The following is a 72,089-nucleotide window of genomic DNA, read 5'->3' as shown; positions in this document are numbered from 1 at the left end:
ATCAAACCCAGTGCCTCACACATGCTAGGCAAGCATTCTGCCAGTAGCTTCAGCCCCAACCCCAAGGCATTCTTTTTAAGTATCATTAAGTTTACACATATTTTTTTGGAAGGGATTGAGTATTTGTTCATCTATGATCAACACTTTTAGGCTAATTTTCTGTTTTAACTCAAGTTTAAAAAAAAAACCTGCTTTTATTCACATTAAAAACAAACTGATATGTACTCAATAATTAGATGATGAATTATGATGTAATTATTCCTATAAGTAGGATGTGGATGCACTGGAGCAAACACCAGCAAGAGTGAGGGCATGCTGCTAAACTGTCTCACCTACTTTTATCATGCTGTATCCACTTTAGGGATCCAATTTATGTGGTAAACAAAACTTTCAACAAATTCATTTCATCCTCACAACAATTATATAATGGGGAGATCAACTTAATCTTCATTTTACAACTTTGAAAACTGAAGAACAAAAATATCCCATAACTTATATAAAGTGGCATGCCAATAGTGGCACAGCATGGATCTGAACAGTCTTGCTTCAGTAGCAGGATTTTTCCAACCTCAATAGACACACAATTCAGTTAGCAATCTTATTAAATTCAGATTCGGACTCAGTACTTCTGGTTAGGGGAAAACAACATTCTGGTTTTTAACAATCACACCTGTGATACAGATGTTGCTAGTCTGAAGATCACCCTTTAATTAGCAAAGTTCTAATCTACACTGGACAATAGTGAGAGATATGGCAACCATCAGAAACAGTTTATCCTCAGAAAATTACTCTTATGTGCAAATTGCCAACTTCTGATTTAGAACTTATGTTACTTCTTTTTCTTTCTTTTAAAAAGGGAAGTTAAGGGCTGGGGATGTGGCTCAAGTGGTAACGCGCTCGCCTGGCATGCATGTGGCCTGGGTTCGATCCTCAGCACCACATACAAACAAAGATGTTGTGTCCGGCAATAACTAAAAAATAAATATTAAAAAATTCTCTCTCTCTTTCTCTCTATCTTTATAAAAAAAGGGAAGTTAACAAAATTTGCAAGTATTATAGTATTTACAAGTATTATAGTAGCTGATTTCAGGTTTTGATAGTCAACATATGATAAATATAAACTTGAAACTGTAATATCTACCCCCCATAAGGCCTTCCCTTCATCCAAAAACGATTTACAATTACTCTTAAATATCTTCTTTAACATAGATTCAGTCCAAACTCATTAATATTTAGGAGTACATGTTTGTACCCTCTATACAGGAAAAGAAATTCAAGGTTAACTTAGAAATCCAGCACCTTTCTAAACTTTTGCTGTTTACACAAGTGCTGACTAGTGGAAAAGGAAGCACATCCTTTGATAAATAGAACATAAATGTCAACACATTACTAAACAACTCTCGTCCATAACTTTCTGTAAAACAAAGGGATGTTCATAATAATTTCCCTTCATGCTCACTGGTGAATTGATTTTTATATCGTAATCTAAAATATAGAATGTAAAAAGTATAAAAGTAAACCAAAAAACATATATTATTTCCCTGGGTTTAAAATGCATTGGCCCACAGGCCTTCAATACTTAAAACCTAAAATACCATCTAATCATTAGAAATTAAATCTTTATCAACCTTTTTTACTAAAAGAAAAAGAAGTATTCCTAATACAAGTTTCCTAACAAACTTGTATTTTACATTTGTTTGTTTTTTTTTCCTGAATCACTTACACAGCCACAAAGACACTCGGATATTAAAGAACTAGAGAAGTTAAAAGATGTCCTTTTCAATAGTCAACAGTCACCAAAGACTGTGGCAAAAGGAAATAGATATAAGTATTCCATGTTACTGTGCACAAGCAAGCCCAAAGTTTTACTGCTTCACTAGTTAAATCACTAAATGTTAAGCACTATTTCATGAACTTAAATGAAATCTGGTATATAAAGAGAAAAAATATGTGATAAGTGAAACTTACTTTCTATTTCACAGAATTATTATTATTATTTTAGATTATTTTACTTCATCTAAAATAATCCTGTGACCTTGTGGAAATAGTCCTGGGTTAAACACTCAAAGTACATTCCTTTACAAAATGTACCAGTACATTAGTGCTCTGAAAGCATTCAATATGTCTACTATGTTCTCTAGATGTATATTCATACACTGGTTTAAGCCATTTGCAGAAAATCAGCAGAAATTATCAGAATATATTCTGAAAGTTAAGTGATTCTTCCACAGAGCAAATTTAACTTGACCTCCTAAATGGTACAGATTTGACAAACCATTTAGAAGGCTAAAAGAAATACTGATTTACTTCTTCTCTAAAGCAATACTGTTCAACAAAATTATAATGCAAGTTACACATGTAATTTTTAATTTTCTAATAAGTATGCTAAAACACTTACTAAACATGCCAAATATTATTTCAAGATGTAATAAATATCTAAATATTTTAAAGATATTTATTACAAAATTCAGTTTTCAAAATCCAGTATGCATCTCACACTTAGAGCATATCACATTTTCAACTAACCACAACAACCTGGTCCATAGTCAGAATGTGGCTAGTGGCTACACTATTGAGCAGTATACTTTTTAAGTAATATTTTGAGATCTGACATACCACTCTGTTTATAATTAGTTCACATTCATGTCTTCTTTTTAAACTGAAATGGCTGTGACTACAAATATAAGCAAAACTGTTAATTCACTGGATAAATCAGGATCAGATCCCACTTATCTGGGAATCTGGTTAACACACACAATAAGTAGCAAATGGAGTTTTCCTTATTATGTATGTCTCAAGTAGACTTCAGAGATGGTGCTGATCAATATGAGCAAACACAATTTGTAGCAAAAACACAGGTTAAACACCAAAATATTTTTATATCAAATCATAACACTGCCTTAATTCTAGCATCCCTTCCCCTCTCATTCTTGAGCACATACTTCTATGCAATTTATTTATAATATTGCTCTCTAAATTTGATAAATTTTGTCAACCATACAGTCACCATTCAAAAATAAACAGAACACTATATAAGACACAAATGAAAAAAAAAATCAACCAGCTATTTTTAATACAATTTGTCAACCAATCTTAAATTCTGAGTTCCACTGAATTTGATTCTTCTCACAATTCCAATTAATTTACTGCTAAGAATTTTCCCAAGTCATTAGGATATTTGCTTAAAATGTAAATAATTCCAACAATGTGTTTTCTAGACAATAACAACTACTGAAGCCAGATTAAAAGTTAGGTAGTCAGTGTAGTTAGGTAAATCAGGTCTAATATCGAGTGAAATCTAAAATGGAGGCCATGCTGGGAATGACTCAGGGAAAACACAGGACAACTCATGGAATGTTAATGAAGTCCGAAAAGGCCCTAGGCCAAAGTCCACCTCAAAGAAGTGTTAATGAAGTCCTTCCTGCTCAGACTACTTCTTTGGACCACCTGTGTCCCACCCCTCAGGCCTTCCAACCTACATTCCATCACCAAAACTATAAAAAGGGGAAACAACCTCACTTCCAGGGATTCCACCTCTTGGGTCCCCTTCTTCCTCTGGGAGAAGTCTTTTCTGCTGTCCTTTAATAAACTTCTAATTTCTACTCTGACCTTGCCTCGGCGTGCTTCTTTGGTGTTATTCTTCAACATTGGGGAAGCAAGAACTCGTCACTGGTCAACAGCGGTGACACTACAACCATAGCTTAGCACATAACATTTGTCCTTTAGGCAAGTTACTGAGTAAATCAAACAGAAACAACTATACTCCTGTTTAATGCTTTTACATTTTGTAACACCATATTCAACAATTTCTAAATTTGGAAAATCAGTTCAGATTGCACACAAGCACTAACTTTAAAATTTAAAATCTTACAGGTTTCTACAAAATACTTGTGAATAAATGTATTCCACAGAAAAACAACAGAAAAATCAACACCACTCAAACAAATCTCAGCAAGAAGCACAAGATCAGTATATTCATAAATACAGAATATATGATACATGCTAAAGAGTATTTTCCCCTAATTTAATTTAATTCACCTAGGCAATTTTTGTTTAAAGCACTTGCAAAGCTTTAAGGAAGCAAACATAGCTAGCTAGCCTCTTCTGCTGCACATACATACAAGGATAATACATTCATCTCCTGATATCGTTCCACAATTTAGAAATCAAAATAACAAAATTTGTTTCTTACCTGCAGTTAGGAGAGGGTTAAGGGTTATTTCAGCTAGCTCCTTCTGAATTCTGTTAGTGAAATGGGAACAGACAAAAAGGATTTGAGACAGTCTACAGAATAACCAGAAAATCAGAATGCCCTCTACCATCATGCAGGTAACTGCAAGGCTGGTTTTGCCTTCAGTAATGCTAACATGGCTGCTTCCTCTTTGTTCTCAGAGGCATAACCCAAACTCCTTAACAGAAAATTGCAGCTTTTTTCTCACTTGCTACTGTAAAAGGTAAGTCATTTACACCTGATTTGAGAAAGTCCTCCACTACTACTCAACAAAAGGATATAAAATCTATTTTAAAACTCTTTTTACCAAAGAAATTCTCTTTTCAAGCTTTTATGCAAATGAGACAAAACGGAAGGAGGAAAAGCACTAGAATATTTTTGACAATGACTTCAATCCACTTTTACTGTGGTAAAAATTAGAAAGCTATTGCAAGAGCACATTAATAGTTTTGTCAATATTTTATCTGTTTAAAAAAAGTTTAAAATTTACAAATACCTTTACCAATGAAAAACTTCCAAGGACTATTTTAGCAATCTTACTTAACCATTTCTTTTCTCTGATCTTAGGTACAGCACGTAAATTTAAATTTCATACTCTTGGAGGAAAGAGGGCCTTGAGGTAAGGGGAAAAAGAGCATTTCTCTGATTTTCTTGAAATTTAAAATGTTTTCAAAAGTTGTTTAATGTTCTCTCCACAAGATTACAGCACATTGAGAAGAATTTTAAATTATTTCAAAGACTGCTGCTATTCAATATAATATTCTCAAGTTCATTAGTGTTTGATTAATGGTGCAATGACTGTGAAAATGTATAGAAAAATAAGAACATGAATCAATATAAAATGCAATAATTGATCAGTTTTTATATTTCCTTTTTCTTTTAGTTGTGATCAATGAAAAACAACAAAACATCAACATTAGGTAATGCTATAGGTACACTTTATGTTTGATACAAGAGTTCTAATCAATACAACCACTATCACTGATGGAGTCCCATTGATGGATTTTTTTTGCCATCATAGAAAATAAAAGTCAGCAGGAAACAAATAATCTTTCACTTATAACCAACAAAATGTTTTTTCCTGCTGCTGATTTTCACTACTATATCAAGAACATCCACGAGTTTTAAAGATGTGCAAAGTTTTAACAGCAAAGTGACACCTGAGATTGTTAATGGCTACTTTTCTGTTTTATTTGTTCTCACAAGAACAAGGAGGGATAACTATAACTACAAAAAAATTTATACCTATTATGCAGGATTTAAAGAATTGTTCGTAAAACTAAGCAAATTTAAAATCTGCTTTCAAAAAAAGCCAAGGCCTGACATTCAACATTTTTTAGCAAATATAAACTTTTTTGATCATTTCCTTTCATGAAAAGTGACACATTTCCTTTTATGAAGTTGCCACCACAGATGCCTGGACTGACACCCACGTGGACATGTGCTAATTTCACTCAAGAGAATAACTCACAAAAGGAAACATCCCCAATGTATCATCCAATTCAGTTTCACAAATTTTCCTTGCCAACTCCTTAAACTGTCAGGATGAGAATTCAGTCTCTAGGACTCTTGCTGAAACTACCAAAGTACAGAATAAGTTTGCTAAGAAGCATAATTTTAGTGAGGACGTTTTCATGCTCCCTAAAGGATGACAATTCATTCAAGTACAAATAAAATTGGTCATGAAGTATTTCTGGAGTATTGTTCTTGATGTAAAAATAAAAGCATCCAATTGCTTGAAAGACAACCTGACAATGTTACCTTTTAGCACTAGTGGATAACTTAGAAGTGGTTTTGCTAGAGAGTTTGGTGCTTTTCTTCTGCTGGGTGGCAGAAGGTTCTTTCTTCATGATCTTCAGGCTCTGGAGCAGCAGGGTCTTGCTGGTCCGAATCTGAACTGCCACTGCTGGTGTTGGGGCTGTCATCATCGGACATTTGCTTATCACTGGCCATTTGATGAAGTTATCACTTGGAAAACTTTTTTAAAGAGGAAAGAGAAGAGAGGAGAAATGTTAATCTAAGAAATCAATCAACAGCTTTCCTTATCTTATATCATTCCCAAATTGTATCTCTATAAAAAGGCTTCAAAAGTGTTCACATTTATTGTATGAAAATGTTACTGGGGATAGGATGAATCTTACAATGCCAGCTCTCAGGGATTGTCCAAAATCACCCACTCACATTTTTTTCCATTCCTTGGATAATCTATGAATTGTCTACTTTCTCAGAAGGCATGAAAAAGATTTGCCGGGGAACTTAAGGCAAGGAGTATTAACAACATAACTGTAAATAACCGATTTTTATGAAAAATGTTAAAAAGTCACTACACGTCTAAATATTCACAGACTGACATGGGTCAGAGCTACCAAATTCCCTTTCCCAGAGGAAAATATTCCCTGTTAACCGCTCATATGCTTATTTAAGGTGAACATTCCTCTTCTATGCACGTAAATCCTTTAAACACAACACTGGGAAATTTAAAACTCAACTAACAAGCTTCCCTAGCCTTTTCCACAGCCAGCAGTGAGGATTCATCCAGCTGCCATCATGGGAAAAGCAGAATCCAAACTGCACTTTCGGCAAAGCTCCCCACATCACCAAGGTTCCTTGCTCAATCTTTACATCACGGGGGACATTTTATCCAAAATTAACGAAAAGAAGGGTAAAAGCCCAAGGAAAAACAACACAGCCCCAAGAACTGCAACAAATGTCTGCGCCCTCATAGGTGAGGGACTGCCGCTGCTGCTGCCAGCGTCCACGCAGCTCCGGGGCCCTTTGTGGGGAAGGCCGCACAGGGACAGCTCGCCACCCCAGCCACCAAGTAATAGGAGCAGCCAAAAGGCCTCGCAGCTCGGGGACACCGGTGGCGTGGACGCCTGGTGTGAACCTGGATGCCGCTGCAGCTGCCTAACTGCCCACTCCCCAGGACCCCAGCCCTGCCTTCCTACCTTGCCGCCTGAATGAAGCTGCCGCCGCCCATACTGCCCCCCACTGTGGACCCCAGCCCCGCGCCTTACCTCACAGTGGGAATGAAGCTGCCGGCCCTGCCCTGGCTGAAGCCCACGTGGACACCATCCCCGCTGCCCTAGTTCCCGGCAGGAACGAAGCTGCTGCCGCCGCTACCACAGCCGACGTCAGTTGCAGCGGGGCTAATGGTCGGCGGGAACGAGGCTGTGGCGGCGGCGGCGGCGGCGGCGGCGGCGGGAACGCGGCGGCGGCGGCGGCGGCGGCGGGAACGAGGCGGCGGCGGCGGCGGCGGGAACGAGGCGGCGGCGGCGGCGGCGGCAACGAGGCGGCAGCCCCGGCGGCGGCGGCGGCGGCGGCGGCGGCAGCGGGAACCAGGCGGCGGCCGCGGGGGCGGCGGGAACAAGGCGGCGGCGGCGGGAACCAGGCGGCGGCCGAGGCGGCGGCGGGAACGAGGCGGCGGCCGCGGCCGCGGCGGCGGGAACCAGGCGGCGGCGGCCGCGGCCGCGGCGGCGGGAACCAGGCGGCGGCGGCCGCGGCCGCGGCGGCGGGAACCAGGCGGCGGCGGCCGCGGGAACCAGGCGGCGGCCGCGGGAACCAAGCGGCGGCCGCGGGAACGCGAGGCCGCTGAAGTCGCCACCCTCCCCCCTGGCTGCCACCCGCCCCCCTGGCTGCCACCCGCCCCCCTGGCTGCCACCTGCCCCCCTGGCTGCCACCCGCCCCCCTGGCTGCCACCGCCCCTACTGCCCCCCACTGTGGACCCCAGGCCCGCGCCTTACCTCGCAGCGGGAATGAAGCTGCCGGCCCTGCCCTGGCTGAAGCCCACGTGGACACCATCCCGGCTGCCCTAGTTCCCGGCAGGAACGAAGCTGCTGCCGCCGCTACCACAGCCGACTGTCAGTTGCGGCGGGGCTAACGGTCGGCGGGAACGAGGCTGCGGCGGTGGGAACGAGGCTGCGGCGGCGGCGGCGGGAACGAGGCTGCGGCGGCGGCGGCAACGAGGCGGCGGCGGCGGCGGCGGGAACCAGGCGGCGGCTGCGGGGGTGGTGGCGGCGGGAACTAGGCGGCGGCGGCGGGAACCAGGCGGCGGCGGCAACGAGGCTGCGGCGGCGGCGGCGGCAACGAGGCGGCGGCGGCGGCGGCGGGAACCAGGCGGCGGCTGCGGGGGTGGCGGCGGCGGGAACTAGGCGGCGGCGGCGGGAACCAGGCGGCGGCGGCAGCGGGAACCAGGCGGCGGCCGCGGGAACCAAGCGGCGGCCGTGGGAACGCGAGGCCGCTGAAGTCGCCACCCTCCCCCCTGGCTGCCACCCGCCCCCCTGGCAGCCACCCGCCCCCCTGGCTGCCACCCGCCCCCCTGGCTGCCACCGCCCCTACTGCCCCCCACTGTGGACCCCAGCCCCGCGCCTTACCTCGCAGCGGGAATGAAGCTGCCGGCCCTGCCCTGGCTGAAGCCCCCGTGGACACCATCCCGGCTGTCCTAGTTCCCGGCAGGAACGAAGCTGCTGCCGCCGCTACCATAGCCGACTGTCAGTTGCGGCGGGGCTAACGGTCGGCGGGAACGAGGCTGCGGCGGCGGGAACGAGGCTGCGGCGGCTGCGGCGGGAACAAGGCGGCGGCGGCGGCGGGAACGAGGCTGCGGCGGCGGCGGCGGCAGGGGCGGGAACCAGGCGGCGGCCGCGGGGGTGGCAGCGGCGGGAACCAGGCGGCGGCCGCGGGGGTGGCAGCGGCGGGAATCAGGCGGCGCCCGCGGCGGCGGCGGGAAACAGGCGACGGCCACGGCGGGAACGAGGCTGCGGCCGCGGCCGCGGCGGCGGCGGCGGGAACGAGGCGGCCGCCGCGGCGGCGTCGGCGACGGCGGCGGGAACCAGGCGGCGGCCGCGGGGGTGGCGGCGGCGGGAACCAGGCGGCAGCCGCGGGAACCAAGCGGCGGCCGCGGGAACCAAGCGGCGGCCGCGGGAACGCGAGGCCGCTGAAGTCGCCACCCGCCCCCCTGGCTGCCACCCGCCCCCCTGGCTGCCACCCGCCCCCCTGGCTGCCACCCGCCCCCCTGGCTGCCACCCGCCCCCCTGGCTGCCACCCGCCCCTACTGCCCCCCACTGTGGACCCCAGCCCCGAGCCTTACCTCGCAGCGGGAATGAAGCTGCCGGCCCTGCCCTGGCTGAAGCCCCAGTGGACACCATCCCGGCAGCCCTAGTTCCCGGCAGGAACGAAGCTGCTGCCGCCGCTACCACAGCCGACGTCAGTTGCGGCGGGGCTAACGGTCGGCGGGAACGAGGCTGCGGCGGCGGGAACGAGGCTGCGGCGGCGGGAACGAGGCTGCGGCGGCGGGAACGAGGCTGTGGTGGCGGCGGCTGGAACGAGGCTGCGGCGGCGGCGGCGGGAACGAGGCTGCGGCGGCGGCTGCGGCGGCGGTGGGAACGAGGCTGCGGCCGCGGCGGCGGCGGGAACGCGAGGCCGCTGAAGTCGCCACCCGCCCCCCTCGCTGCCACCCGCCCCCCTGGCTGCCACCCGCCCCCCCCGCCACCCTCCCCCCCCGCCACCCTCCCCCCCCGCCACCCTCCCCCCCCCGCCACCCTCCCCCCCCCGCCACCCTCCCCCCCCGCCACCCTCCCCCCCCGCCACCCGCCCCCCTGGCTTCTACCCCCACGCCGCCGACCCCCACCCTCCCTGTCTGATAATTATGTGGTTCCAGCCCCTTTTTCACCTGAACAATTGTAAATTATGAAATTTGACCTAGCATTTTTCCCCTCTAGCTTTCTCAGTAGCACAAAGTAGACAAAATTCCATTAACTGCCCACCCCCCAGGACCCCAGCCTTGCCGCCTGAAGGAAGCTGCCACTGCCCCTATTGCCCCCCACTGTGGACCCCAGCCCCACGCCTTACCTCGCAGCGGGATTGAAGCTGCTGGCCCTGCCCCGGCTGAAGCCCACGTGTACACCATTCCCGCTGCCCACTTCCCGGCAGGAATGAAGCTGCCCTCAAAGCCGACCTCAGTCGTGGCTGGGCTAATGGTCGGCGGGAACGAGGCTGCGGCGGGAACGAGGCTGGGGCGGGAACCAGGCGGCAGCGGCAACGCGAGGCCACTGAAGTCGCCACCCGACCCCCTGGCTGCCACCCCCACGACGACCCCCACCCTCCCTGTCTGATAATTATGTGGTTCCAGCCCCTTTTTCACTGGAACAATTGTGAATTATGAAATTTGACCTAGCATTTTTCCCCTCTAGCTTTCTCAGTAGCACAAAGTAGACAAAATTCCATTTTACCACCAAAAAATGTCCTTTAAAACAATGAAGGGTAATAATTATTTCTAGAGCACTAGAAACTAAAAACATAAAGAAAATGTTTTTGGAAATTCTCTTACTGCATAAAGTATGACAATTAGTATCCTGCATAAATATGGCAATTAGTATCCTGCATAAAATATGAGCAGTTGAGAATGACTTATACTGAGAAAAATTTTTAAAAATTGTTGAAAACTCCCTCAGAGTTACAAAAGTACTTTACAAACAATAAACCTGTTAAAAAATCTGTGTTATTATATACAACAAGCATTATGATTTGCATATGTATTTTCAGAACTCTGTATATGCATTGTTAATGTCAAAGACCAATTAAGTTGCAATTTTTCTTACATTGTTAGAAAGTGCTGTTTTTCTGTGGTTCCTCAGTATTCAAGTATCCTCAATGAATGACTAATATACATATTTTTCCTCTAAAATGTTTTATCAAAATGGCAATCACAGAAACTAACAAGTAAGACTTACAACTAGGTAATTAATTTGCCAGGTTATTCCCAGAGTTGTAATAAAATAAGTTTCCAGAATTGACTCCCATAGTCTGGTGGTACCTTTTAGCTTGCTGACCAGCTGATATATAACAAACCAGAAATTGATATGCTTCTTATATTCTGTTTGTGTGCTTCTGTTTAGCAGGAATCACAGGGGTTTACTTATTTAGTCCAATGCATTAATTCAATAAAGCCATTTCTTTTAATTTCAGGTATTCATCTCCTAGTTTTAATAACACTATATGCACTGCTCGTTACTTTATTAACAATTTAAAAGAGGTTAAAAGTTTTAATAATTTTAACTTTCCTATCTTAAAAGAATATTTGATAGCTAAATAGCATTGGAAGGATTAATAAGATTTTTCTATACCTCTTAAGATGTTTGTAGTTTTTATTGTATACTTAATAACATATGCATTTTTGATTTATGGAGAACTACCTTCTTGTCTAGTTTATCTTTCTGATGTCCCATATCTGTGTAGAAACTAGTAACTCTTAATTCCTAACAATTACAATGCAGTCACTTACTCCAGGGTATACAAGATGAAACATAGAAAAATACCCTTGTGCAGGTTAAAAAAAAACCAAGAATTTAACATGGTTCAACCTAATAGCTTTACGGAAATGAATATGAATAATTTATTAATCACTAAATTCATTCACTGATTTCATACAATATTTTTAGTACATCTTTCAAGGAGGGATCCAGAATCTGACCACATCTCACCACCTCCATTGGTCCCTGACCTGGATTGTTGTTCCATTCTTGAAATGTTCTGTCTGCCTCTGTCTCTTCTCACTCAGGCTTGTTCTTAACACCAGCATGAACAAAGTCTCATCATGTCAGTCTTCTGCCCAGAACCCTCCAATGGCATCTGAATCAGAGAAGGGGCCACAATAGAGTGTCCACCAAGGCCACTGTGGCCATACTGTCCTCTGAGACAGGCAGGTCCTAGTGGGGCTTGTGGGACTCAGATCTTCTACAGGGCCCTGTATAAGGGTTTGCTCTGGGAGAAGGTCCTGGTGTTTCTGGATGCTGTGTTTAACAGTCTAGAAAATGAAAATCACATGTCAAGGTTTTTTCTGAATCCAGTTTTTAGATATGATTAATTTGAACTATCATAACTAATGCAGCATAATAATTTATATCATGCTAGCATTAATAATAAAATACTTAGCAAACCAGCAATAGAACTTCCGTAGCTCAAGAAAGAATATCTACACAAAACAAAGCAAGCATTGTAATTAATAGGAAAAAATGAATTCTTTCCTCCTGATATTGAGAAAAAGACAAAGCTATCCAACCTCATTACTTGTATTCAACAATTCTGGCATAATGGAAGTCCTAACCAGTGCCATTAAGTAATAAATTAAGTAAATGTACACAGATTAGAAATAAAGAAAATTCTACTTAAGAATACATATATACTTACATTTGTGTGTGTGTGTGTGTGTGTGTGTGTGTGTATTTGACTGTTCTCACAGAAAATCTCTAGGAATTAAACACACACATAAACACACACAAACCCTATCAACATGTAAAAAGAACCATGTTAATTTGAACGCAAGAATCAAGAAAATGTAAATAAGTGGAGAGATATCTGTGTCCATGATTGGAAAACTCAACATGTGATTCTCCCCAAACAGAGCAGACACTTAATAAAAATGGTGTAAGAATATCAAACATACATGAGAAGATGTTCTACAACATCAGACATAAGGGAAGACAAATTAGAAAAGTTTATTGGCTCATGGTTCTAAAGGTTCCAACCCAAGATAGAGTGACCCCATAGTGTTGGGCCTCTAGTGAGGGCAACACCTCATGGGAGCATGTGTTTACCTCATGAGGGAAGAAAGTTTAGGAACTTTAAACAAGTTTATGTCCAGAGGAAACCAAACTTTGGGAATAAAAATGATGGTGTTTGTAAAGCTTATCATTTAATATTAGAGTTTCTTTCCCTTCTCTGTTCTTCTCCTTTCTACCTACCTATATTTCTTCTATCCTATTTCAGAAACACCTCTAATGGCTGAACCTTTAATTGTTGGCCTTGATTCATTTGGATCATGGAGTAGTCTGTTAAACAATGTATTACTGTCTTTTTCTTCCTAATATGTTCCTCTTTGTTGTTCTCAATTTATATACTCATCCACTGCTATCTTGGCAAATCCAGTGGTCTTGTTATGGTAGGCATAACAAAAATGTAAAACTTAAATCCATCTAACATTTTGGGGGTGACAGTACTGGAGATTGAACCAAGGCATGCTTTACCACAGAGCCATAGCCAGGTCCTTTTTTAAAATTTCTTATTAGGATGTTGTGAAACTGCTTCCAGTCTCTAAGTTGCTGAGGCTGCCCTGTAACTCGTGATCCTTCTAAACTTCCTACTCACTAGGATTATAGGCATGCACCAGTATGCATGGCTCATCTAACTAATTTGCCATTGTGCAATTGTAAACTCTGTCCTGAAATTAAGCAGATTGTTTGTGCCAATTGTGAAGATAGTTTCAATTTCCACACTAATGGTGGACAAAATGGGGCTAATTCTAAAATAAATTTGTCCTATAACTGTCACCACACTTGGGTAATAAAGTTTTTCCCAAAATAGACTCTGTGTATGGTGCACTGTAACATCAAATAAACTATAAGCTAACATAATGGTAGGAATTCACTTGTAACCAAGCAACTAAGACTCTGCCAATCACAGCAGTGCAGCTTAGACAATCATGTGCTATGGACTAATCTGACCATACACATATAGTCAGAAATGCTGACTGCAGCCAATCAGATGATTTCTGATATGGCACTTCCTTTTCTCTGGTGGTGAGTGTAATCTGCAGAGGTGGTAGGGTTAATTGTCTTGGGTCCCAAGTACAACCTGGTTCTAGAACCTTTTTTTCTTTTTCCTTGTCTTTCTTTAGGCAAGTTTTGCTAAATTAAGTTTTCTCATTTTTCTTAAAACAATTCCCATCTAGGAACCAGCATGAGAACCTGGCTGCCTTCCTTCTGGCATTTGATGGGAGTCAAAGACTATTTTCTGACCATCTTTGAGCCATCTAGGAGTAGAGAGCTGCAATACCCAGAAACAAAGAAGAGGCTGCCTTGGGAATAACTGCTTTCCCACCACAGGTTTCAAAGTTAAACCAAAGCTTGAGAGCCCTGGGGAGGGGAGGGAGAGGGTGACAGCAAGAATACTACTTGATGAGACAGTCCAGGGGAAAACTGTGAGGATTTGACAGAGGAAATACAGGAATGAGGCCCAGGAAACCACAGGGAATGCCAATGAAGGAGTCCCCTCTGAATGCATGTCTAATCCAGATAGAATCCTTGTGGACACAGGGAAGAGAGCACCCATCAAGTGATATTTTCTTGTTCTTTTACTCTAGGGTAGATATTGGACTTGAAGTGGTCAGAAGACAAGATCACTAGGCTGGTCTGCTGGAAGAGGTAGATGTACCAAATGTAAAGGGAGAAGTATATTTGCTACTTGCTGGCTAGACTCTGCAGGATTCTGGCAAGACTGGCTGTTTCTGAGATAGAAACTTCATGTTTCAATGCAGTGTCCTGTTTTGACTATAAGCCTGGGACTGGCAGTATAATTACTGCAACCAGATCTCATTCCATCCCTGTAGAGAATCAGTGGATATTTCCTTATCTGAACATAAGCAGATAAGCCATGGGGCCCCTAGATTTCACCCAAGGACTGGAGAAGGTGTGCCTATGCAGTGTGTAGAGAACAAAGTCAGGTTTGAAGACCTCCATGAGTTCAGCTTGTTCACAGTCAAAGCTGGATTACAGAAAACAGTCCTTTAACATCATTTTTTCACTTGGGTCCATGAGGACCCAGCAGTGCCTGGCTTGGGGATATATCTACTTTTACTCTGAAAAGAAGAGTGAAAGGCTCATAAAAGGCCTGACGTGGCTATACCCTCACCCTGAGGGCCACTCTGTTTCAGGTACAGGGAGGATCTTGATAGGCATGTGAGTAGAACTCATGCTATGTTTTCTGATTCAGTGGTGCCTCCTGCAGCAGGACTCCCCACCAGGGAATGAATGAGGCCCATGGAACAATGCCCACTTGTCACTATGTGGCACAACATGGAATACACTAGAGAAATGGATCCTCTCCCTGCTTTGATGATTTTCTGCTTTCCCATGTGGACAGGCTCTGAGAAGAGAAAATCTGGACTGCAAGCAGAGCAAGGCCCCAAAGGGACCAGTCCTGATCTGTTCCCCTACACAGGAAATTCCAAAATTTTGAGTAGGTCACTTCCCCTGTAGGTACAGATCATGTCTGATTGCCTTTTCCCCTGGAAGTCTATGGGACAGTCCAGGATTACTGCTCCATGACCCCAGGTCCATTTAAGTCCCATATTCTTCCAGGGAGCATTACTAGAGGTATGTATGTATAAATATCACTAGGCTACAAGTCATAAGCAGAGTGCCCTAGTCCTGGCTTTTTCACCAACTCTCAACTCATCCTTTCTGTAATTCAAGAACCAGTGGTGTATAGGCTTATTAATATACCCTTCAGAAATCTATCTTTTCTGCTTGAAGGATTTGCTTTCTTTTGCATTTGTGTCATAACTAAAGGGGCTTCTCAAGACCTGTGGTCTGGGAGCCAGTGCAGAGGGACACCTATGGTGGAATGGGGTGAACAACTCAGCCCCTGATGTCCCATACCTCAAGCTGGTGGTTTGCACTGGAAGGACATGAGCTTTCTGGCTATGGTACCACTTAAGATTACCCCATGCCACTCTACCTTCTTCCTTGATTAAAACGTGTAATATTTTTCTCAAACATTTCACTCTGAACTTACCATGTCACAGCATTGGACTGTTACTGCACAAATAGTTCTACCTAGAAGGGGAAACAAGGGTGTTGGCCCCTCCCCTATGACTCAACATGGCATAGACATATGCCACTATCTCTATTGAGAAAAAAAAATTATAGAAAGCAATAGAGGTCTCCATAGGAAGAAGCCATGAGAACATAGAGTGTGCATGAGGCAAAATAGTCATTGTCTGTATGGACTGATATTTTTTCTGAAAGAAAACTTTTCTTTCTTAACATGTAAACTAAAAAATATGATATTTTTGACCAGATAAAACCTTTTTTTATGACAGTATGTTGGGTAATGATGGAGGTGGCCTGGGATGCCTGCCCCACTTGGCCAATGCTGGCAGGGAGTGGCCGGTTGCTCCCTGAGCAGCAAGGCCTGATTGCCATCCTAATCTCCCTGATTTACCTGTTCTTAATAGGAAGGTTGTGGACCTTGGGGCTGGCATGGTGACTACAGGCCATATCAGTCATCATTCTCTTTTGCTTTGTGTAGAAAGGAGCCCTCTGATGACAATACTGCTTACTACAAGGGTCTGGGGTTCCTCTTCATGTCAGTTTAACTCTGGAGGACCACTTCCATGCTGATGCCCCAACTTGTCCACCAGGATTCATTGAACAACTGTCATGATGTAATGTCATGATAATGTCCCATTATCCATTCACAGTCTGTTTGTGACTGATACTGGATCTGGGCAGTGGCGAGGAATCTTCCTACCCTCTGCCTTTTTTATTGGAGTGTAGCGACTGCAGAAAGTGATTCTTTCTTTTCTCAATACAGTTTTCTGGAGGATATAACATTTCTCTGGTAGGGAGGGGTGGGACTGTCACTTCCCATTGGAGGTTCCTTCTTCACCTCTGTCTTCCTGTTCTCTTCAGATCTTGAAGTCTGGGAGCATACTTTGATTTCCAATATCACCATACCATTGCAGGGGTCTCCTGAGACTACACCTCCACAGTTTTCTCATGGCTTATACCTGTGTTTTGCCAAGCCTGGACTGGGCTTGAGGCTGCCTCTTGAAATTCTCATAATAATCCTACTGTGCTGGGTTCTGCCCAAAAGACTGTAAGTGTAAGGCTGAGAAGGTAGCTGGTCCTCCTGTGTAGTTGGAGGGACCACTGAGGGCTCATGGCTGCTAACAAGTGGAATTTTTGCCCTGGCCTTGTGCATCTCTGCAGGTGAGGAATCAGGGAGGAGACTCTGCAGGGTGGGAACTGACAATTTTTAAATCACCTTTTCTCCTGGACCTTTCCAATAAAGTCCTTCTGGGAAACTGACAACCTTGCCAATGGAGTTGGCCCTGGAGTCACAGGAGACCAAGGGAAACGTTGACTGTGGAAGAGGCAAGAGTGGTTTCTCACCTTCATGATATCAAGGGCCTGGAGGTGTGGACTCAACCTGTGTCTCACCCAAGATGTCATAATATTTGTTTCTAGCATCAAGTGAGTTCCTGGATCAAGGAAGGAAAGAGTCTAGGAGGTGTTCACCAGAGATTGATGATCCTTGGAGGATGCTAGTTTGCTGGGGTTTTTTTCTTCTTTTTTGTGGGTGTTGGACTTTATAGTGTGTGATAATTGCACACTATACAGGTAGAGTTATACTTTGGATATATTAGAGTTGGGATCTGGAATGTCCTAGAAAAGTCCATTAGGTAAAGGCTTGGTTCCCAGTGTGGTGCTCTTGGGAACTGATGTAATCTGTTAGATATTAGAGCCAGTAGGAAATCTTTAAGTTATCAGTAGTGTCCTCTTAGAGGATATTTAAGACCCCCATTCCCTGCCTCTCTCTCTTTTCTTCCTGGCTTGAGACTAGTAGTTTTGCTTGGTCATGCCCTCCTTTTGCAATAATTTGTCAAACACCAGTGACAAAAAAAAATAGTTCTAATAAATCATGAATTCCAAAACTGTGAGCCAGAATACACCTTTTCTCTTTATTGGTTGGTTATGTCAGGTATTTATTATGGTGGCGAAAATTTGACTAATACCCTGGAGCACCAGTGTTTTAAAGAGTTAAAAAAGCTTTGTAGTCTGGATATAACACCAGGCAGAGAATTCAACAAGGGGTGCTTTCAAAGTGTGCAATTCTAATTCTGAGTATGTCAAGAGTAATACCCATGCCTATGATCCTCTACCACCCCCATTCTTCTTCATCTTCTCTAATAAGTCTCTGCTACTTTCATGTCTTTTTTCATCCCTTGATTTCACATATGAAGGAAATTGTGTAATACGTGTCTTTCTGTGTCTGGCTTATTTTACATAATATTATGGTCTTTATTCCATTTATTTTTCTAGGAATTACATGATTTTATTGTTTTCTATGGCTGGATAATGTCCACTCTGTGTGTATGTGTGTGTGTGTGTGTGTGTGTGTGTGTGTGTGTGTATCACATTTTCTTTACCCATGTATATATTGACATATACATCTGGTCTGATTTAATAACTTGTCTCTTGTGCTGCAATTCACAAGAAACAATAAACTGTAGGATAGCTTGCTGACTTTAATTCTTTCAAGGAATGCCCTATCTGGATCATAAGTAGTATTATATTTAGTATCCCGAGGAACCTCTATCCTGATTTCCCTATGGCTATACTAATTTAAATTCTTACCAACAGTGTGTGAGTTTTCAATTCCCCCACATCCTCAACAGCATTCATTTCTTTTTTTTTTCTTTTTTGCATTCTTGATGATTGCCATCCGACTGGGCAAGATCAATACCTTTCAAAGTTTCAGGTATTTTGTTAAGGTTTTTGATCCATTTTGAGTTGACATAGGTGAGAGATAGGAATATAGTTTCAATCTTCTACATATGGATATTTAGTTTTCCCAGGATTGTTTGTTAAGGGGCTGTCTTTTCTCTAGCACATGGTTTTGTTACTTTGTCAAGAATCAGATGGCTGTAGCTGTGTCTGTTCACTTCTATGCTGTCTATTTCAATTCATTGGTCTACATGTCTGCTTTTATGATCTGACCATGCTATTTTTGTTACTATGGCTCTGCGGTATGTTTTCAAACTCAGTGTTATGAAGTCTCCAACATTTCTCTTTTTTCTCGGGATTGTTTTTGCAATTCAGGGGTCTTTTGTTCTTTGAGGATATTTTTGTAGTTCTGTAAAGAATGATGTGGTTAGTTTGATGGTGCTTTTCATTGAATATCAGTAATGAATTATAAATAACAATGATATTTCAGAAATTCAATTTATAAAAGAATGAAGAAAGATACACTAGTCAGGTGCTCCTTCTGCCAGGTCTGCTTCTGTGTACCCTTTTCCCAGGTGTGTTGGGCTTGGGGTGCAATACCTGGCCTTGGCCACCTGGCTTCAGCCAGGTATTCCCTCCCTGCTTGTCTCATGTGGCCTCAGGCCTCATGGCTCCACACCAAGCCAGGCTTGGCCTAATCAGGCTTGGGCATGTGGACCTCCCTCCAGCCCCTGGATGGCCACCAGTGGATGCCTGAGCTCACCACCCATAGGCTCTGTGTCCTGGGAAATTCGTGCAAGGCAGGAAGGATATGCACCAACATAATGGCCTTGCTAGGCTCCTGGCATATTGATGTTGATCTTTGTTGTGGCCTTGGTCATGATTGGCCTGAACCAGATGTGGTGTGTCCTGGCCAGCATGTGACCCCCATCCTGGCAGTTGGCAGAGCCTGAAGAGTGCTGGGAGTCCCACACATTGCTTTCTTGGATCCTGATGCTGAACAACTATAAGAACCAGTGGAAGGTAGCCTAAGTGATGGCCCTGAACCAGGAGGCCAAAAGGAAAGGGAGGCCCCCTGCAGGTCTCCCCATTGTTGCAGTTGGAGAAGTCTCCAGTGTGGTCCAGTCAGCCCAGAAGAAGGTGGTGGCCTGTCACATGGAAGGCAGCACCTGGGTTGTGGGCTCAGGACACCATCTGTATGACATGCAGCTGTCTCTGGTTCATCTACAGCTGGAGCTACAAATGAAAGAAGAGAGAGAAGACATCCATATTAGGTGGTCCTGAATCCATTTGCCAAAAGTGACAATTAAGATCCAGCTGAGAGCAACAGAGGAGGGCCAGGTGGTTGAGACAAATGCAGTATCTGAAACCCTTAAGGATATTTTGAACCACTTTGTGGGTTCTATCTTTCTGTCATGGTTCTGAGCACCAAGCCCACAGACATAGAGTAGGCTCAGAATCTACAGTGCACTTCATCTGCTGCTCAGGAATCCTGTCCTCCTAAACCTCCAAGGGCTCATGAACTAAAGCCACTGGTGAAGAACATCCACACCTCACTGCTAAATGATCCTGGTACTTTGGGCAGTGTTAAGCCTGTATGCATTTCCCAGATGAATGATACTGTCCAGCAGTTCACCAGCACCCTAGCCGAGAACACTCCTCACCTCATTTGGGAGGAAGAGTTCACCTTTGAGTGGAACACAAAGTCCAAGGATTTACACCTGCAGATTAAAGAGGACTGGCAGTCCTCAGAAGGTCTGCTGTCCCTGACCACTGTCCTCTGAACTTGTTCAAGAAGCAGTCTTCCAGGCTGTAGATCTTCTTTCTGATCAGTGGGCCCACCCTCAGTAGCTCAGAACTGGGCTCTATCACTGCAGAGTTTTCTTACATAGAACCCAATGAATTGAAATCCTGACAAATCCCTTCCCTGTAGCTGCTGCCAAGATAGAAAAGGACTGCACAGTGATGCCATGGGGGACCATGGTCACCACTTTCACTACCGTGAAGACCAAGCCTTACTATGATGTGGGGAAGGTGTCCTGGCTGAGGTCTGAGTCTCCCTGAAGGCATCCATCAAGGTGAAGGTCATTAAGAAGGACATCTTCATCCAGGCCATCTCGTGCCATGGTGCATCTCTTCTTCAGATATGGAACTGCTGCGGTTGAATCACTTTGATCAGGTCATTGAAGTTGCCATTCAGCAGCTCACTGAATCTTCAAATCTGAAACTCAAGTCATCACAGAAGTATACTATCATCATTTAAGGAGCTCCAACACCTCGCTCTCTCAGGACCACAACACTGCCCTCATGCAGGACTAGGAAGAGCCTACCAGGATGCCCCATCTGGCTGCCCAAAGGCAGCTGTGGCCTCTTCCCCACTGGTGGAAGTTGATCCAGCTTCTCTGGAGCCCAAGAAGAAGGTAGTAGACACCTCAACTTGGATAAGAATCCTCTGGTGGCAGCATGAGGTGGCCCAGCCCCACTTAAGCTTGGTGGGAATGAGCTGTCTGAGAGCTCTCTGAGCATCTCAGAGCTAGGCACTGCCAAGAATTCTAAAGGAGAAACTTTAAGGAGGGGTGCAAGGCTATTTTTCCACCAGTAGCACCAGCAGAAATATCCTGGCATGAGCCAGTCACACAATGACCTCATGTTCCTGTAGCTATATGAGGGCACCCAGAAGAAGGGGGTGACCCTCACTTAGCTGCTGAATAAGAAGCTACTGTCCAGAAACTGAGACAGGAGCACCATGAATGCCATGTGGGCTGTCTGTCTCCTTCTTTGCAGCTGGAGGTCAGGCATCCGGGACAGCACTCTTACCAGGACAGAGCAGGAATTCTGGCCACAGACACATACCCACTCCTCACTCTTACCAGGACAGAGCAGGAATTCTGGCCACAGACACATACCCACTGCTCCAGCGTGATTTTCCCCAACAATCTAGTCTTTATAAGGGAAAGAACAATTTGAGTCTCCAGCTGGAGGCTTCCCCTAAAGAGAACTTACAAAGTCCAATTTGGCACCAGAATCCCAGTGGGACCTGCAGCCCCTACCTAAGCATTGAGGTAACTGTTAGGAGAAGAATTCCTTGTAAGAGAAATACCATGCTCAGCAGGGCCTAGGAGGGACAACTGGAGATTTGATTTTACCACACAGCTCTCTAGCAGGACATGTTTGGGGCCCATGTCTGGACCATGGGGAGGTGTGCCCCTCTGGGCTCTCACTATGAATAGAATGGATGCTCACCTCTCCTACTAGTTTCCTTCTTAGAATTAAAAAGTACACCTGGCCCTGAGGGCAGGGAGATGGTACACAGACAGGGTTTTGTTTGTTTGTTTGTTTTCAGTGTGTGTGGGGTTAACCTTTATTTTATTTATTTGTTTGTATGGTGGTGAGGATCAAACCCAGGACCTCACCTGTGCTAGGCAAGTGCTTTACCACTGAGCCATAACCCCAGCCCCAACAGGCAAGATTTTTGGTAAAGAAATTATGACATCAGTTTAAATGTTTTGGCAAATGTAGGAAGGCATTTGCCTTTGCCCATATCCATAGAACTTGAAAACTTATGCAAGCACTAAGTATGTCCTGGGCATATTATACTGAACATTTTTCCATATTACTCTGAGCCTACTTTCCAGTGGAGATAACATAAATCCCAATGTGGTTCTTATGCCAGTGGAACAGTTGATGTGCAGATTTCATTTCCATCTGGTGCACATACTAGACTAGAGCAGGAACCTGACTCAGGAAGTTGTGAGCAATAAGTGGCGGTGCATAGAACATGGTAACCCCTCTCCACATACACACATGGTTTTGTTAAATATTGCCTATAGCCAAAACAAAGTACTTGTAGGGCACTAGAAGAAATTGTTTTGCATCTCAGGTGTCCATTGTAGGAATGTGAATTTAATAACAAATTGTTCAAACATGGGAAATTCTTTTTATGGACTCTTCTGTGTACTGCCAGCAGACATTCTTATTAAAGAGTGATTGTCACTGGAGTGACATGTTTTGTCTATTTAATCAGATTGATGTTGTTTTAGTAAGTTTGGAAAGCCCAGTGTGACCCTGACCTCTAGCAGATAGGCAAGTGGGTGTGTGACTTCCAAGGCTCCATTAACCCTTCAACATGTATTTCAGGGGAATAGAGCCATCAAGGAGTAAGGCCCTTTGTGAGAGCAAAACTGAAGCATTTTTTTTCTTTCCTGTTTTTGAGGAATACATTCAAAAACTGCATTGGTAATTTCACTTTCAATTGCACATTTTCAAATTCCTAGTTGTTTCAGAAATTATCAAGTGACTTTAAAATGGCTTTTTAACCACATTTTGTTTTTAAAGATTGCATTTGAAAGTTAGCTATTGTACAGTTCCAAATACATGAAGAGCAAATCAGTCCCCCCACCAAAAGAAAAGAATGAAGAACATATGGAAAAAATAATATACTGATACAGAATTCCTTGTACTGATTTTCATTGAGTTTTAGGGAAAGTTATCACCAAAAGTCAGTTGACAACATTCTCTGTAATTTAATTAATATTAATAGTAGCAATAATCAGAATGTATGGCTTACATGGAATAGAAATTTACATAGAATTCATTTGACTTTGACCCTTTCATTCAAGTGGTGGTTTACTATGTTAGAAATGTTTCCAGTCAGTGTCAGAATGCTCTGGAGTGACTGATTCCACCTGTAATCAAAGGCTGGTGTTCCATGGTTCAAGCAGTGTGGCTGTGTAGATTATTACAATATAAAAATACTTCCATACTGGTTGGTGAAGAGTCCTGAATGGACCCCTGCTGTCAGCCTGTCCCTACATCTCCTCTGACACTAACTACACCTCCATGTTCTCCTGTCAGCTAAAGCCCTCTGGGTCAACTTCAGCCCTATGGACAGGATTCCATTCTTATTGGCTGCAGTCTGTGATATTTCTGTGGTTAAGTTTTTGAATAACATCTAGTGGATCCTGCTGTATTTAAATGTTTAATGTTTTGGAGTTCATCATAGAGTTTTTGTGTTAATTTGGATTTTTGAAAATTGTTCATTCATTATCTTGATTACTACTTTTTGGCATCCCTTAATTTTCTACCCATCTTCATTTTCTTCAATCTGGAACTGGCCAATCTGTACCCATTCTGGCATTCAGTTTTCATACTGTTAGAGCTGTTCTATGTCATCAAAATATTCAAATAATGAGAATAGTGCCAGGTGCTTGTGAACACAGTGACAAACTCATGCAAGGCCCCATCTTCCACATCATAGGGCTGAGAGTTACCATGGGGGAAGGCAGAGTACACCTTATCTTTCTCTCTGCAGAAAGGGATGTGTTGTAGTCAGCTTGGGCTGCCATAACAAGTGCAGTTGCTTGAACAATAGAAATTTATTGTCTCACAGTTCTGGAGGTAAAGGCTGAGATCCAGATGTCATTAGGATGTGTTCTTCTGAGAATTCTCTCCCTGGATTATGTATTCCATCTTCTTCCTATGTCTTCACATCATCCTCCCTCTTAGGTATCTTTGTCATAATCTCCTGTTTTTCGTGTGTGTGCGTGTGTGTGTGTGTGTGTGTGTGTGTGTGTGTGTACATATACTAATTGCATAAATTAATGGGTTTTATTGTGTCATTTCCATACATGCATGTATCATGGATTGACCTTCTTTCTACCCTTGCTCACACTTCCTTCTCCCTGCTAACTGCTTCCTGGTCATTAATTGTCCTTCTTTATGGATATTTCTTTAGTTTCCACATATGAAAGAAAACAGGCAATACTTTCCTTAATGTGGCTGAATTATTTAATTTAACAAGATCTGTTTTCCTGCAAATGGAAGAATTAATTTTTCTTTGACTGAATAATATTCCGTCATGTATATATACTGTATTTGCTTTATTCATGCATCTGTTGATGGACACCTTAACTGAGTCCATATCTTCTATTAAATATTTTTAGTTGTAGCTGGATACAATACCTTTATTTTTACTTATTTATTTTTTATGTGGTGGGAAAGTTTTAACCCAGCACCTCGCACATGCTAGGTGAGCACTCTACCACTGAGCCACAACCCCAGCCCCAACTGAGTCCATATCTTACCTATTGTGATTAGTGTCACATTAAACATGGTCATTCAGGTGCTTTTTAAAATTCTTTTTAAAAATATTTTTTAGTTGTTGATGGACCTTTATTTTATTTATTTGTATGTGGTGTAGGCAAGCACTCTACCACTGAGCCACAACCCAGCCCCTCAGGTGTCTTTTTAAATTGTTGAATTTATTTCATTTGAAGAAATGCCAAGCAGTGGTATGTATGTATGTATGTATGTATGTATGTATGCATGTATGTATATATATATATATATATATATATATATATATATATATATATATATATATATAATTTAGTATCTAAAGAGATGGTAGTGAGAGTAACAGATGTGTGCATTATAGCCTTAAAATGTGTTAATAAATTTATAAATTTTAGGAGAGATAGGTTAAGGTGTTAGTTCTCAGTACTTGAAATATAAAATGTTAACAGAAAGAACAGATGTTGCTAATATTTCATAGATAATATTGTAGACAAGTTTGCAATGCACATAAAATAATTCAACAGACAACACACCTCAAAATATTTTAAAATTTTAATAATTTTTGTAAGAACAGAACAACTCGGGGCTAGGGTTGTGGCTCAGTGGTAGCACACTAGCCTAGCACATGCAAGGCCCTGGTTTCGATTCTCAGCACCACATAAAAATAAGTAAGCAAAATAAAGGTATTGTCCAACCAAAATTTAAAAAATAAATTATAAATTAAAAAAGAACAGAACATCTCTAACTTTATACTGTTCTTTATAAAGTTTATATATCAAAATCTATTTTATATCCTGGGTTTTGTAATATTTGATGTACTTTCCTTTCTAACCAGCCCCCATATTCCAGATGGGATGTATTTATTTTCTACACTGACTGCAATTTGTACCCCCCAGTTTTATTTGGATATGGTGGTGGGAATTCCTGATCAAAGTGTGAACAGGCTCATATGTCGCTAAGAGTGAGTCCTCTCTGAGATGGCCCAAACTTTCTCCCCATAGGGAGTAAAACAGGAGCTAGAAGAAGTGTAAGTCAATGACAAAGCACTGCCTCTGCTTTGTCATTAAGTTACACATTAAACAATAATGCTGGTCCTCCAGAGTCTACTCTCCCAGTCTGCTCCACATAGATATTCCACTCACCCTTCCTTCTCCACAATAACCCAGTCTCCCTTTTTATAGTGATTGCTGGAAGAATGTAGAAGAGACTGAAGATCTAGTTTTACTTCTACAAAGATGAGTAACTTTCCACTTCTTTCTGAGTCCTTCATACTGCTGCCTATGATATGACCCAACAGCACAAGTTCTCATGGAGGAGTGGGGAGCCTCAGTTGGGGAAGTATCTGACTAAAACTATGGATTATCGGAGAAAAGGGGCTTTGAAAACTCAGAGTGTGGGAGCCATGGACCACAGATGCCCACCTCTGCCCCACCTGCCCTACCTCCTGGCCCCATCTCTTCCTGGCTATATCCTGTGCCTTCTTACTCATGTAGCCACCTAGGGAAGTGCCATGATGACAGCAGATTTCACAATACCTGGGGCAGCCAGGCCTCATCGCCTACCCACAAAGGGCTGGGGGTCACTGACAGATCCAATCCTGGTCTTGATGTCAGCAGCCAACACCCTCTTCTGGGGTGGAGAGGCAACTGAGAGTGTACACAGGTATGGGGGCAGGTGGGGAGGTCACATACCATGGCTGGGGAGGCCCAGGTGGTAGAGACGCTGTGGTTCCTCGAAGCAGCCAGCCTCACTGAGAGCGGAAACCAGCCGGTGGTAGTGGTCCTCAGGCGCCATGCTGGGTTGCAGCTCTGGCAGCAGCAGAGTCTCTGCGTTGGGGTAGCACATAGGGAGGGGATTTTCCTTGAAATACTACCCAGGCGGAGAGGCAAGTAGGGAAGGCACACCTCACCCTAAGCCTAAGACCTTCCACCCCTGCTACAAAACCCAAGTCCCTCCTCTGTGCACACCTGCCCCTTTTGGAAGGTCTAACAACACTTCCAAGCACTCAGTTACTGCTTCCTCCTCCAGTGACCTGTCTCTCCTCCCTGGGTTGGGCTCCCACCTCGAGGGTACTCAGACTCAGACTCTACTCGCTTCGGGCCTTCTTCTCTGAAGAGCAGTCACTGATGACGTGCGGGGAGCAGCCCAGTCTCTTGCCTAGCAAGCCACCTGCAGAGGGTGGAGTGAGCCACACCCAGTCTCAGGGACTGGAGGAGGAGGCAGGGAAGACCAGGTGGGGAAGACCCACCCCTGCCCCAGCTCAGTCTAGTGAGCCCCAGTCCCCTCCACTCAGGAGCATCCTGGGTGCTGGTGGGCAAGGCCTTGCCAGCCCTGGGTCCCAGGCTTCCACCTGGTGAGCCCAGCTGGCTGGAGGATATCATGACAGGTATGGAGCAAGGCAAGGAAACAGGGCAGCCCTGACCCTGGGCCTCAGGCTGCATTTGAATAGAAGTGATGGGTGTGACACGTGACTGTGACTGTGTCCCCACGGGCCTCTGGCTGCCCCTGACCAGCCAGTCCATTCCCATGTGTGCTCATGAGCCCACCTCAGCTTCTCCTGGAGAACAGAACTACCTTCCCTTTCTGAGCAGGGCTGGGGTGGGCTGTGCAGGTGCTGGGGAAGAGAGTCAGTCAGGAAGGCACATGTCACTCCCCACACCAGGGGTGTGCTCAGGGGAGCCCTCCTCTCTGCACCAAAATCCCAGACCCTCCTCTTTCCTGCACTCAGCCTTGGCAAGCACATACCTGCCCAGCCAGGCTCTGTGCTCCAAGGGTAACCCCTGGACAGCTGACCTGCTTACACAGACCCTAGGTGCCTGGCTCCTGGTCTGCCTATTCCTATACTATCCCCTCTAGAGATCACATCTCCACATCAAAAGCTGCACACAGGGCTGGGGATGTAGCTCAGTTGGTAGAGTGCTTGCCTCACATGTAAGAAGCCCTGGGTTCCATCCCCAGTACCATAAAAATGAAATGAAAATAAAAGCCACACACATCTATAGGTCCGTCTCCAAACCTGTCCCTGCACCCCCAAGCTCTGCTTCCTCCTGAGGACCCTGACATCAGGGGGCCCTGCTGATAGCAGGTCATCATCCTGGCCTCCAGGTCAGACCCTATTGCCTCTGAAGACCCAGGGTGGCGGGGATGAGGGCTGCTCCTTGTGTAACTCAAGCCTTTCATGACACCTTGGTACTTGGGGGTCCCCAACCTGTACCCCCAGGAAGCCCTGCTGTCAGCTCAGGAGCCTAATTCCTTTTTCTTATTCCTTTAATCTGTCATTTTTATCAGGCTAGGGAAGTGCGGCGGCAGCCAGAGCACTGATCAATCTCCACATTACAGCTGACAGAATGGTGCTAATAACTTATTGATCTCAGCCACCTCACTGCCACTGGTCTAGCTGGCTGGCCCCAGGCCCTGCCCCAAAGACAGGGGGCAGTCCCCACTGCCTGAATGAGGGGTCAGGTTAGACAGACCCTGTAGGACAGATGGAGGGCACTCAGGTGCACATGGGCATCACGAGCTGCGAGTCAGAGTCCAGCAAGCAGGAGGGCACCCCGAGCGCACCAGGCAGGGAGTGGGTCTTGCAGCCTCTCTCCACACCTGCTGCCCATCTCCTGCTCCCTGTACATGCTCAGGGGTCAGCAAGGGTAACCTCTGCAGTCTGTTCCCTGTTTCAACAGTGGCAACTCCCGCCTCCTTGCTGGGCTTCTCTGCTCCTGGGGAGCTTGAGAGTCACAGCTTGGGGGAGGTGATACTGGGGTTGGAGTGCCCCGCAGTGAGACCCAGCCTTGTAGCTGCCTTGAGGAGACTGCATAAGCTCAGAGTCACACCTGATGTAGGCAGTGACAGGAGGCAGACACACGTACCAGGGGTGGACCTTAAAGTCACAAGACCTGCGCTGAGCTCCTCAGTCCTCTGGGATCCTTCCTGTCCAGAGCCCAGGAAGCTGTGGCTCGAAGGACACCCCCTTGGGCCACAGGAATGAAGTAGACATGGTGACAGGTAAAGACCACTTCAGGGCCCAGAGGAATCCCACGGGGAGCTGCAGACCTGGCAGGTGCACGCGCGTGCACGTGTGCGCGCGCACACACACACACACACACACAGCATCCTGGCTGCTATGCACAGCATGTGACCTGCACTCACTGTAGAGTGCGGAGGGCTACCTGGCAGGGTGAGCAAGCCCTGCAGGAGACACACAGGGCACATGCAGGTCTGTGTACCTGAGGAGGTTGTACATAGGCAGGAGAGGGCCTGCTGCCTCAGAACATCTCAATCACTGAGGGGCTCCCTCTGCTCCGCCCGATCGATGGGGCAATTAGATTTTATCAGCCACCTCCAAAGCAGCTCCAGAAGCAACCCCCACCCCTATCCCCAAGGGCCTTCTGGGATCATGGGGGCTCTGTTGGGAGTGTCCAGGGTGGTGGGTGATGCCCACCCTGCTTTCCCAGAGCAGTAGCCATTGTCAGAAACAACCCTGTCCAGGGTCCATGTGACAAGGCCCCTGAGGTCAAGTTGTGCCCACTCTCAGCGGTGGCATCTTGCAACCCCTCATGACCTGCTCCGTGGGAGACTGCCTGGGTCCCCAAGATGCTCTCTCCCTCTGAGTTCCTGTTGCCTCCAGGAACCAGATCTCCTTGGTGGCCCTGGAAGCTCCTGGGCCAGCACCCTCTTGGCCTACCTGAAGTGGTCCAGGCTGCAGGGGATGGGCCCTTTCCCTCCCAGGACCCCTGAGAAGCAGGACAGGCCGACATGCCCTGTGGGTTTGGTGGGAGGTGGGCATTGGTGGGAGGTGAGCTCTGGAAGGTCTTTGCCTGTGCCTGTCTTGTGAGGAGGGGGTGGTCGGCCTCAAAACTCCAAGCCCACCCCAGCAGCAGCCACACTGGAGCCGCCCTGGGCCGCCAGTCTGCCTAACTGGCTGGGATTAACACAATTACCATCACATGGAGCCCCAGGGGACAGCTGGCCTCACACCTCCCGCCTACTCTGCTGGCCTCCCTGGCTGCCCGCCAAGGCTTCCAGAGCTGCTGAACAGACACAGGGAGGGTGGCTGTCCCTAAGCAGAGCTGCTGTGGCCCTGGCAGCCCAATCATCGTCCTCAGGACCCAGGGGCCTCCTCACCTGTGGGTCCCAAGCCAACCTCCACACTGCCTCTCTGGAATTCACAGCGGCTCTGGTGCTTGGGCATAACGAGGTGGCGGCTTCGGTGCACACTGGATATGAGTGTGGGAAGGTCACTGTCCTGGCTGCAGCAGAGCAAGACAGAGGATGGAGCCATGAGCCTTGGCAGTGCCACCTGATGAGCATGAGTACAAGGGTGCTTGGGGCTGAGGACAGCTTGCACTGAGCGTGGTGATGTGTGCGCTTACCTCTGTGGGCTTGGGATGCCACAACTACGCACACTCAGGAGGCAGGCCAAGAGAAAGCAGAGACGTGGCACCTGGACCCCACTCCAGCACCCACCTGGTCTGTGCAGAGCCAGAGCAGCCCCTCCCACCTTCCTCTCTCCAGAGAGGCAGTGCTGTGCTCGGCTCCCTGCCTCAGAGGGAGGACAGGATGGCCTGCTGTCTCACAGGACAGACATATAGAGGGCACACTGTCACCCATGTGCTGCCAGCTCTGAAGCAAGCACCTGGCACATGCCACTTTGGTTAAAACTTGCAACACCCTCTTGGGGCCCTCATTTCTCCAAATCAGGAAACTGAGGTTCAGACCAAAGTCCCATAGATAAAAAGATCTGCCCTGGCAGGCTCAGGACACCTGTGATCCCCAGGGTGCACCCAGGGTGCACCCAGGCCTGGCCTTGGAATCACCCTGCATGTGATTCTTTGTCCCTTCTCCCTCCTGCTGAGCCCTCACCCACAGCCCCAGAGAGAAGAGGGAGGAGAAAGTGGGGCACCCTGGGGTTATGTGAGCAACCCCATCATCAACAGAGAAGGAGGGGACAGGAAGTCAAGGTCAGCCAGAGCAGGGGCAGGGAAGCCCAGTGTCCCCAGCAGTGCCCTCCGGGCCCACCTGTGGTGGAGCAGCCTCTTCAGCAGCACTGACACTAGCAGAGCCTCCTCACAGTGACCTAGGAACCGATCCTGAACCTTATTAAATAGCCCCCAGCCCCCAGCCTGGGCTGGCAGGAGCCAGGTTAATCCAGGGCCAGGCCCTAAGCAGATCAGTTTCAGCACCAGATACCCCGGGGAGGCCCCAGAGCCCCTAAGAGACCCAGATGTAGGTTCTCCCCCATCCCATGAAGGCGGGAGGCAGGTGGGGAGTAAGTACTTTATGGGATTATTCTCACGGGGCTCATCCCCCATCATCCTCACTGATGTGGGATGTTGGACAGAACTGCTGTCCTCAGCATGGGGAAGGGGCCTGGACTGGCCGGGTACAGGGCTGCAGCTGCCATGGAGCTGCTCCCCACAGTGCACTGGACACTTCCTGCTTCCAGGGACTGGAGAGGTGAGCACAGTAATTTCCTGTGAGCCCTGGCCTGGACCCCCAGCAGCACCTGCATCTGGGACCAGCCTCAATGACAGCGATCGGCTCAGTCTCACTTGGGGGTTACCGGGGCTCTCAAGGTGCAGGCCGATGGGGGCCACCCTTGGCTAGACAGGACCTGCCCTTGCATTCCACACCCAAGTCCCTGCCTTGGGGGTTCATTCCTTAGGTCCCAAGATGGGCCAGTCCTGAAAACCTGTTCTGGTCACTCAGTTATTCACTGAAAAAATTATGCTGGGTTCATTTTAAAAAAATGCCAAGAGACTCACACACAGGCTGGAGAGTTGAGAGCTCTGCACCTGTCTTCACAGTGTGGGGCCACTACACACAGGCAAGGCCTCAGCAGGCTGCTGTGGCACGTGGGGAGGAGACAGGGGCAGGGTCAGGAAGGCTGCAGGGAGGGTTGTGAGGAGGCCAGGAGAAGGGTGAGACCCGACTCCCCCCTGAGGGCCTCCCCACCCCAACTCTCTCACGTTGCCTTCACCAGCTGGGGGCCCTAGATGGTCAGGGACCTAGAAGGCCCTTCTTGCCAGCCAGGCTGCAGGGGCATCACAGGGCAGAGGGGCCCTGGGCCTTTTCTTGCAGCCAGCAGCAGGCATCCCCAGCAGGACTGGTCAGAAGGACGAAGAGGACAGACAGATGCAAGAGGCAGACAGACCAGTGAAGAGTGACAGACAATGGGGATGGACAGACAGTCGGGATGGGACAAACACAGTTGGTGACCCAGTGTGAGGCAGCTGGCGGTCCAGACACTGGGGGCTGTTAACAGACGGGATATGATGGGCTGTTAGTCCTCTGGGGTGTGCTCTTCTCCAGAACTGTAACCTTCCCTTTAATGAAATCCAGAAAGTCATCCTTGCCCCTCTGGATCCTCTGTGGGACCAGGGTCTCCACTAATGCAGGCCTGCATCTTCCCAGGCACAGCCAGGCTGCAGCAGCCAGTACTGGTAAGAATTCAGCATGGGACTCCTGGGGCCTCCCCGCACCCCAAGGCCAGGTGTACTGAAAGGAGGTGCAGGTCCGGAGGGGAGGCACAGCCATTGGGTTTCCCTGCAGGCCTTGCTTGCAAATTTATCCTGTAGCGTCCAGAGTAAAAGGCTCATAAAATGTCATCAATGTTCATGACGGTTCATAAAAATGATCCGTTGAGCTGGCAACTCCAAAATGAGGTGGAAATAAGTTTAAAGATGTTTTTATTGTAATTCGGCTCCAAGATCCAGACATTCTTGAAGACATAAATAATGACACCTCTGGCAGAGATCCAGGACAAGCTGCCTTCCTGCAGCTGGGCCTGGGAGGCCAGGCACCCACAGCTTGAGTCCCAAGAGGCTTTCCCTGCCCTTGGTGCCCACTGCTCCCCATCAGGCCTTCCTGTGGTGCTCCCCTTGAAGCCCTGAGGAAAAACTTGGCCCCAATAACCAGAAACCAGCCCCTGCCCCTTGGGAGCAGGAACTAGGTCCCTGACACCTGACCTCCTCCTGGGGGCTTCTTTTTTATCCCTTATGTCTTGGATTCACAGGCCCCAGCCTGTTTCCATAACCCAAATCCATGTGAGGAAACCCCAACCTTCCAGGGTCCCCAGAAGGATCTTTCCAAAACACAGACCTGGTCACTCCCTGCTCAGGAACTTTCTGTGGCTGGCTCAGCTTGGAGAAAAAAGCCCAACTGGTCCAGCGGCTAAGGTGCAGACCTTTTAGCATCCCACTGAGCCAGACCTGCCATGTTCCCATTCTCCTCCCTTCCATCCCATCCTTCATCCCTCCACAGCTTTGCAGACCACCTTTTCCCAGTGAACTCCTATGCATCCTTCAAGAACCTGCTCACACATCACCATTCTCCCTCCTGATGGGTCTCTGGGAGGGTGAGAGGTGAAAATCACAGCCTCATCTTAGAGCTGTTGGGCTCCAATGGACAGTCCAGTGGTGAGGGTCATAGCATGCTTTGTCTCCACGGGTGGACTGTCTAGGACCCTGCCCATGCTGTTGAGGCCTGGCATAAGTCTGCACTTGGCTGAGATGGGCCTCCTGATCTCAGTTGGGCACCATGCCACCTACTTTCCAGGCCAGGTAAGGACACACATCCAAACCAGCCTGGCAACCGCATGGCCCACACTGGCTCACACTGACTGGGACAGAGGACAAGACAAAAAACCATGGGTAGAGGAGGGAAGCAGGGTGGGTGGGACCCAGGAGAAATGGCAACAGCTGCCCCTGCCCAAGCCAGGCTCCTACCTGCAAGATGTCTCTCGGAAGGAGATGTTCACATCCCAGTGGGTGTGGACTCTACTGGGAGAGAAAAGAGGGTCAGTGGCTCCATTACTGGCACAGAGACAGCAGCGGGGTGTGGGCCTGACTCTTAACATCCCACCAGCCAGAAGCCAGGGCAGTCATGAGGGTGGCACCTCATGCCCAGTTCAACCTGGTGGCAGCTTCCACTGAACAAACCCAGGGCTTGAGATGCTCTGGCCTCCCAGAGATGAGGACGAGGAGCAGGCTGAACAGCCCCGGGCAACACCAGGCACCACAGCCCCCACCATCCTTACTCACAGACACCCCACCCCTAGGTGCTGGCAGGACGAGGCCCATATCAGGAAACAAATTTCTGGGAGGTTGTGGGTGTCAGCCCAGGTGGGTACCGGACCTTGGGTCTCTCTGCTGGCCAACCTCTACCCAGAAGTGACCATGGCATGGCTGAGGCAGAACAAGGTGCCAGGGCGCCAGTTCAGGAGAGAGGACAGCCTCTGCCTGCACCCCCGCCCCACAGCAGCATTCCAGAAGACCCCTGGTCTTCGTGCCCCCTTCCATAGGAGCCTGAGCCTCCCCGCCCAGATCTGGAGTAAGTACCTTCTCTTCATGATTCGGACATGCAGATCATCCTCCTGCTTCAAGCCTGGCTGCCGTCCACAGGCTGGGCCACCTCCATCACTGTCACCATCACTGGCAGAAAAGCTGGGGTTCTGTTCCTTTTTCAGGGAGTGTGCAGGGGGCAGGGCCACTGTCCTTTTGTCCGCCAGCCGCCCCCGGTTCTGGGCAGGAGGAGGAGAACGTTAAGGCTGAGCTAGACATCAGCCTCCTGGGCCTGGGCCAAGGCCCAGGGGCCTCATTGCTGTAGGCACAGCCTGTGAGGACAGCAGAGTGTGGGCTGTTCTGCCTGCCCAGCCTGAGTGTGGGTACCCACCCTGTGGCAGGGAGCCCTGGGGATGCCTAAGCTATGAACTTCAGCTCCTTCCCTGTGTCCCCAGAGTCTTCTGGGATTGTACATACAGCCTGGGGCAGGGATCATGGGGCTGGTCCTGGTGGGTGTGCAGTCAGGGAGCAGGTCCCTCTCAACGTGTCTGGCTGACATCCCATCTCCTCTGTCAGTCCTGAAAACTTACAGCAATATCAACAAGCAAAGTCAATTTTCTTTTTCTTTTGCAGTGCTGGTGAAACTAGGGCCTCACAAAACACTCTGCCACTGAGCGGCAGCCCCAGCCCCTCTTTGCTATTTTGTTAGCACCATGAAGAGCCCAGCTCAGGGGAAGTCTGTCTGAGACTGCTGGTCCCTTGCAATCTGCAGGCCTGGGAGCCACAGGCTGCCCGAGAGCACTGACAGCCCTGACCCTTTGTTCCCCAGCCCTGATGGTTCATTTCTCTCCTCAGTGTCCCCCCTGCACCATGTGTAAGTGTGTGGTGCTGTGTATGCTCAAGCTTGGAGCTCTGCACCCAGCTCACACATTTCTGCACAGAGCGGTGGACATGAGTGTGTGGCCCCAGTCCTGGCATTTCTCTACCCTTCCTGGCTCCAGGTCCTGCTGCCCCAGGGAAAAGAAAAAATGTCATTGATTATTTTCCAGTGTACGGAGGTTTTTTCTTACTTGGTTAAGAGGCTGCTGGCTCAGAGGCTACATGGGCTTTCAGAGTATCTACTTTCCTCTCCTGTTCAGTCCTCCCATTGCCAGAAAGAGTTGATCCTCACCACACCCATGAGCTTAGTGAGGAAGGGGTCAAGGAGGGTCCCTGCCCCAGGTCATCCAGGATCCTGAGGTGGGCTGCTGCATGGAGTCCTGTCCTTGCAAGGACGCTTCTCTTCAGATTCAGCACCACATCATCTCCGGACGCCTGGCTCTGCCCAGCTCAGTGCTCCCTCCCCCAGCTCTGGGAGCCACAGTATCCCCCACACCTGCCCTCACACATCTGCTGGGGTCTGCCCAGGATACCCTGATTCCCTCTGTAACATGGTGAGTGAAATAGACCCAGCAATATAAGGGCACATGGCATGGGGCCAATGGGTTTTCAGGGCCAGCCCACAGGATGACAGGGTCCAGTGACAGCAGAGCGCAGGGAGACGGCAGTGGTGAGTGCCCACCTATGTCTCGGACTCTGTCAATCCATAGGTTTCGTATCATTTTCAACTCCGCTTGGCCCATGGCTCTGCCTTGTCCAGCCTGCCAAAGCCCAGTGCCAGGCATCTGGAGATGAGCTCTGCCCTTCTCCTCAGTCACCTTTCAGCCTTAGGTGAAATACTCTCATGAAAAGAAAAGGGGTATTTTCTCAAAGCCACCTGCTTCCCCTCTTTTGTGGCAGAAATACTCCCATCCAAACAGAAAGTAGAACCCAGACTAGGAGTAAACATCTCTCTGCCTCTCATCTGTGGGAAGAGACGAGAGGGACACAGAGTCTATAAGACTGCTACTTGGAAGGGGGCCAGGACCGGCTGGCTGGGAAGGAGCCCAGGCTATATGCCAGTCTTAGCCACATGAGGCACAGAGCTTGGCACAGGATCTTCCAGTCCCTGGTATGTGCTGAAAGCACCCTGGAAGGTTAGGTCTGGGGTGGCTCTTGGGGGTAACTCTATGGGGGAGCATGCTGAGAACCCAGATGGCCACTCTAACCCTGCCCAAGGATGGGGAACACATGCCCCCCCCATACATCAGAGACTTAGCTCCCCACTGCTCAACAGATTTGAGAACCTGGCTCCTAACCAATAATTGACCCCTTCTGAAATGGTGAGAGTGGGTTCCAGCATGCACAGTCACATGCACACCATGTTCTACCCCTGGAGTATCTGTGACCATGAAGTGCACACACCTTTGAAACTGGCCACAAGGGTGGGTAGAGACAGCCTCTGTACACCAATAGGTTGGGGCTAGAAAGGGGATCCATGGAGATACCTCCAAGGAAGCGACCAGGCACAGAGAGGCCGGCAGGCCCAGGTCTGAAGTGCCCTTCACTCAGGGCAAGAACCAGGGAGCTTCAGAAAGGCAGCAGCTCCATCCCTCTCTGAGCTTCAGATTGCCACTTGAGGTGATGGCAGATGTTGAGCTCAGGTCACCCTCTGCCCCTCTCTTGTGGCAGGCCTCAGGGGTGGCAGGTTGGAAACTGTGGGGCACTCCCATCCAAACAGAAAAGAGAACCCAGATTAGTCTGAGGTGGGCACCCAGAGGATCCCGTCCAGTTCCAGCTGCCTGAAGGGGTGCCACGATGGAGAGGGACTTCAATCTTTTGCCCAGTAGGTATGTGACAGCAAGCAAAAGGTGTTTCTGCACACCTGCTTGGGGAGCTCTTGTACAGGTGCCCTGTGCTCCTGTAGACTCAAGTGTGTAGGGCGGGCGGCTTGAGGCTGTGACTGTGACAGACCAGGTGTGGGCTGGGCCTGTGGCTCTCCTTCCCCTGCCAGCATCCATGTGTCCAAGATTTCCCAGCCTGCTCAGCGTGCATCCTGCAGAGCCCATGGCGAAGCCAGGATACCCCACCACCCGGTCAAAGGGAATAAACCCAAGGTGGCAGCCTGGGCCCTCCAGGACCACTGGTACCTCCACCCCTCCTGCTCCTTCCTGTAAGAGGGGACTGCTGGGTGGACCTAGGAACAGCAGCCTCCACCCCCCATGTCCCTAGAGGTACCCCACAGGGGGAGCTTCCTCTCTAGAGGCAATTTCCTTTTCAGATCAACCCTCTACTCCTCACTGCCTGGAGTCTCATACCTGCTCCCCAGGCCAGTGGGGAGGCCAGAGATTGTCTATCCTAGGTGGGGTTCTTGCTCTCTGGACACCTACAGGCAAAGACCCTGCCCCAGCCAGGCTCCATGTCATGGACCCTCCGAGGTCCAGACCCTTGCAGGGCAGCACTTCAACATTAGGAGCACCAAGACACACACCACTCAGGCTCAAGCCTGGGGATAACCCAGATGTGCAACCTGGCCAGCTAACACTGTTACACCTCAAAAGAGTCCTGCCCCAGCACCCAGCACCTCTCTCTGCTGAGCCAGATGACTTGGTGATCTCCAGACCTGGGACAGGGAAGTCCCCAGGCCCAATGAATGACAATAACAGTGGGAAGACCCTGGAACCTGGAAGGCTGGAGAAGTAGCTCCAAGACACCCATGAGGGAGGCTGCTCAAGAACAGGCAGGACCCACCCTTCATCCAAACAGGAGAGGATCCTGTGACCCAGGATTCCCACCCATTCCCAGGGATGGTCTGGAACAGCACAAAGCAACCCCACCCACCCCATCTGCCCTGGGAGGATTCCCTCCAGCCTGCCCAGAGGGCTGAAGTTAGGACTCCCAATCTTAGAGATCACCAGGCTCTCAGGGGAGTCCAGACACCCCAACCCAGCTTATTCCCAGGTCTCACCACAGGCGAGGATATTCGACAGCCCAGGAAGTCGAAGATTGGAGGATGCACCTGCAGAATTCCCTTGGACATAAGCGTCTTCAGACTTTTTCCTGTGAGGAGAGCTGAGCACAGCTGGTGAGGGGCAGTCAGGGCATAGATGGAGCCTCTGGGGCGCCGTCACCCGCAAAGCCAGTCCCCACTCCTGGAAGGTGTATGCAAGGCACACCAACCTTCCAAACCCACTGTTGTCCAACTTCGGAGCCTACTGCCCGCCCCACCCTCTCGGACGAGAAGGGGATCTGCTGGGCTCTGAAACTCAAATCCTGGGCGAGGCCCTCCCCTGGTGGAGGGCGGCTTCCTCTCAGCCCTGGCGCCCCTCCTCCTGCCCCACCCTCTCTTAGCCAGTCTAGCCCGAACTGTGGCCGGGCAGTGGAAGGTTGAGCTGGGGAATTGGTGAGCGGAGGCGCAGTTGCGACCCAGGCCTGCGTCAGTCCCCAACGCAGGAAAGGGCAGCCGCTGCGCAGCCTGAACTCCTAAACCAAACGCTACCGGGTCCCAAACTTCCCAAGACCCTCGCCAGAGGGTCACCGCGCTTATCAGGTGCCCCCGATCCGGCCTCCAAAGGTGTATTGTCTCACCTTTGGAGTCACCATCCAAACGGGCTGCTCCAGGTCTCGCTGACACTGTTCCAGCTCCACGCGCCCACGCCCCGCCCCACTCCCGCGGCCCCACGTACCTGCGCAGCCCCAACCAGTGTGCACTCACACCCCGGCAGCACGTGCTCTGGAGCTGCAGCGCCCTCTCTGGGCCAAAACCATGTCTCCCCAGTGGCAGAGCGAAGGGCTCGGACCCGCGGGTCCCCAGTAGCGAAGGAGAGGGACAGCGGCTTGCGCCCCCTCGTCGGCCGCACCTGTGTGGCCGATGCTGCGCTTCCAGTCCTTGGCCGCTGACGAACTGGAACTCGTTGGGCGTGAGCCACTCGCTGCGGTGGCGGATGGAAGGGCCTTTGCTGCCCTGGCAGAGTTTCCGCACGTTGAGCAGAGCAAGGTTGGCGCCACACTCCACCTCGATGCAGGGCTCACCGTTGTCCAGCAGCGGCTGGAAGTCCGCCGCCGCTGTGGCCAAGAGGAGCTCAAGGGCCAGTGGGTCTCTGGGCAGGTGGAGGTTCGGCGTGGCCTCGTGCAGGCTAAGGTAGGCGCGCGAGGGCCGGAGTGGTGGAGCCAACAGTTCTTCATAGCCTGCAGCAGAGGCAGGCATCGAGGCGGCCGGGGGGGCAGAGCTGCTGCGGCGGGCAGTGGGGCCAAGTAGCCCGGCAGCGGAGGCAGAGGCAGCGCGGCCAGGGTCAGGTGGAAGGTGGCCAGGGCCAGGGCCAGGTCCTCGCGGCCCGGGAGCTCCTTTTTGACCGCCGGCATGTCGCGCGGGTAGCCCAGCAGCCGGCTCTCGGTCGCCGGCGCAACTTATTTTGGCCCTGGCTGGAGTTGCGTCTCCGCCGGCCCTGAAGGCGCCTGGCCGCGCTTCCACCCCGCCTGCTACTGAGCCCTGGCACCCGAAGCCGCCGCCGCTGCAGCCGGGCCGCCCCTTCCTGCTACCCGGCCTACTGGAGGGGTCTCGGCGGACCCAGACATGGTGTGGCCGGAGCTGCTACTGATCACAGACCGACGGGTAAGAAGGCTGCAAAAGCCAAAGCCCCACCTCCAAACCCGCGAGGCCCCGCCCGCCCTCCACTAGGCGCCACACCGTCGCTGCTCCAGGTTCCCCCGCGCTGGGCCCTCCGCCGCTGGGCTGAGGCCGGAGCCGCCTCTTCCGCCGCCGGCAGGGGGAGGAGGGTCATAAATAACCCGCGGGCAGCAGTGCAGACGGTGACCTGAGACGTCCTGGGGGAGTGAAGGGACTGCCGTCAGCACTTCTGCCCCCAACCTCACTGCGCCAGACTTGACCCATCCTGGAGTGCCTGCCTCTTAAAGCCCCCTTTTTATCCATTCTTTCATCAGTCAATCAACCATTTATTGAGCGCCAGATGTGGTGTAACCCCAGGAAGAGACTACCCAGAGAAGGGGTTGTGGGAAGAGAGATGCAGAGGAAGAGTGAGAGCACAGGTGTAGAGTCCAAGGAAGTGCGGGTTCCCAGAGTCCTGGCCTGCCTCCCGGCTTCTCTGCCTGAGCTCACCAGCTTCTTCAATGAGGCGGGTGCTGCATGGGAGCGCACCCAGACCCACCAAGAACAGGGGGACATGCAGGGACTGAGCTTATGGGCCACAGGTGTGGCTGACACTGAGCTATGAGGAAGCACACCTGTGTACACAGCTGCCCAGCCACCCACAAATGCATGCATGCTCAAAGACATACAAAGAGCAACCACATGTGTGTCACACCCATGACTTTCTGTGTGCCAGCACAGTAGTTGCTGAGCCTGAATGCATCGGACAGGTTCATGGAGCACACAAATCCTCAAATACTTCCCACAAGCACCAACACAGACAGGATGTGTGCTAAGAGATACAGATCACAGATATCCCGAGACTGGGACTTGAAACACAGGCACAGATGGACCCAGGTCCACATGTTCACCTGCCAAGGCAGGGTGTCAGGCAGAGGTGACACCCAGTTGGTTGCACTATTGGTCTAGAAAGAGTTAACCTGGAAGGTCAGGGGTTAGAGGTTAGCCAGATGAGGCTCCCTCAGACATTCCTGCAAAGTAGCTAGAAACTTCAGGAATGTAGCCTTTTCAGACCTAGGGAGAGCTGCCCTGCTGGGACACCTGGGCAGCTAGCTGTGAGCTGAAAAGAAGCCATGCCTTGTCTCTCAGCATGCAGGAAGGTGTTTTGGGGCTGTCCACTACCTTAGTCTCTGCCACTTAAAGGAACAAAGAGAGAATGCCTCAGCTCAGCCTCACCCCACTCCTGTGGCCATGCAGTTGGTGTCCAGATGCACACATGCAGGAATTCTAGCAGGCACCCACAGCGCCCTGTACTGCTGGAGTGACGTTACCTGTGCAGTGACAGTCATATGTCATGTTCAAGTGTGTCAACACAGGCAGTGACCAGACACAGGCACAGTGATGCACAGGTGCTCAGCACTCCTAAATTCACCCTCAAGGCATCACAGAGGCCTCTCCTCCTGGCCTGGCAGCATGGGCCTGATCCTCTGTCACCAGTGGATCTGTACACTCGGCCCTTCTGCAGAAGGGACAGAGATGCCTGTTTCTGACCACATGGGGGCAGAAGCAGCCCCCATCTTAGGGCAGTCTTCCTGGTGCTGTGGTCCCACCGAAAGGTAGACTCTGTTGGGGAGGCTGAAGCAGGTGTGCAGAGCCTCAGACCCTCCTGCAGCAGCTGCATGACCCAGTCTTCTCTGCCCTTCTTGGGACCTTACTTTCTCATCTGAAAATGAGAGGTGGTCTCAAAACCCATCTTCTAAAGCCTTCTTTAAAGAGGTGGGCTCAAAACCCACCTTCTAAAGCCGCCTTTAGCTTGAAGTAAAACAGTCAGCAGAGCAGCTATGGGAGGTGGGAGCACCAAACCCCTGCACACCCTAGACACTTTCCTCTGTAAATGGATCTGGAGCGCAGAAACTGAGGGGCTCCCATCAACTCTGAGCCAAGCAAAGGGAAAGAAATGAGTTATCTAGTGCCCCCTGAGGCCCCCAAATCTATCTCATCTGTCTCTCACTGAGATAGATGTGAGATAGATACTGCAGACAGTATGGCCACACTTGGGCCCAGTCTGCATACTAGAGCATACACAGGGGTGCATGGGAGCAGCTGCTGTCCTGCAGAGTGGATTCGGGGGCAGGGTGCAGTTCTCTCCCTCATGGCTCAAATTATTGTAGAAATGTTGTGCACCCTCAGGGCCACCAGAGCTAAGTAGCACACAGGCCTTAAGTGCAGTCTCACCCACTCCACGTCCCAAGGGTGTGTCAGCAGGGGTGGAGTGAGGGGCCCCATGTGCTCATGTGTGTCAATGCTTCATGAGGGGTGTTCCTGTGCTTATGTGTGCCTGCCCTGTCCTCCTGCCATTCATTTTAGCTGACACTCAGCACAAATACGGTGTGAAGGCCTCAGGGACCCGTGTTCCTTACTCTGGGAATCTGGGCCTTCATTGGTCCAGCCCAGCAGTGCTGGTTAGAGTTCACTCTGTGTACAATTCACAGGCCCTGTGAGCCCTAGGGCCAGAGCCCACCAGGAAGTCCTGATAGGGGCACTAGGCTATGCTGTCTGCAGAGCTTTGGGGCAGAGGTCATCCCCAAGTGGGGAGAGGAGTGGGTACAGGTGGGGTCTCTGCCAGACTGCCAGGTGGAAACAAGAGGATATCTGGGCAGTTCCTTCACAAAGAAAACCTTGGGCGGGATGTGCTGAATCATCACGGATGGTGCTGGAGGGAAAAGGAAAGGGCTAGAAGGGGTCAGGTGGTCAGCTGCTGCTCTGACTCACCTGAGAGCCCCCTCAGCTGTTCAGGCTGCAGGGTGGATTCTCAGTGCTGGGGTAGTGGCTTTCCTGACACACCCTGGCACATGGCAGGTACCAGTGTCTTAAGGACTGTCCATGGGGCAACCCAATGTGGCCATGGGTGGATCCAGCTCATACCCTGATCTGGTACCTGCTGGGCTCTGGGCTCTCTGAGCCATTCCTAACTTGACATGGCTACCCTGTCCCTGGGCAACACCATTGCCTGACTGCTCCCCTCTGCTACCACCTGCCCTGGAATCTCTACATACCTTCCTGTCCCCAGAAGCTTATTAAGAGTTGGACTACAGATCTGGGAGGCTGAGGCAGGAGGATCACAAGTTCCAGGCCAGCCCTAGCAACATAGCCGGCAATGTAAGCAACTTACAAGACCCTCTCTCTAAATAAAAAAAAAAAAAAAATTAAAAGGATTGGGGATGTAGCTCATTGGTAAAGTACCTCTGGGTTCAATCCTCATTACTGAAAAAAGAGGGTACTGCCACAGGTACCCTCTTCATCAGAGAGAGATACCTGAAAGTCTTCTGCTGAAGAAGCCTAGGTAGACATCCTTGGTCTTCAGCAAGCACTGCCCAAGCTGGAAGATAAGGTTAGATCTAAGGGTGCATAAGTGGGATGTGGTGCTGTTCTGAGGACCCTGCCACTGACACAAGGGTGAGGCAGAGTGCCCACGGACACATAGCGACAGGCAGTGGTCACACCATAGAGGGTCTGAGATCCTGCAGACCAAGTGCTGGCTGCCTGAGATCTCCTGATGCTTATCCATGTTTCTCCTGTGATGTGCCTTCTCTGTCCACCAGCAAGGGTTTGTGGGGAATTTTTGCTGTCTGGGGCCCCACAGGGCAGGATTCAGGCCTAGGAAAAGCAGATATGGAAGCTCAAAATAGAGAAAACTAGTCAGAGTTGCCTGGTAACAGCCTTCGCCTTCTCCTGGGTAGAAGGATACAAGAAAAAGCTAAAGGCCACCTGCTGAGAACCTGACACTGACAGTCACCCAGGTGCAGGCCGGTGTACCAGATGCCCTCCAATGTCTCATGTCCTTGCCCCAGTGTGGCCTGAGTCAACCTGCACACGGCATTTGGGGTGGAGCAGTGGTAAGTGTTCAGGAACAGAACACAGAACAGCAGCATACACTCAGGTGAGTGACAGGGAGCAGTGGTGCACACACAGGTGTGTACCCGGGGACAACGCGTGGGTGTTCAATGCAGAGTGCCTGACGTGGAGCATGCTCCCTCACACAACCCAAGGCTGCCCAGTTGTCTGGGGCTGTCCCTTCAGTGTTTCTTCATGCTATAATACTGTCACCTTGTGCTCAGTAAGTCACACCTCTGAACCAGTTGCATCATGAAGAGGGCATGGGGGCTGGGGAGGGGGCTCAAGCGGTCACGCGCTCGCCTGGCATGCGCGGGGCGCTGGGTTTGATCCTCAGCACCACATAAAAATAAAATGAAGATGTTGTGTCCACTGAAAACTGAAAAATAAATATTAAAAAAAGGAAGAGGGCATGGACACGTGAGGCCCCACCTGGAGGGCCAGCAGCCCCTTCATCAACATCGGTGTCTTTGTCATGTCGGGATTGTTGTAGGTAGGAAGCTTGGGTGGACCAGATCACTGTCCTGACTTCCTGATGTATAGACCGAGTCTGACTCCGGTCTCCCATTGCCACCCAGCCCCAGTCCTTGTGAGGTAGGTTGACAATGACATCCTTTGAGGTGCACTGGTGGCTTTGTGCATGGATGTCCGGTGAGGCCCTCTGGATGTCTAAGTTCCTATTCCTGACTAACCAGGCTCCCCTGGGACCATCTCATCTCCTGTACTGTGTGAGGGCAGGTGGGGCAGCCCTGAGTGCTATTCCCTGGGACCAGGACTCTGCTGCTGTTTGGCCATGACCCCAGGTGGGGATGTGTTGAGGCCCTGTGCAGAGCCCAGATGCAGAGGCTCATGACCTGATGACAGCCACCTGGAAGGAATGGTGCACACATCTGCAGCCATACTTCACCCGTCTGCATGAACGGTCAACACAGGGCCTTGGGAACCCAGGCAGGGCTCACCTATGGCTGCTCACTCCAGGGGTGTGTGGGCATTTGCAGGCCAGGTACAGGGGCTGCCCATTTCCCTAGAACCTAGCCTGTGATGGCAGGAGGGACTCAGGGCCCTGGGCACCATCTAGCCTTCTGAACAGTGCAGTTCCTACTCCCACCCCAGCCCCCACCTGCAGCACTGAGGCCGAGAGTAATAAAACACCCACCTCACAGGAGACAGCTTTATCTTGTTGATGGGAAGTCTGCCAGCCCAATTTATGATGGAACATAAGATCTCCAAATCTGAATTTATGTGCCGGAGTATAACGAGAGGTCAATGAGATTGAAAGTGGGCTCCTGAGAGGAGCTGGCAGGCTCACTCCCAGGTGCTGTAAGGAAACCTCACAGTCTTTGTCCCCAACTCCAGCCTGGCCCAAGAGGGAAAGGACCGCCAAGGAGAGCCCTGCCTGAGAGCCCTGCCGTTTGGTGTAAGAGGGAGAGAGAGGGACTCTGTCGGGCGGGGCCACGGCTGTGGCAGGAGTCTTGGAGAGGGCCAGCCTGGACCATCTGTGCTGAGGATGTAGATCTTGTGCCTGGTCTCAGGCCTGGCCCTCAGCCGTGGGCGAGCCCCTGGCTCAGAACAGTCACAGCAGAGCTCTGGCTCTGGCCCAGAGACCCACCACCAAATGGAGTTGACATGGGTGACCATGAACCCATGGCCCCCACCCAAGCCCTCTGGAGCCCTCTGTCCTCATCACCCCCTGGAGTCAGGGGTGGGGTAGGAGGAGGGTTGGCTCTGTCTGGGGTGGGCACCTGGCCAGGAGGAGGCTGGCTTTCTGTGCCCCAGGGCAGACCCTGACTTTAGGATTTATACAAATAAATGAAATGAAAAGTGCTGGCAGCCCTGATCTAATTACAGCCATTCATTCTCTGGTCCTTAATAAATTGTGGAATAAAGGGTTTCGGCTGCTCCAGTGTGGGGGTGGCTGCGGCTCAGCCTTCCCTTGGCGCCGGCTTCGGGAGCTGGAAACATGAATTATTAGTTTCTTATCGCTCGGACCGCCATCGCTCATGCTGCCAGGACCTGGTGGGAGCTGGCGGAGGTCCCCCGCCTCCTCTGCTGGCCCTGAGCTGCTGCTTCTCTTGGAGACTCCCGGTGGGGCTCAGCACTACCCCAACCAGCCCTTCTGGGAGTGTGAACCCTGGAGCAGGAGGCTGCAACAGGCAAGGGAGCTGCAGTGCTGTGCTCTGAGCCTCAGATCCTCTCTGTGAGTGAAGCCAGACCTCACACGCCAGCAAAGCACTGGCCCAGGGAGGGTGGGGTCCTTATCAGGGTGCTCTCCAAGGGGCACATACTGCCTAGTCCCTGGCCAGAGAGGAGAGGAAGTCCCCTCTGGGAGCCACAGTGCCTTAGGCAGTCAGAGCTCCATCACCTGCAGGACAGCCAGGGGCTTGAGGATACCCTGAGGAAAGGGATGGTGCTGGCTATGGTCTGGGTGGGGGTACTGGTCTCCTGGGCTTTTTGTCTGCACCTCCCAGTATAGCTGCTGAGGTGTGTGGGCTGGGGGCTGAACTCCAAGGCCACAGCCCAGATGGTGACCAGGTGGTTACCTGTCACAGAAGCACGCACCCTCCTGCAAGGCTCCCAGCCAAGCTGGGGAGTGCAAGGCTAAGGCAAAGCTGGGGTGTGGGAGGAATGGGGACCTGGCATCCACCTCTGCCTCTTGCCTGCCAAGCCCCTCCAGGTGCCTCCTGGGCTGCAGCCCCACTTCATCTCTGTGAGGATGTGGAACCTAGAGGGTAGGCCTTGCGCCCAGGGCTGTTTGCCCACCACTTCCTGGCTGTGTGGCCTTGGAGAGACTGTAAGTTCTTCCAACCTCAGTCTGTAAAATGGGAATGAGGATAAAAGGAGACAAAATTAGTATGTACTGAGTGTCCGGGGTGTGTGCAGGTGTCATAGGTGGAGTGGGGTGGCCCCTGCAGCCCTGCATGCTGGGCAGTCCCATCCTTCAGGCAGCGTGGCTTCAAAAAGTCTGACCACTTTTCATCTGCTTTCTGTTTTCTTAACGTCTGGACAGAGTTGTAGTGAATGTCCCAATGTACGTGTCTCCTCCCAGGTCATCTCTGTCATTTCTGGGTCACCTTCAGTTGACTGGTTTCCTCTTTTCCTGCTGGGCTGTGTTTTCTGCTTCTTTGCACACCTGTGAGGATGTTTCTCTCTCTCTCTCTCTCTCTCTCTCTCTCTCTCTCTCTCTCTTCCCTTCCATCCCTCCCTCCATGGTTATTTTGTTTATTTATCTTTATGTGGTGCTGAGGATCAAACCCAGGGCCTCATACATGCTACACCTCATCTCTGAGCTAGCCCTCTCACAGTGCCTGGGCTGCACAACATAGCTGACCCCATGCCCTCTGCAACCTGCTGAACACACCCTCAGCCCCAACAGCTGCCAACCCACTTTTTTTGGTAGTACAGATGGACAGAATGCCTTTATTTTATTTGTTTATTTTTGTGTGGTACAAAGGATGGAACCCAGTGCTCACACATGCTAGGCAAGCGCTCTTCTACTGAGCTTTAGCCCTGCCAATCCAATTTTGCTATGGTGTTTTGGTTAGGTCTGGGACTTCCTGAACATTGCCCAGGGAGAGATTGAAGGGGCTCTGTGGGCAGGGGCTGGGAGGCTGCAGCCCCTGCAGCAGCCAAGTCTGGCTACTTTCTACCTCTAGGGCATAGACTTTCTTCCACCTGCTGTGGCAGAACAGGAAGCCCCCACCCGGCACCTGGCACTGAAGACCACTCATCAGGGCCTGAGACACAGAGCAGCCCTGAGGTCCCTCTTTCTAACCCTGTGCATCCTTGATGCCAGTTTTGAATGCCATTTCTGCCAGGAAGCTTCCTGGATCCTCCAGTCAGAAAGCATCCTGTTCCTGGAGCTTCTGAACACATCCAAACCGTGGTATTCTGACTCCCACAGAAATCCTGTCTTCCTCTAACTGGACGGGAGCCCCAGTGGATGGCACTCTGGCATTCTTGGCTGATGGTTCTTTAACTGAAACCAGAAGAGAAGAGCCAACCAAGGGCACGGTCCTCCTGGCTGGGCTGTGGGCAGGGCTGAGGTCTGTGGGATATCTGAAGGTCCGGAGGCTCCAGGCTTCCCACAGCCCCAGGCTGGGCTCTCAGAGGGCTGCTCCTGCTGGGGTCTGCCCTTCCCCATTTTTCTGGTCCCTCTGCTCCTGTCCCCTGTGGCCTGTCTGGCCACCTCCCTGCTACCACACCACACCCTCTATCTCAGATGGCTTCCTCCCAGCCCCAGCTCACACACACAGAATCCCTTACCCCGGGAGCATTCCAGGCATGCACAGTCCACTGACTTGCCCCTGGCCAGGCTGTGCATTAACACAAAGACAGCTGGCTGGGTTTCCCTCACCCAGGTCTGGAGCTCCTGAATGGGGAGCCCCCACCCCCACTCCGTGTGGTCGCCTCTATACTGATTTCATTTATCACTGACCGAGGATGAGTAATTTTATTGTGAAGCACAGTTCAGGGTGATAGATGAGGGAGCAGGGCAGGTGGTCGCCTTGCTGTCTTCCTCTCCAGAGGGAGGTGGGAAGGAGAATCCTGCCTCTCCATAAGTGGAGGCTGGCAGTTGGGGAGGAAAGAGCCCCATCAGGGTGGCTGGCCATGCCAGATGGGAGTGAGGAGGCAGGGAAGGCAGACCAGGTCTCCCTGTCCAGATAGGGCAGGACCAGGACATGGCCATCCCCCACGTCCTGACTAGGGCTGAGGCTGAGGGCCCTACAGGTGGGAGTATGGAGGGGCAGATGTGTAACTCCAGCATCCAAACAGAAAAAGTGGGGATGCTTTCCTCTGAAAATTGCCACAGCAATCAGCTCCTCTTTGAATCCATGTGTTTCTGTTTGGTTTCCTTTTTTTTTTTTTTAAATTTGCAGTACTGTGAACTGAACTCACTGAGCCACACCCCCAGCCCTTGTCATTTTTTAATTTTGAGACAGGATCTTGCTAAGTTGCCCAGGCTGGCCTTGAACTTGAGATCCTCTGTCCTCAACCCTGCTAATCCACTGTTTTTAACAATGCTCATCTCACCAGCTACTGCACACCCACACTTCAAAGTAACACTTGCCAGCTGGGGCTGGAGCTGGGGCTCAGTGGTAGAGCACTTGCTTAGCAGGTATGAGGCAGTAGGTTCCATTCTCAGCACCATATAAAAATAAACAAAATAAAAGGTATTGTGTCCATCTACAACTAAGAAAAATAAACAAAGTAACACTTGCCATTGGTCACTTCCAGGTGTTTGGTGAGGGACCCTGCATTGCTGCCAGTGGGATTTGGGGTTCTGGCCTGCCCACCCACTCCAAGGTCCCCTGCCTGGGTGGGATGTGTGTGGCTGGGTGGGTGGAAGCTGGGAGGCGCAGGTGCCAGGGAGCAAGCTCACCCCGACTGCTTATGGTGGGCAAGGTTCTGGGGTCTGGGAGGGCTGAACAGACCCAGGACTTCCCTCCACTGTGGTCAGCCAGCAGCCTCCCTCTGGCAGGCAGGTTAGCCCCCTGGCTGGACATGGGTCAGACAGTCCTGCAGGACCTCTCAATCTTGGCCCAGAAGTGTGAATGGTGGGCGCCTCGCTGTGTGACAGTCCCTGTCAGTCACGATGGATGTGGGCCCAGAGAGAAGCGGGGACGGCGACGGGAGGGGGCGCTGGCTGGCGGAGCTGTCCCCAGCCGCCGGCTGCGTCCCCGGAGGATGGTGGCTGCGGCGCCAGGAGCGTCCTGGAAGTCTGGGCAGCTGCGCCGCCACTGCCCCTGGCCTGCCCCCAGCCTGCCCCAGTGGGCTTAACCCTTAGTCTCTCTGGGCTAACCCTCGTGCCCAGGCCTGGCTTAACCCTTAGGTCTCCACTGGTCTAACTCTTCTGTCTCAGGGATTAGCTGACATCCGCTGTGCCTAAGTTGGCCCCAGTGGGCAGCCCAGGAGCAGCGCCTACTGGAGCTTCAGGCTGGAGAAAGACGCTGGCCCAGGTCACTGAGGACACTGCCCCTCCCTCCTGCCCCCTTTTCCCAGGGTCTGCAGTCAGGCCTGCTGTCTTCCCCTTGTACCACAGGGACGCAGTGAGGGCACACTGGATAATGACAATTTCTGCTAAAATTGTTAGTATGCTGGGCTCCCTACCCAGCTCTTTGTGCAAATCATGAAGCTTGTCAAGATGGCCTGCCCAGGAAACTGACGCTCTGAGAGGCCAGGACTTGGCTCAGCCATGGCAGGTGGTAGAGCTGGATCCTGCCTCCTGCACCAGGGCTAAAGGCATTCCCTCCCCTCTCTCCTGGCCCGTGCCCCTTCCTCTTCTCCCTCCCAAGCAGATGGTGCAGGAATTGAAATGGACTTGTGGGGAGGTGGGCCTCTGGATTCTCAGAGTCTCTGAGGAGGGTCTACAGATGATGAATCCCTGGGAGTGGGAGTATCTTTGGATCTCAAGGAGGAAGAGTCAACAGTCATGAAACCCAGAGAAAATGGACTGCAGCAGTTCCAATCAGGTGAGACTCAACCTCTCTTTGACTCTGGATGGGCTAAGGGGTAGACATTGTACCAACCCCTGTTGCCCACTGCAATGCCAGCTTGAGTTCTCACACAAGACTGGCATTTGAACCATAGATAGGAGCCTTAAAAATAACGTAAAGGTCTGCTGCTGTGGCACGTGCCGGTATTAAATCCCCAGCACAAACAAACAAACAAACAACAAAAACTAGAACTTTAAGGGGTTAAGGTGTAGTTTAGTGGTAGAGCACTGCCCAGCATGCTCTACCATGAGGCCTGGGTTCAATACCCAGCACCAGGGAAAACAAAAGAAAATAAGACCTTAAGGAACAGAAATCATTGGTCAGCCAGAGAATGACAGGAAAGGCTTGGGCACACTACTGGAGACAAGGGAGAGAGAGAGAGGTGCTCCAAATTAGGGCTCCTAGGGTTTCCACAGCCTCAGCCTCTCTACTACACGTATTCAGTTCCCCAGGACTCGGCTGAGGTCTGGGTAGCAAGTGTGTGCAAGAGGACGTGGGCCTTCAGCCCCTCCAGTCAAGGAGAGGTTGAGTCTCACCTGATCAGAACTGCTGCAGTCCGTTTTCTCTGGGTTTTTTTGTTGAGGCTTGGGAGGCCTCAGCACAGCTGTGGCCCACAGGTTGGTCAGGGATACCTGGGACCCAGAGTCCTGTAGCACCTGCAGGGCAGTCCCAAACCATCTTCCTGGCTCCTGTGCATTTTAGGTGGGTGGTGGCTGGCTAAATTTCTCAGCATCTCCCCAAGTGTCACCCTCACTTGTGACCGTGGATTCAATACCCAGTCTCATCCTAGGTGGAGACAGCTGGATTTGCTGAACTATGGGAACTCTCTCCATTTTTCTGAGCAGGAAAGAAAAGAGGGTGGGAAACTGGTTTCTGAAAGCCAGGTCACATGCCAGGAGGACCTGTGGCTGCATACAGTCAAATCTTGCAGTAGGAGGACAGTAGAGTGAGCACATGTGGAGGGTCTGGGGTCCAAGTGACTGACCATGAGGGACAACTCTGCACCCAGCCAAGGTCTGCATCTTATGCCACTATCAAAGCCTATGGGTGGGTGAGGATAATTCCATGGGTTATGCTGCACTGCGGCGGTACATCCTTAAAACTGGCAAGAGTGGGTTGGCAAGTGAGGAGGGACTCGACTCAGAGGATAGTGCTGGATCTGCTCCTGAAGGCGGTGGAGCCCACTGCCCATGCAGGGTGAGATACCTGCAAACTTCTCTTCCTAGACAACTGACCAGGAGGTCTGAGAGAGGCAGAGTGAAGAAAGTCAGGGTCAGGGTGAATTGACCCTTGGCCTGACTGGTGAGAGACTGAACATGTTTAAGGGCCAAGGGGCTGAGGTGGGGGCTGAAGATCCAGGAGAGTTTCCCCCAAAGCAAGGTCAGACTTAGATGGGAGGTGGACCCCCAGCATCAGGCCAAGGGCAGGAATGCCTGATGGGTGGGGGTCTGTTCAAGGTTGGTGAAGGAGGAGGAAGGCAGGGAGGGGGTCATCAGGGCTTCAGCCAATGGCTCGGTGAGGGGCAAAGGTGCAGAGGTTGCTGTTAAGTGACTGAAGCCACAGTGTGGGCAGAGGTGAGCCATCAGGGTCTCCTCTGCAGGGAACAGTGTCAGGAGGTGGAGCTCGTCTGCAGCTGGTGAGGGCAGATCAGGTAGAGAGGAGTTGTGGACACGCAGCAGAAGGGGGCTGCAGGTGGAGAGAGAGTAGGGATCTTAGCCTCAGCCCAGAGAGTCCTGATCTGGCTGATGATGGGGGGGCTCGAGTTCTAGGGACAGTGGGTACTAGCACTCAGGCACAGCTAGATGGCTGAGTGCAGGGCATATATGGCCTGCATGGCTTATTTTTTTATTTTATTGAGATAGTATTCACATTACAGGGGCTGGGGTTGTGGCTCAGCCGTAGATTGCCCGCTTAGCGTATGTAGGGCCCTGGGTTTGATCCTCAGCACCACAAAAAATAAATAAACAAAATAAAGGTATTGTGGTCAACTACAACTAAAAAAATATTTAAAAATTCACACAACATAAATTTAAACTCAAAGTGAAAAATTCAGTGGTGCTTTTTGCATTCACAGAAGTAGTAGTCCACAGATTCACATACAGACATATATTGTAGATTAACAGATACCATGCTTTCTTTTAAAGTTCCTAGACATCCTTTGCTAAATCCAATGATAAATTGGGGGCCATAAAAAGAGTTTAAGTAAGTACAAAACTCATACTCTACAGATGCTAACCAAAATTAACAAAAACATAAATTAATGTGTAAGATTTAACTATAGGCAGACTTAGACAGAAAAACACTCGGTAATTTGGTAATACTCTTGTAGATGACTGTTGAATAAAATAGAACATTAACACCACAGTTAAACAGAAGATGATTTTTGGAACATTTTATATAAAAGCTCATTTTAATAAAAATGTCAATATTAAATGAGAAAAAAGGAAGGAAACAAAATTTGCCAATCAAGAATTTAGAAAACGAACAATGTGAACCTGAAGAAAGAATAAGTGTATTAATTAGATAAAAATTTAGTTAACATATTAAAATTAGAATTGATATATAAAGAACTCTTCCGGGAAGGGAAAAATTGGGCAATGCACAAAACCAATCACATGAATACTGGTAGGAAAATTTGAGACATATTCACACCAAAATTCCTGCACTTATACTTCCAGTATCTGAATGCATAGTTGTAACAGACATTCTCAGCAATGTAGCAGAGCTTCCTTTGAATTGCTGCTTCACAACCTGAGGGACATTATGACAATAAAGGCCAAATAAAAGTTTCTAACTCTCCTTTACAAAAATAATATAAAAAAAGCAATATTACAGTTTCCTAGTATAGAAGTAGGTTCTCATAGTGAAAGTCCAAGATCCCCTGTAGCTCTGCAGGGAGAGAAAAGAATAACCACCATGAAATACATCACAGACTTCTCCAAAACAAAGGCCATGACTCTGAAGGAAAAGGACTCTGCCAAAGCTACATCCCACCTGTAGGAAGGGTACTTCCCTGACTCTAGTACAATTTAGTCTTCCTGCCTTATCTAAAAAGACAATATCAACAACAATAAAAACCATACAGCCAATAGCTGTCACTAAATCAAGGACACAGATTTAGAAAGCTACAGTATTAATAAGAGTCTGGGGTCAGCTTGACCCCTGGAGAAGCACTGGTGAAAGACACAGAACCAAACAGAGGCCTACTAAAAGACTGAGATTTAACAAGAAAGCTACAGAATGTTCCTTTACCCTTTTTCTTTACTACCACACCAACAGGTTCTAGTGTAATGAAAGAGTACATAAGCTGAAAGAGTGCTACAAGACAGCTATTTTTGTTGAGAAGTAGTACTTGGTGAAATCAAAAGTCAAGAGGGGATGATAAACAAAAAGTCAAAAAGATATTAGTGAATTGTGGAGCCTCTGTTACCTAAACCTAGAGCAAACATGAAATACAGTCTAACTCCTAGTTTGATGAACATGAATCCTTTCCTCAAAAGCCTCATTATTTCAGGTCCAATTATCAAATACAAGGCATCACAAAAATCAAGATGAAAACACAGTTTAAAATGACAAAATAATTTTCAGAACCAAAATGACAATATTTTATATAATTACCAGATATAATATTTAAATAACTATTAATATGCAAAGTAATTTAATAGATAAAAGCAGATAAACACAAGAACAGTTGAGTAATGAAGGTGGAGAGATGAAAATTCTAAGTATCTAAAGGAGCAACCAGAAATTTAAAATGCACACACAGAGTAACAGCAAGGAAACAGACCTCTGGGAGCTCAACATAGACTGAGCACAGCTGGAGAATCACTGTGCTCCAAAACAAGTCAATTGAAACTCCCTAAACTGAATTGTACAGAAGGAAAATAAATAACAAAAAACTCAACAAAATCCAAGAACCTACAGAAAATTTTCAAAGGAATAATAAACACATCATTGAAATACCATAAAAGAAGAAACTAACATAAAATAAACATTTTTAAAATTAATGACATGCCAAACCCCAGATGAAGGAAACTCAGAGGAAAACAATTACTAAAAATCTGTGTCTAGGCATATCATATTCAAACTGCATAAAAACAGAAAACATAATAAACAGAAAAGCAGAAAACTAAACATACATACATACACACACAAAAAAAATTATCTGTAGAGGGACAACTTACCTACATAGGGAAACAACAAAACTTATCTTTAGAGGGACAAGGAAAGTAATTACATATTCTCAACAAAGAACAAAAACAAACAATAGAAAACAGATATTAATATGGTGAATATTCGTTCAAGTTATAGCAATAATAACTTCAAAATGTCTAAACACACTAAGTAAAAGAAGTTTTCAGGGTGGGCACTTTATGTTGTCTGTAAGAAACACATTTTAAATATGAAGACTCAGATAATTTAAAAGTAAATTTCTGGAGAAAGATCTACTAGGCTAACACTAACCAAAATGAGGCTAAAATAGTTACATTAATATGAGATAAAGCAGACTTTGGAGCAATGACTATGAAAGATAAAAAAATAATAAAAGGGCTAATTGTTCAGAAAGACATAAAAATCCTAAATGTGTATGTACCTAATAAGACAGCATCAGAATTCACAATCCAAAGCCTGACAGGGTTGAAAGGAGAACTCAACAAGCCTATATTAAAGTGTGTACAATAGATTCCTGGGGAGGACTGCCGGTCGGTCGGACGTCTCGGCTGTCGCTGGAGGAGCAGTCCCGGCTCTCCAGGAAGGCGGCTGCGGCGGCAAAATGAAGATATTCGTGGGCAACGTCGACGGGGCGGATACAACGCCGGAGGAGCTGGCAGCCCTCTTCGCGCCCTACGGCACGGTCATGAGTTGCGCAGTCATGAAACAGTTTGCCTTCGTGCACATGCGCGAGAACGTAGGCGCGCTGCGCGCCATCGAGGCCTTGCACGGCCACGAGCTGCGGCCGGGGCGGGCGCTCGTGGTGGAGATGTCGCGTCCAAGGCCGCTGAACACTTGGAAGATTTTCGTGGGCAATGTGTCGGCTGCATGCACGAGCCAGGAATTGCGCAGCCTCTTTGAGCGCCATGGACGCGTCATCGAGTGTGACGTGGTAAAAGGTAACACGGAGGCACGCTCGGGGGCGGGGGCGCGCTCGGGGCACTCTGCCTGTTAGCCACGCCCCTTACCCGGGGGTCGGTCACTGAGCGGTTGGGCAGGGTGGGGAAGTGCGCTGGGGCGAGGCCAGAGGTGTTGGGGGTGCGTTGGGCAGAGCCACCCTCCCCCCCTGCTGTCCAGGCACCGTTCACCAAGTGGGAGGAAGCGGCTCTGGGAGGGTGCGGCGGCCACTGAGAGCCGAGCCACGGGGCCGGGGACGCGCCAGAGACTTGCGAGTGTACCGGGGGCGCGTCTTCTGGTCTCCTGGGCCTGGCACCGAGCGGAAATTGGGAAGTGACGGGCACAAGCCGGATCATGGAGCGGGGAAGATTTCGCCACTTCCCCACTTCCTCTCCAGACGTCGGTCAGAGCAAGGGAAGAGGGAAAAGGTGGGGGCTGACGCCCCAAGGCCGCCCTCGTGTTCCCTCCTGATGAATGCTCCCAAGCGGAAGGTAACGGGGCCCTTGGACGTTTCTCGGGCTGGGATCTCTTAGTATTGTTTGGCATGGGTCTCCTCATGGGTACAGGAAGGGCCCCTTCCGAGCCACTTTGGTATTTTCAGTATTTGATGGGTTAGATGTGGCAGCTCTGTGGAACAACTCCCTTAAACCTGTTTTCCCTCTTTTCCCACCCTTTGGGCTCCATTTTAGATCTGTTAGCTGGAAACCCTGACCTTTTTGCTTGTGGAAGGAGATTTGTTTTATGAGGGCCCCTTTTGTACAGCTTTACTTGCCAAACTGATGCCCCAGGGCAGTGTCATTCTTTCATAAGCTTGAAGACTTGCAAGGGGGCATACTTTGGCTGAGGGGATTATGGGGAGAGATGTGAGAGGTCTTCCTTAAACATTGTCTGGAAACGATTTACTTGAGAGTTGTCATTGCTTGAATTAATTCTTAGAGCAGATCCCTAGTTTGCCTTTTCTTTGAGAAAAATGTGTCACCATAATTTAGGCTTGATTTCATTTTTGGAGCCCAGTCGACTTTTTCTTTTTTTCTTTTTCTTTTTTAATACTCTGGGTTCTTATCCCCTAAGTTCTTTCTCTTTTGGGGAAGATTTGATGGGTCAGCCCTTGTATATATGTGGCCTGTCTTTGTTCCACTTGGGAACAGATCTGAGTTAACTTTGCCCTGTTATTTTCAAGGATGCACCGGGGAGTATGTGATGCCCTCCTGGTATTGGATTCATGCCTGCTCATACCCTGTGTGAGACGTTTTGAGGATGAGAAATAAATAGGTGCAGTTGCTTGTTCATGGTCACCAAAGATATTTCATTTGTTGTCCGGTAAAGGCACATCTTTGGCCATTTCTTGTCCTTTCCACAAGCTGGGGAAATGTCATTGTGTCCCTTGCTAGGAACAAATTCTTATTCTGCATTAATACTCCATTCTATTTTCCTCAACTTAGGTTATGCAAGTCCACGAGACTATCCGGAATCGGGCTTTCCTGCTGGGTGCTCTGAGGCAGGATGTATGGTGCATGGATTTTTGATTTTGTTTAGAATGAAAGGGTGGGAGGGTGTCAGATTGGGTACTTGGCCAGCAAGGGGTATGAGAGTTTTGTGTTTAATTAATCTGTTAGGTTTCTTCTGTAGTTGTTAGGCAGGGTGACTGGTAGATTGAAAGTCTAGAATCAGTACTTGGGGCAATCTCTATGGAACTCATGATCAAGAAGCTTGTTCTCAAGTGATAGAGAGAGCCAAAAATGTTCTTGAATTTGTTTGGGATCAACACTAAGTGACCAGGGGAATGGTGGTGGTGATCGTGGTGGTGGTAAAGTGCATGATAACTTCACATGAGTTTTAGAATTTCTGGCTGATTCCCTGTGAGAGTTAGAGAGAAAAGTTTGTGCATTTTGTTCCTTTGTAAACATTTGTTAGCAGAAGTGCTTGGACTTCCTCAGGGAGGTGTCTTCCATTGTTGTTAGGCTTATATGCAATAGCACCTGATGCACTGATATCCTTCACTGATATCTTTATAGTTCTTGGGGGTGAAAAAACTTAGGATTTAAAGTTGGGAATTTGTAGAAGAGACTGGCTCAATAAATAGCTTACTTATTTCTTGACTGTGAATGAGCGTTTGATTTGCTGTCAGGTCTTCTGGTTTGCAGTTCTAGGGTTCAAACGCAGGGCCTACATGCTGTGCTAGCGACTCTACCATTGAGCCACACCCTCAGCCCTGTCAAGTCTTTGAAAAGCACAGGACAGCTAGCTCTGTTTTATTTCACAGGAGAAAAACATGGTTGCTTGGTTACTCTAGGAGCTTAGATATGATTTGTAGACCAAAAATCTCCATAGCAACAGTGGTAACCACTCTCTGCAGCTGTGTCCTATTGGTTATTCAAAGATGAACAGCTTCAAGAACCACTTGCAGACTTTGGCCATTGCATACTTCAGGGGAGGTCTGAGTCAGAAGAGGAAAATTATCCCTTCTCTTTTGTGGGTAGCCATCTTTTAAATACCGAGCTCTATAATTTCAAAGTTTTTAAAAAATCATCTTAGGATAGGAAAAGTTGTTTTTCTGGATTCTCTTAACTTTGGTACTAGAGGGATTGTGATGTCATCAGACCATTAGGAGGTATCTGCAGAACTACTTGTTAGGTTTAATGCTAGTCTTAACGGAGAGATTACTTTGAGCTAACTATCCAGGCAAAAGAGTCCCTGGAGTTCTTCGGATCTCTGCTACTCTGATGGCTGGGAAGGAGTTGGGATTCTGGGCATCGTTGATGGGGTTAGGCTTGAATTTGGCTACTCAGTGTGATGGGACACAGTTAACCCTGATGTGATTCAGTCATTTGGACAACCTAGTTATAATTCCTTTCAGATATCAGGCTTAGAAACTTAGATATAATTTGGCTATAATTATATCTTCCCCCACCAACATTTACATAGTTCATCTGGGCTGTCAGTTGAACTGAGCATGTGAAATCAAACCAACCCCGCTTTTTCTTTTTGCAGTGCAGGGAATTGAACCTAGGGTCGCACACATATTAAGCATGAGCTCAGTTTACTGAGCTACATCTCCAGACCTGAAATCTCAGTTTTTAAATTTTACTCCTTGATCTCTTAATAATACCCAGCTATGTAGGGAGTAGACAATGGATGTTTGGGGGAATTCCAAATAATCAGGAATGTGGTGTGTTTCCTTAATCCCTCACTGTGCCTGGAGATTGTCCCCTTTCATCCCCCCTCCCCCAGTCTGCCTACAGGCTCTAGCAGATCTTCCTGTTTTCTCTTTACCTTGAGTGAGCCTTTCTGCTTGTCATTGCATTCTCTAGGTGGTTTTGCCATTCCTGAGGGTCAGCACAGTTTCTGCTTTTAGAGACATTAGACCACCTGCTACTGTTTTTAGCTAGCTACCCAGAATGAAGATGAGAGATCAGAGGATAATTCTAGTACTGTGTGGCCAAGTGAAATGGAATGCTTAGCTTTTCATAATTGGTAAATAAGGAATCAGGCTTTGTCTGTGGGAGTGTTGAAGACTTGAGAGTTGTGATAGTTCGTTTTGTTCTTTTATCATCTTTAGAAGGTTCCAAGTTTGTGTGTACAGATGACATTGTGTTTTATTATAGATGAAAGATAATATTCTTTAGGAGAAATAGATCTTTGGGTATGCAAGTGAGGGTATCTCCATTATTTTTAAAAATGAAAATTTCTAAAAATAAGGACACTTGTTTGAAGGTCATAGAAAGGATATCTTTGAAAATGGGGTGTTGGGAACTTCTTCGAGGTATCTTTTTAAACTGATGTGACAGAGATTGGATCCCAGCATTTGGATTTTTTTCTTAAAATAACCATAGGGCCTTTAACTGCAGGGCTTTATTTCTCAGGGACAAGCTCCTCTCATTGTTCAGGTCCTGTTTGCACCATTGCAATTTCTACAATTTCTAGTATGGACACAACCCCGAGAATTTTTTTTCCTTTCTAAAGTTTTCTTCTGTGGTAGATGAATAGTTCAGTTTTGAGATTTATAGCCTGTCTTAGTTCCTCTTCCTCACACAATTCATTCAGGTCTTGAATGAAAGCCTCAGGGGTGACCTTCTAGCTTGCAGTGATTGCAGCTTCTTGCCTCACAGCTGAGAAACCAGGTCTTTCCTGTGTGCAGTCTGGCCTATGAACAGAACTCCAAAGGATAAGGTATACCTCTCTGTCCTTTAAAGAGGAAGTGGTGGAGGATGTAATATGCCTGAGGGGGAGGGGTCTTAGTTTCCATTTCCCTTACCTTGTAGATGTACATAGGGTCTAGAATCTCTCTTTCTAAGCTTACATTTTTTTTTCATATTACACAGTTATACCTTACACCAATCTGTCCCAGGGACATATGGGTGTAGCAAAGGGGCATGGGGCATAGAAGAGCTAAAACTGGTCCTGACATTGATATACTTTGATTTGGGCAAAGTAAAAAATTCTTGAACATGTTTGCCCAACAGTAAAGTGGAGATGATGATCCTTTGTTGTGCCACCTTACAGGATTGTTATAAGGCCCAAGTGAGGTTGTGTGCATGAAAGTACTTTGAAAGTTGGAAAGTAATGTGAAAAGAAGGGAGATTACATTGGAGGAATTTTGTGAACTGCTTGCTCTTTGTAGGCTCTTGCCTGAATTGAATCTCTTTCACCTTAATTGATCTAGGCTGAGAAATGGCTAGTGCTTGAGAGCTAAGCGCCAAAGGTGAGCAGTGGTGTTTGGTGAGCATGGGATGAGAACACTGAATAATTGAGTGATCCAGAAACCCTTTCTTTGTTTTGTCTGCTGGTTTAGTCTTAAAGTAGCTGTGAAGATTTTTATCCTGTGTTGCAGTTCATCTTTACTCTTTCTTTTCTCACCAGAGAGTTGGGTGAAGTGGCAGGGGGAAAGGGGAGAATGGGAAAAAGCCCTAGTCAAAGGTGACTCTTTGGGACAGTCAGAAGCTTTGTTATGTGGGAGCCAATATTTGATGACATACTCCTGGGGAGGAGGGTTTGGTGGCCTGGAGGTAACTGGCAACAGCTGGGTGCTGTTGTATCCAATTTGGGACCCATCTGGTAGCATGCCCTGCCCCCCTAATTGCTAACCCTCTGTCTGCTGCTTTATCAGACTACGCGTTTGTTCACATGGAGAAGGAAGCAGATGCCAAAGCCGCCATTGCGCAGCTCAATGGCAAAGAAGTGAAGGACAAGCGCATCAACGTGGAACTCTCAACCAAGGGTCAGAAGAAGGGGCCTGGCCTGGCTATCCAGTCTGGGGACAAGACCAAGAAACCAGGGGCTGGGGATATGGCATTCCCTGGAACTGGTGGCTTCTCTGCCACCTTCGACTACCAACAGGCTTTTGGCAACAGCACTGGTGGCTTTGATGGGCAAGCCCGTCAGCCCACGCCACCCTTCTTTGGTCGCGACTGAAGCCCCCTGCGCCGTTCACCTCCCCGAGCCTCTTATGTGGCTCCTCTGACGGCCCAGCCAGCCACCTGCCGGGCCCAGCCCTCAGTGTCGCTGGGAGCTGCCTACAGGGCCCAGCCTTCTGCCTCTTTGGGTGTCGGCTATCGGACTCAGCCCATGACAGCCCAGGCAGCCTCTTACCGTGCTCAGCCCTCTGTCTCCCTTGGGGCCCCATACAGGGGCCAGCTGGATAGCCCTAGCTCCCAGTCTGCTGCAGCTTCTTCTCTCGGCCCATATGGTGGAGCCCAACCCTCAGCCTCAGCCCTCTCCTCCTATGGGGGTCAGGCAGCGGCAGCTTCTTCGCTCAACTCCTACGGGGCTCAGGGCTCCTCCCTTGCCTCCTATGGTAACCAGCCATCCTCTTATGGCACCCAGGCTGCCTCTTCCTATGGAGTTCGTGCAGCTGCTTCCTCCTACAACACCCAGGGAGCAGCTTCCTCCCTAGGCTCCTACGGGGCTCAGGCTGCCTCCTATGGGGCCCAGTCTGCAGCCTCCTCGCTAGCTTATGGAGCCCAGGCAGCTTCTTACAATGCCCAGCCCTCGGCTTCTTACAATGCCCAGTCTGCCCCATATGCTGCACAGCAGGCTGCTTCCTACTCTTCCCAGCCTGCTGCTTATGTGGCACAGCCAGCCACAGCTGCTGCCTATGCCAGCCAGCCAGCCGCCTATGCTGCACAAGCCACTACCCCAATGGCTGGCTCTTATGGGGCCCAGCCAGTTGTCTAGACCCAACTGAATAGTTATGGGGCCCAAGCATCGATGGGCCTGTCAGGCTCCTATGGGGCTCAGTCGGCTGCTGCGGCCACTGGCTCCTATGGTGCCGCAGCTGCCTACAGGGCCCAGCCTTCTGCCACCCTGGCAGCTCCTTACCGCACTCAGTCATCAGCCTCATTGGCTGCTTCCTATGCTGCCCAGCAGCATCCCCAGGCTGCTGCCTCCTACCGTGGCCAGCCGGGCAATGCCTACGATGGGGCAGGTCAGCCGTCTGCAGCCTACCTGTCCATGTCCCAGGGGGCCGTTGCCAACGCCAATAGCACCCCGCCGCCCTATGAGCGTACCCACCTCTCCCCACCCCGGGCCAGCTACGACGATCCCTACAAAAAGGCTGTCGCCATGTAGAAAAGGTACTGTATGCCCCCCCGCCTCTGCCCCCAGCTGGGGCTTAGGGCAAGGGGCTGAGGTTGGCATGGGAGGGGAATTTTAGGCCCCTCCCTCGGTCTTTTCTCCTTTACTCCTGTGGGGTGTGCAGAGGCCGAGGGGGTCGGTGTCTGTGAACTTTTCTGGTCACCAGGGTTCAGGTGGAGCACAGAGCTCAGCCTGGGGTGGTACCAGTCAGGCTGGGAAAATGTCACCATTCTAGACTAGCCCAGGTGCGTTAGGAGCCACTGCCTGCAGGATTATGGCTCATACCCTTTCCCTATGTCTCAGGGATTCTTAAGCCTGTTACCTTGTTGTCCTGGTATTGGTGGGGGTGGGCGTGAAAGAGTAGTCCTTTTGGCACTTAATGGCTGAAGGCAAGTTTATGAGATGTGTCCACACTCTGGGAAGTTGGGGACCTTGCTTTCATCCGGCATTCTGTTGATAAACAACCAAAGTCTTTGTGTAGGACCCATGGGTGGGGATATTTTGTTTGTGGTTTGGGACTATAGACCAAAATTCACCTTGGCCACTTCGGAAAGGAGGGCTTCAGTGGAGGGCTTGGTTTCCTAATGAGTTGAACCCAGGCTTTATTTCTTGGCCTGGATAGGGTGAAGAACCTTCTGATACAAGGAAACCAAACTGTTGGAGACCAATCTGATCACACCCTCCCTGTCCCTATTGGCATCTCCCCCATGCCCATCTGGAGCCCTCCCCTCAATTGTCTCATTCACCAACTGTCTTCTTCTCTCGACTAGGTATGGTTCCGACCGGCGTTTAGCCGAGCTCTCTGATTACCCCCGTTTATCAGAGTCGCAGCTTTCGTTCCGCCACTCGCCGACAAAGTCCTCGCTGGATTACCGTCGCCTGCCCGATGCCCATTCCGATTACGCACGCTATTCGGGCTCCTATAATGATTACCTGCAGGCAGCTCAGATGCACTCTGGCTACCAGCGCCGCATGTAGGGCCATCCTGGGGATGGGGCACCACGGGGAGGGAGGGAGAGGTAGGTAGGGTGCAGACCCAGGTTATAACCACTCTGGCCCATACCTCTCCCATTGCGGTTTTTCATCCCCTCCCTCTACCATGTGGGCCTTCCCCAGGAGACCATCCTTTTGAGTGTTTGGCAGTAACTTACTTTGTTCCTTCGCCTCAGCATCACATCTTGTTACTGGCTCTAGATCTGCGGTTTCCCCTCTACCCTGCCTCCCATCTCTCCAGAATGGGAATTACTTTTGTTTTTATTTTTTCCTGGCTCCCTTTTATTTTTGTGCGTGATATTTAAGGTCGTGTGGATGGGGAAGCAACCTGCAGCTGAGGTCGGCGGCGCCTTTTTCTTTTAGATGTGAGGGAGGCCAGGAAAAGGTTAGCTTAACCATTTCCTGTGCGCCAAGCTGTGCCAGCAGTCCAGGGGGCCCTGATTGTTCCTCTGTAGACTGTTGAGACTGAGATCCTATTGGGACAGTCAGTTGGTATGTGTCCAAATCCCTGCTTACCACTGATGTTCTAGCGATGGTGAGCAGCACAGTCCCAATTCCCCATCTCCCCAAGTAGGTGGTGTTAGAAAACCTTAATTTCCTCCCCTTTTGTACGGACTACAAATAAAACTTGGGGCGATTTGCAGTTTGGAAAAAAAAAATAAAGTGTGTACAATAACCCTCTATCAGTAGTTGATCAATCAAAGAGCTAGACAACAAGTACAAATATTCATGAACCAAAGAGTTCTACCTATTAGCTTGATGAAATTGACATGTACAGAATATTCCATCCAACAATGGCAGAATTTACATTCACATTTACATTAATATGAAAACTTGACAAAGATATAACATTTTCTGGGTCATAAAACATACTTAAAATTTATTTAAAAAATCATGACTGGAGTTGTGGCTCAGGAGTAGAGCACTTACCTCACAGGTGTGAGGCACTGGGTTTGATCCTCAGCAACACAAAAAACTAAATAAAGAAAATGAAGATATTTTGTCTATTGCCAACTAAAATTTAAAAAAAAAATCAAAATTATGGGCTGGGGATGTGGCTCAAGTGGTAGCACACTCGCCTGGAATGCGCAGTGTTGGGTTTGATCCTTAGCACCACATACAAATAAAGATGTTGTGTCCACTGAAAACTAAAAATAAATATTAAAAATTCTCTCTCTCTCTGAGTGTCTCTCTCTCTTTCACTCTCTCTCTAAAAAAATCAAAATCACACAAAAAATTTTCCTCTTATCATAATAAAATTTAGAGGATTCTTTGAAAAATACCTCAATATTATAAAATAAGTGACACAGTTCTGCAACAACCCACTACTCAAATTATCAAGAGAAGTTTAGAAATATTTTGAAGTAAATGAAAATGAAAATACAGATTACAGAAATTTGTGCAATACAGCTGAGCAATGCTTAGATGGAGTAATTTATAGCATTAAATTCTTTTTTTAAAAAAAATATATTTTTTTAAAGATAGAGTGAGAGAGGAGAGAGAGAGAGAGAGAATTTTTTTAAATATTTATTTTCTAGTTCTCTGCGGACACAACATCTTTGTTTGTATGTGGTGCTGAGGATCGAACCCGGGTCACACGCATGCCAGGCGAGTGCGCTACCACTTGAGCCACAACCCCAGCCCCAGCATTAAATTCTTATGTTGGAAAAGGAGTTCTAAAATCAATAACCCACGTTTCAGTAGAAGTATAGCAAGTGAAGTTCTAAAGCAAACAAGAAATAAGAAAGGGGAGGGGGAGGATCATCAAATTTGAAGCAGAAATAAAAAAATTGAAAAGCAGGAAATAATAAAGAAAATCAACAAAACCACAGTTGGTATTTTGACAATATAAATTAATAACAATTCTAGCCAGGCTAACAAGATAACGAAGAGAACACATAATAAGCCAACATTATAAAGGAAAGAGAGACTATCATTACTAATCATGAATCTTAAAGATGACAAAAGAGAGCTATAAACAACCAGCCCTATCTATAGCTACAAAACTGGTAGCCTAGATGAAGTGGACCAACTACTTAAAAAACACGAACTAAGAAAATTCACAAAAGAAATATAAAGTCTGTATAGCATTGTATATTTACTAAGAAATCCAATCAATAATAAATAACCTTTCAAATAGGAAAGTATCAGTCTCCAGTGTTTCATTGGTGAGTTCTACCCTAAATTTATAGTTTTCTAAATTCTCCACAATCTCTCCCCAAACATAGAATCAGAGGGCACAGTAACACATTCTATAAGACCAGCAGCACCCTAACCAGATAAAGACATTGCAAAATAGGAAAAGTATAGAAATCTCTCTCTCAGTAACACAAACACAAAACCCCTCAACAAAATATTAGCAAATAAAATGTGTAAAAATGTACATACTGACAAAGTGGAATTTATTCTAGGTATACAAGGTTTAACATGATCTACTACATTACCATGCTAAAAGAAGAAAATACATGAGTTCAAGTAAAAAAAATTACTTAGCAAAATCCAATTTCTATTCATAATAAAAATAAAAAGTCCTTGTCTTATACAGAATATACACAAAACCCTAACAAAAACATCATACCTAATGTGAGCAATTTGATGATTTTTCCAAGAGAAAAGCAAGGGTACCCATTTTCACTATTTTTATTCAACATCATATGGGAAGCCCTCACCAGTTCAAGAATAAAGAAAAAAATATACATTCAAAGGAAGAAACAAGGTGTTTTTATTTTTAGATGACATTGTAATCTATGTAGAAAATTCAAAAGAACAAAACCAAAAACTATTGGAAATAAGTGCATATCGCAAGGTCACAGTATACAAGATCAATACTTGAAAGTACATTTTGGCCTCATAAAATGTGTTTGGAAGTATGTCCTCTGCTTGTATTGTTTGGAAGAGCTCAAGAGCTAGGTAACAAGAGTGGTGATAGAAGGGGAAGTGGACACCGGAAAATGTAGGCAAGAAGATACCAAGTGGCAATGTACAAGATAAGCAAGTTTAGAGATGTACTGTACAATGTGAGGACTGGGGTGATGAAATTGTACTATGTATGGTTTGAATTAAATGAGTATATTTTAGCTATTCTTGCTATGTAAACAAAAATGGGCAATGTAAGATGTGGGATGATGATATGCTAATTTTCTCCAATGTAGTAACATTTTTATTCTGAATATCTTACAAATGTATTCTCAAGTTTGTATGAAGACGACAAAAATTTAGATAGACATAATTTGGAGAAACTGAACTACTCAAAATTAATAACCTACAACTTCAGTTAAAAAAATAGGGTCTCATAAAAAGTATGTAATCACTTTGCATAGACACACTGACTCAACATAGAGACTTATAATTTTGCTTCCACCAATTAGATGCACTTGCAGGACAGTTGATTGAGGACATTAGATATGCAAGGGAAGAAGCAGAACATAGAATATCCATGCCTGTGTGAATCGTGGCAAAGACAATGACTTCCTATTACAGTAGGTAGAGACACTCATTTTGCTACTAAGTTCACTGGATGGAGTTGAGTTTCAAACCACTGAATGAAGTCACTAAGAGGGCATATGGTAATGTAACTAATGGCCTCATCTCAGTATATGGTATGAAAATGAATTCTAATTTGTTGTCATTAGTAAGAGGGTCCTAAGGGAACCCCCCTGTCCTCACAGGGTGAGAGGCTGCCTGGGAACATGTTCTCCAGTTACCTTTTAACTTCCACCTCCATGTCTCAGCAAGTGGACAGTATATGAAAACAGAACTTGATGCATTATAATCTCATGCAGGAATATACTTTTTTTCCTGGAAAATTTATCCCAGGACACCTTAAAATCTCGACCCTTAGCCACACATTTTCCTGACTTTGATTGTTTTACATAGATCCAATGCAAAGCAAAATAAAAAGGCATGTAGATCTTTCACCATCCAAGATTTCCCTACTCAAAGGAAAGGTCCCTTTGGGACTGGAATTGAGACTTGGCGGGCACAGTCACCAGCCTCAGAAGATGGCTCCGCAGGTGTCTGTAATGTCGACGAGGATGGAACTCACAATCAGGAGCAAATACACAATGGCAGCTTGAGGACTTAGATTAAAACATATAAGGGACTTTCAGAGTGAGTTTGAAATCTGCCTTGTCTCACACTGTGCTTATTTTAAAAAATCAAATAGTTCTACAAGGCTTCAGACTAAAAAGGGGCCGTTCCTTCCCTGGTTTCCCACGCCACCCCTCACTCTTCTTCCTCCACAAAGCCACTGCCACTTCCAAACGTCATCTTTCCTTTTGGTACACATTTGCCTTTCTTGAAATAGCACTGCAGGCTGCCTTCTGTGGACATGATTATCCCTGACCAGCTCCATTTTCCTGGGGACTCCTTCCACCCCTCTCTGTCTCTGAGCCCACCTCCTGCTCATTCTTGGCAGCTCCCACGTAGGATGAGCACCAGGTGCCATGTGGTGAGCAGGCCCCAGGCAAACCTCAGAAGTGGGCCTTTTTCCCCTTGACTTCTCTGATAAAAATCTAGATGACTGGCAACTTTATTTCTCGCCATTTTGATGCTGTGAGGCAGCTTCTGATGGCGTTTTTAATGTGCCTGCAGGAATCAAATAATTTGTTGTGGCGCACAGTGTGGAGGGATCCTAAGCCTTCCCACATCAGCTAGGATGACTATATGATTTATCATCCCTACCAGAATACTTGAGCGAGTCAAAGGGAGATGTGAGCCATCAGCCAGGACACAGTCTGGGAGCCCGGCTGTCCCAGGCACCCTGCAATGAGTAGTTGCTCTAATATTAGCTTATTTACTCTGTGGTTAGCCTGTGGTATGCCAAGAACGACTGTGAAACTTCACAGCCGGCACAATGGAGCAAATGACCAAACGCCCCCAAAATGACATGATTTGGTGGAGAGGCCACAGCCAAAGATTCACAATGTTCTGTGGCACTTACTGTAGAGACAAGGACGACAACGCGTTTTCTGAATGGGTTGATGTTCCTAAGCAGAGAAAACCAACCAACTGTTGCTTTTGATCTTCCACTTCATTTCAGATACTTTGAAACATGTAAATTCTTTGGATGAATGTAAATCATTAAGGACATGTTGGATTGAATAGCCTATTAGGGTAAAAAGGCCATGGACTTCTTAGATAATAAAGAGATGTCACATCTCCTTGGACAATAAACAAATTATCTAAGAGGCTCCAGTGTTCATGGCTCTGAGATGTCAACATTTTTGTAGTAGAATAATGGAGTTGGAGTGGCCTTTGATGAGGCTGTCTGAGCAGAAAGTACTGCTTCTCAGCCGTACCTCTCCTCCACTGTGGCCCGTCCCAGTGACATTGGTGGTCCAGGAGCTTGGCTTTGTTAGCTGAGCTATGGAGCTGCTACCATGCCTGATGCTCCCAGCCAGGGGCAAGGCCAGGGAGCCCACAGATCCAGTGGAAAGACATTTCCACCAGCAGGAATCTCATGAGCAAAAGCCCTTGGGGCAGGCAGTTAAGGGGTTTGGGGAAAATGAAAAGCAGAACTGTTGAGGGCAAAGAGCATCTGAACTAGAAGCTCACAGATGGGACCATGAAGGATCCTGAAAGCCAGTGTGCAGAGCTGGGACTTGGTTTCATGGGCTTCTTTTTCTCCAAGGATGACAGTAATCTTAAAATGGGAGGGTTAGGAGAAGCATCCCTTGGGAGGCGTCGGCAGGAGTCCAAGGCCAGCGAGGGCCAGGGACTGCAGCTGCCTTCTCCAGGCCTCCGGAAGCCACCTTTCATTTTGCCAGATGGGAGTCGCAGAAAACTGGGAAGGGAGAAAAGCTCATCATTTCCCAAAGAGCAGGAGAAGCTGGGTTCTGGAACACACAGATGATACGTTGGATATTAATATTGGTTCTGAGCAAAGATTTCAGCAGATCTTTGAAGAGCTAGCATGTCGACACTTGGCAGGAAAGGTAGTTCCTCAGAGCCAAGCCAACTAAGTTCCTCTCTTCATAGTGTTACCAGATTGGGTTTCCAGGGCCGTGGCGGAAATTCTTCTCCAATCTCCTCAACGAAACGGAGGAAGGTGGGCAGGGTGGGCAAACAGCTTGGCAAGAGCCCAGATATAAGCAAATGCATGATTAGAGGTGCAGGCAGATGTCCCCAGTGCTGCCGGAGGGCTCTGTCCACATCCTACCCTGATGATGTGCTCATCAATGACAAGGGTGAGGAGACCTTAACGGGTCTATTATGGCATATTCTCTGCTGTCACAGAGCTGATGTGTTACATGTCAGACTTAAGAGTTTAAGAGATTTTGGTTGTAAAAGGATGCATGGAAACCAATAAGATGACATTTAACAGGGATAAAGATAAATCCTGTCTTTGGATAGAAAAAATTAACTAGCTCAGTATAGGATGGAGAAGACCCAAGAGCGGTTCATCTCAAACAGACTGATGGTCTATAATTGACCGGAAGTTCAATGTGAAACAATAGCCCACATCCTGGCTGCTCAAAAAAAAAAATCAATATAAACTTTGGGTGCATCAATAGACTCATAATATTGAAGGTATTAAAGGGAAGTGCTTCCAGGTCAGAGCGTTCTGGGGTTGTCGTGTGTAGTTCTGGGTACCAGGATCAGGGGACAGGACTTGGGGAGGAGGGGCACATGCATCTAGGCAGATGAGGGTCTAGAAGCTGTCACATGATGGACAGGGAGGAAATGGGGACGTTACTCTGAGACACGAGGGCTGTCTTCCAAGCATTTGAAAGTCTGTCGAGTGTAACAGGTGGCCAATTTTGTCTGGAGGGTTCATTCATTTATTCAGTAGCTTTTTTCTCACTGCCAACTACATTCCACATTGTGTCAAGCATGATGGGTGTTAGAGGCATGTGATCTCCCAGGAGAGTGGACACAGGGTCCCACGGGCTGAGGTGGATTGACATTAGGGATACATAAGGGAAGCACAAGGGGTAGACTTGCTTGTGCCTACAGAGGCCCATTCATGCCTACCTGACCAGGAAGTCAGGGTGCTGGTGGGCCAGGAAGGCGGGCACTTTGGACTGGGGAATGGTGCTGACTGAGGTCCAGAGTATTCAAACACATGGCCGTGAGAGCCGTGAGCTAGAGTTTGTGGATGGCATGGTGTGACAGGGGTGTTGGATGCCAAAGATGGCCTTCGAAGCAGGACAAAGTGTATGCCAAGATGTTTGCACTTAATAGTAGGCAACAGAGAATGAAATGACATCAAGTACCTTGTCTCTTTGTGCAAATTAACCCTCCAGTAATGAAGCTGAGCTGGGGGCTTAAGCCCCTGACTACCATTGCAACATTTCAGAATAGAGGAAAACTTGAACCAGGGCAGGAGGAGATCGAATTGACCAGACAAAAGCAGGACCTGCAAAGGATGCTTTGGCAAGGGCAATTTGGGCTAAAAATAAGCAACAGTCTATTTAATCATTGAGGTTCTTCAACTTGTGAAAGGAGCTGAGTGACCACTTGTCAGGGATGCCGTAGAAACCACAGCTGCATTGGCAGGCAGGTGGGACCTCACAGGGCTTAATGTCCCTTATCAGTGCTAAGAATTGGTGATTATCTCTCACAGTGTGGAGTGATGATTTCATCATGAGAAAGCATGTTTCATATTTTAATATCAGTAATGAAAGGTGGCATTGCTGGTTCTTGGTTTTGAGATTCTATGCTAACGGTATGGTCTTGCTAGAACTCCCGGAGCAAGAGACCACAGACTAGGCAGTTGAACAACAGGCACTTGCTGTCTTTCTGGAAGCTGGAAGTCCAAGATCAAGGTGTGGGCAAGGTTAGTTTCTCAGAGGAACAACGGAAGGACCAGGTCCAGGCCCCCCTCCTTGTCTGTAGATACAATTTTCTACCTGGCCACCATCTTTCTTCCTTGAGAAATTGTGTTCACATTTCCCCTTCTTATGACACTTGTCACATTGGATTATGCCCCAGTATAATGACCTCATTTTTACCTGATTGCCCCTGTAAAGACCCCATCTCTGAATAGGTCACATTCTGAGGTCCTAGGGGTTAGGACTTCAGCACAGGAATTTGGAGGGGGCATAATTCAGCCTATAACAGTAACTGAAGGTCAACTCTGGACTTAGAGAGAAACCACAGCCCCTAACAGGATCTCTGAGCCCTCCTGTGAGCAGGCCCCCTCTGCCACAGTGAAGTCCTAGGCTCCTCGGTGCCTTCATCTGCCAGAAGTGGACTCCCCAGCTCAGTGCTCCCCTCTGGTCCCTCAATTTCCTCCTCAGGCCAATTCGGATCCTCCAGAACTACTGGAATCCTTCCATTTTGTTTCATAGCACTTATTATTTGTAATTATGAATTATTTTACCATCAGTGTGCCTCTGCATATTCCTGGGGGAACATGCTTTAAATATCAACTAGGCCCAGGTAGCTGCATTTAAAGGAAAGACTCACAATCCAAGTAAAAATATGTGTTCTTACTATGTTCAGTACCCGGGGCAACTCTCTAGTCCATTTCATAATTTTAAATTGTGGTAACAGAGAACATAAAATTGACCATTACATTCATTTTTAAGGGTACAGCTCTGAGGCATTGGCAGAGTCACATCATTGGGCCACCATTGCCACCATCCCTCTCCAGAACTTCTTCATCATCCCAAACTGAAACTCTGTCCCCATTCCATCTCCCCAACGCCCCCGGCACCCACCATACTATTTTCCAAGTCTATGAATTTGCCTACTCTTAGAGCTTGATATTAGTGGAGTCCTGTAGCATTTGTCCTTTGGGGACCAACTTACTTCACTCTGCACTATGTCCTCAAGGTTCATCTATGCCATAGCATGTGTCTGAATGCCCTCTCTTTTAAAAATGGAATGTTCCCTGGTCTGGCTCTCCCGCCTTGTGCTTCTCCCATCGTCCATTGGAGTGTACTTGGTTTACTCCTACTTTGGGCTACTGTGCACTATGCTGTCGTGAACACGGGTGTACAAATACCTATGAAGTCTCTGCTTTCAGTTCTTGTGAGAACATACCCAGAAGTGGAATTTTCTATTTCATTTTTAAGGTGCTGATTACAACCCTATAACCTGAGTTCATGGCCACCTGCAGTTGGAAAGACTCTATGTTTTCTGTGCTGCACCTTCGGCCCCAAGCCTGGTGTCTGGCACTGTGTAAATTTTTTGGAAGCCTGTTTCATTAAACAATAGATGTCCAAGGCTTCATGTTTCTAAGTAATTTTTTTATTGCTCTCTATGAATAAATGGTACAGAGCTCCTACTTTCTTTTCTCTTTTTTCACACATTATACAAATGCTGTTATTAATTCCACTGAACACTATGGTTACATTGTCCTACAGAGTGTACATCATTTATTACAATGACAACATTTTCTGGGCTTAGGCCACAAATTACCTCAAAATGATGTGGAATCACAGTCTGTTAAAATAATTGGGAAAAACATCACACATTATTAATTAAATCTTCAGAGATTTTTCTTGAACTTTCTCCATGAATTCTTTTTTTAGTGTCATGTAGATTAAACCTAATTGACTTAATGTTAATATGCTTGAAATGATTCTATATATTTTTTTAAGCCTAAGGTTTTATCATTGTGGGAAAAACACAGCTGTTGGATACCCTAGGTTGAGTGTAATGATGATCTTTATTGACTCAAAAGCAAGTGGACTGAGTTCTTCCTTGTAATTCCACTCTAATGGAATTAATATCTTCTAAGAA

General features: G+C 48.3%; 2 pseudogenes; both read left to right on the top strand.

The window, feature by feature from the left end:
* The first annotated feature begins 19,719 nt into the window (after positions 1-19,719).
* On the top strand, positions 19,720-20,779 carry LOC144251191 (C2 domain-containing protein 2 pseudogene; annotated as a pseudogene).
* Positions 20,780-54,495: 33,716 nt separating this feature from the next.
* Positions 54,496-62,687, top strand: LOC144251100 (RNA-binding protein 14-like; annotated as a pseudogene).
* Positions 62,688-72,089: the final 9,402 nt, after the last annotated feature.

Source organism: Urocitellus parryii, chromosome Y, assembly GCF_045843805.1.
Source record: "Urocitellus parryii isolate mUroPar1 chromosome Y, mUroPar1.hap1, whole genome shotgun sequence".
In the NCBI taxonomy this organism is placed as follows: domain Eukaryota; kingdom Metazoa; phylum Chordata; class Mammalia; order Rodentia; family Sciuridae; genus Urocitellus; species Urocitellus parryii.
Note: the sequence above shows the minus strand (reverse complement) of the source record. Positions and strands in the feature narration are given on the sequence as shown.